Genomic DNA, 62377 nt, shown 5'->3' on the forward strand with positions numbered 1-62377 from the left:
GAAAAACTGGAACACAGAGAGGAAAATGGAGAAAAATACTCAGATTTGCACTTTTACTGGGGGAAAAAACAAACCCAACCCTGGTATGTATGTTTGAAAGTTCTTAGGCTTGACATAAGTATTGAAGTTGTTTAGTCAACTTTGATCATCAAAGATGTGCCCAAAGATGATACTGCCTGACACAGTCAATAGCAATTCCCCAAGCAGCAATGACAATATTACATATTTTTTGTTTTCTTAACACCAAGTGTACATGCAATTATCCATGGCATGTGCTTATATTTACTCTACAGTAATTCATACAAGTTTGATTTCCCTAATAGCCAAATTTCAACAAAGTCTTGTCAAAGGTGACTTGTGCCAGCTCTGTGTCCTACCCTTGGAGTGTGTTGGCTGTGTTTAATTGGCCTTCAGTACCTCCTTGCTCCTGTCAACAATAATTGGCTGGGTGGCAGCAGAGAAGAAATGTACTGGAGTGACCTGAAAGAGCTTCCCATTTTCAGGACAATGTTGTTTTCAGTGGAGTCATCAGCAGATTCCCTTGGGGTGCTTCAGTGTGGTTGAGCAGCTCATTCAAGGAGCACTCATCAATGCCCCAGGTACAGTTTGGTTCTTTCAGGTTGCAAGAAAATCAAATTTTTCCTACTTTGTGACTCAAATTTGTGATGCAGAGTGCAAAAAAAAACCAAGGGTGGTTTATTTTGAAAGCCCCCCAAGATTTTTGAAGAAAAGAAACTACCATTCTTGTTTTACAATCAAAATCAGAGACGTTTAATACACTCTATGTCCTCTGAAATAAAAACCAACCTTGGGATACTCTCTAATAAGCACTCTGGTGTAAGTAAAAGAAAATTAATCTGGCTTCAACTTTGCTGCCAGCCTGCGGGGCTGCCAAGTAGACGCTGCAGCTGAGTTGTAGCGATTTCATGCGGCAGCTCTGCCACCTACAGGCGCTGAGAGCAGCCCCGCGAGGGGTTTGCCTGCCAACTTTCTATGTACTTCTATTTTTGGGTCTGCTGAGGGAAGAGTCCTCAGCGGTCAGCCCCGACCTGCGATCCAAAAAAATATTTTGTTGCACTTATTATACGTTAAGATAATTATTTAACTAATCTGACCCACTAAGTGAGCTTGCTTCTTCCCTATCATTTGTATACTGTGGTTATGAAGAAGGGATACTGAAATAAATTTTATGAAGTGACTTTTGTAATGGGTGGCAAGTGTTAGAGCAAGGCCAGAAACAGCTACAGCCTCCACCAAAGCAGCTTTGGTGTGATATACAGACAGACCCCCCAAGACCATGTGTGCCCAAGATAAGCACTGCAATGAATGAGGATGCTGGAATCACTCTGGGGAATTTAGAAAACGAGCTTGAAAAGCCTCTTTTTATACAAAGTGAGGGAAATGGAAGTTTGTTAACAGAGATGACAGTACCCCCAGTAAGGCTGTGTAGCCTTACAGCTCTGTCTTGGGGAAGCAGCTCTTTTCAAAGCTGGGGCTAAGTGCCACACAGAGGATTCCTGTCCAGGTGCCCCACAACCAGGCTCTCACAAAGCTCTCCTGAGAATCGTGACCCCTAAGCTGCCTCTGTTCTCATCCTCAGGCCAGAGATGACCACAGGCCACTGCTTGGAGCTGCCATCTTATCTCCTTGAAGCTTAATTTTCTGAGAATTAAGTCAGAACACACACAAAATAATTAAAAGAAGTTCTCTCATTCCTCTTTCCTCACCCCAAGGGATATTTTAGAGTAAATACTATTTACCAGCTGCAGAACAATCTTTGTTTGATAGAGACACTTGCTTCCACCTTAAAGGCATTAAAGGGGCCTGTGAGAGAGATGGGGACAGAGTTTTTAGCAGGGCCTGTTGCAAGGGGTGATGGTTTTAAATGGAAAGAGGGCTGATTTGTATTAGATATGAGGATATAAGGCTGCTCTGGTTTTTGGATGGCTGAGAGATGTGCCACAGCCCCGAGGAGGAGAAGGGAGACAGCTCTGACACTGTGAAAAGTTTGTGCTACTGCTTTTCCAGCTGGGAGATAATACTGAGGGGTTTCATCAGAGCACCCATCTAATTCTGGGCTGAGTTTGATGCATGGTGGGTGTTTGTTGGATGGAGGTGCCTGGAGATGTGCAGGACTCCAGTCAGACTGTGGCTGGGTGTTTCTCCTCTTCCTGCCTCAGAGAAATAGCTCTCGCAGAGAAGTGCAAGATCAAATTCCAAACCCAGGCTGCTCCTTCCACTCTTTATTTAGAGGTGGGTTGTTGTCCCATCTATCAGCTCACTCAAGCTTGGTGAAGCTTTTGAGCTTCCCATTAGATAAGAACAATTCCCAAAAACATAGGAAGGGCACAGATAGACAAGGGCTTTTCACTCCTCAGCAAACACCACTTGCCACCACAAGCCTCTGCCAAGGAATTTCTTGCCTGTTACCACTGAGGTTTGCTTACACCTGGCAGGAACATTAATTGCTTTGGTTGAGATAAGCAGAACTTCTGTGTGTCCACATGGACATGTCTGTGGCATAACAACTGGAAAATAACTGTGGGTGTGCTTAGCTGTGTGGGAGTTGTTACCAGGGTGGCCACAAGCACTTTGTAATGCACAGATTACACATTCTGGCTTGGCTTCTAAATACCAGTATGCTGACATGAATGGTGCAGCCAGTCTCAGGAATTGGAGGAAAGCACAGCAAAAACATTCTTGGTTTCTGCATTGGGGCCTATGTTCTCTTTTATCCTCACATCCTCTGTGTCTCTTCCCAGACTCCCTTCTCTTTTCTTTTGCCAAAAACATCATGGGGAGCACCCCCCTTCTACAATACCTTTTTCCAGTCCACACAGCTCTCTCCTGCCCACTTTTACCCTTTTTTTCCTTTCATTCCTCCATTTACAAAAGACAGAAAGGAGCTACAGTTGGGACACCCTCCAAAGGGATTGTTTCCAGCTGTATAAGCCTTGCTTTTGTCACACTGCCTTCATCTCTGGAGCATGGACTGCTGGCAGCTGAGCTGCAGCCTTTGGGCACCTTCAGCAAGCTCAGTTACCCAAAGGAAGATTGTCCCATGACTCAAGGACCTTGGGATCTGTTCTGGGAGACAGACAATTCCTTTGAGACTCCAAGTAACACCTTTCACCTCCATGTGAGCTTCCTTTAACATTCAACATATCATTTATAAAGCATGATAAGGACAATCTTTGTTTCAAAGCAATGCAGTGAGATGGCCCAGAGGGGCATTTAGCCTCCCTATGGAAATGAGATGCAAATGAGCACCCAAACCTACATAAGTGCTGTCACCTGGGCAGTGTGAGGTTGCAAATGTGAGTTGGCCTGGCCAGTCCTGTGATAACTTTGCAGTTCCTTTTATGGGGTCACACGAAACCATAGGAGCTGTTAGCACACTGCTCTGGCCAGGATGAATTTCTGTGTTTTTCTGTGAATTTCTGTGATGCTGATTTCCCCAGGAATGCTTATTAGAGATAATATTCTTTTCTTCCCTATCCTGTGGCACTGAGAATGAATTTCTCCAACAGCAGTGTAGCATTATGGAACACTGAGCTTGGCTTTCAGGCATTGCTCATGCCTTGTTAGATGATGGAAAACCAGCACTTCAGTTCAACCTGCAGCTCTAGATACAGAGATATTTCTGTAATATAGGAAGGTTGGACATTATGTTATAGATACATATTATAATATTGGCTTTTTGCAAATATTAAAATGGATCCTATATGTGTAGTGTTAGAGTAACTTTGTTACAAAGTTTTTATTTCTGTTGTTAATTAAGCTCAGAAGTAGTAGTGAAATAGCTGATGTATGTTTGTGTTAAAATGCCTGCTTGGATGGGATAACATCCAATGAACATATGAAGAAGACACTTGCTACTGATATGGCAACTATCAGCACTCACCATCTGAAGACAATGTGGGCCAGGGCCAAAACTGAAGATGATGATCAAAAAGGACTAAAATCACAACCAAGTAATATGCATGCTCTATAAAGGTGGTGGACCCAAGGAGGAGATATGCTAAATAATTCTTGGAACATGTAAATTAGCTTGGGGAAAAGTTTATTATGCACAAGGGTCAATGAATATGCAATGGACTGATGGAAGGGAAAAGGCACTTAAGGGGTATCTCCAAAGAGAAGTGCCAAGATGCACCCACCATAATAACCACCTATGGTCCTTGTCTCCTATTGTCCTTTGTTAAACTTTTTGAATTTTCACAGGAGAGTGAGCATGTTGTTCACAATTAGGAGTGAGAGGAATAGTGGATTTATCTTTACAAACAAGCTGTGGGTCTGCTGGTAGATAAAACAAGCACTGGGAGATAAAAGAAACAATGGGAAGGATTCCACTGATTGATGAATGGAAAAAGATATTTGCTTTTACAAATAAACTTTAAGTTTGCTGATAAATGAAATTAGACATTGAAAGATGAAATAAACAATAGGAAAGAAAAAACCCTAAATTCCATAAGAATTAAAAATTAAAAGGGAGGGTTATATATTAGAAGGAAATCTTTGGTATCAGGCGTATTGAAAAGTCTGTACCTCTCAAGTACCTCAGCCAAGGGGGAAAGAGAGAAGGGAAATGCAGATGGGAAATCAGGATAAAAAGGAAGCTGCGTCCTCCAAAAGTTTGAGAGATCCCAGGGGAATGCCCCATGGCCTCTCCCTTTATTCAAACAAAGTAAAAGGACTCCTCTGTCTCCTTTTTAGACACACACCTCTGATGTTTGTGGATTAATTTTCCTAACAGGAGGAATTTCTTCGCAGAAATGATGATTAGACAGTGAGATAGGTTGCCCAGGGAGGTGGTGGAGTCACCATCCCTGGAAATGCTTGAGGGAAGTCTGGACAAGGCACTCAGGGCCATGGCCTGGTTGGCAGGATGGTGTTCAGGCACTGGTTGGGCTCGGTGATCTCCGAGGTCTTTTTCCAACTGCGAAAAATGCGTATTTTATGATTGGCTTTTTGCAAATATTAATATTATATCTGTTATGTTAGAAAGTGAGGCTGTATTAATTTTCTTAAGTAGTGTGTTAAATATAGTTTGAGGTTATAACATAATGTTAAAATACAAACTATGCTATGTAAGATCCTTTTTTCTAAGAGAGAAATGAGGTACTTACAGTGAGATAGCAGCCGCAGGACACCTGAATCTTTCAGAGAAAGAGAATTTATTGCTCCATTAGCAGAAGAAACGAGCTTCTTCCTGCCTCGCTCAGCCATGAGATGCTGTCAGGATTCAGAGGCAGAAGCTGACACTGACCAGACAGAATCCTGTATTTTAATGGAATGTATGCATCATGCATGAGGTGTACAAATATGCAACAGGCTGTTATTTTAAGGATTAATCCTCTGTTAACGTGGGTCCTTTTTTCGGGTTTATTTTGCCCAGAAAAAGTACCCCGGACCGTCTGTAACTCTGTGTTCTTATTGTTTCATATTGTCCTAATCCTAATTGTCCAAATTATTATTACTCTAATTATATTACTATTTTTATAACCATTTTATTCTTATTAAACTTTAAAAATTTTAAAAACAAGTGATAGGCGTTTTTCACACAACCTAAGGGAAAAGGTTGGAAAAGGTTCTTGTGATTCTGTGATTTACAGCCTCTCCCTCCATGCGCTTCACTGCCAGCAATTGAACGGCGAGACGCTCCAGGGTCATAAACCACACGCGCCCTCACTTCTTTCTCCGCTTTGATCTCGATGCTCTATTTTGATTTCTGTATTTTCTCGTTCCCGCACTTTAACTCCAATTTTCTCGCCGCCGCTGTCCCGGCTTACCCAAACCCTCACCGAGCCGCCTCAGCGCCGCTTCCCGCCAAAACCCGCGCGCCTCGCGCGCGCAGTCTGCCCCCGTTGCTATGCGCGGTGACGCATCTCTCTCTGCTTTTTCCCATTGGCTGCTCCGCCGGTGACGGCACAGCGCGGCGCGGGATTGGCTGGGAGCGGGCGCGCGCGGGGCACGTCGGGGCGGGCGGGGCAATGGCGGCCATCGGGGTGCACCTGGGCGCCACCTGTGCGTGCGCCGCCGTGTACAAGGTGAGGGCAGCGCCGCTCGGGGGGCCGGGCACGGTCCGTTCGGGGATTCCTTCGGCGGTGCGGCCCCCACGGGCTCACGGCTCTGCCTCTCTCCTTCTTTCCCTCTCCAGGATGGCCGCGCCGATGTGGTCGCCAACGACGCCGGGGACAGGGTCACTCCCGCGGTCGTGGCGTTCTCGGAGAGCGAGGAGGTGAGGCTGCCCCTCCGCGGGTGCCGGGGGAGGAGGCTCTGCCTGCTATTCGGATTTTCCTTTCTCGTTTTCATTTATTTTTCATTCAGGTTGTTGGCTTAGCTGCGAAGCAAAGTCGGATAAGAAACATTTCAAACACTGTCGTGAAAGTAAAGCAGATCCTTGGGCGAAGGTAAGAGAATGGGCGGTGAGAAATTACAGACTGGGTTGGAAGAGACCTTAAAGATCATGGGGTCCAACCATGCCTCAGCACCTCGTGAAAAACGCCTTGTGAATAACTTGTTTTTAAAATTTTAAAAGTTTAATGATAATAAAATGGCTATAAAAATATAATTAGAGTAATAATAATTTGGACAATTCGGATTAGGACAATATGAGACAATAGAAAGAAAGGGTTGTGGACATCTGGGTACCTTTTCTGGGCAGCACAAGCCCAAAAAAGGACCCACATTAACAGAGGATTAATCCTTAAAAGCAATAACCTGTTGCATATTTGTACACCTCATACATGATGCATAAATTCCATTCAAACAAAGGCTTCAGTCTGGTCAGTGTCAGCTTCTTCCTCTTAATCCTAACAGCATCTTCATGGCTGAGCAAGGCAGGAAGAAGTTCATTTCTTCTGATAAGAGAGCAATAAATTCTTTTTCTGTAAAAGATTTAGGTGTCCTGCAAGTCCTTTCTTTAAAAAAAGTATCTTACATAGCATAGTTTGTATTTTAACATTATGTTATAACCTAAAACTATATTTAACACACTACTTTAGAAAATTAATACAGCCTCACTTTCTAACATAGCACATATAGTATTCATTTTAATATTTGTGAAAAGCCAATCACAAAATACGCATTTTTCACAACCTCAACAAACCATGGCACCAAGTGCCACATCCAGGCTTTTCTTAAACACATCCAGGGATGGTGACTGCACCCATTTTATCCCATTTAAAGCTGGTTTAATGTCTCAGCACTAATACTGAAAGCATCTCTTAAAAAATCATTCTGTTATCATAGAGTCACTGAAGGGTTTTGTTTGGAAGGGATTTTAATGATCACCTCCCTTCTCACCCCCCTGCCATGGGCATGGACACCTTCCCCTAGATCAGGTTGGTACTGTGAGCTTCTCAGCCTGTATTTATTTTCTTCCTGTAGCAAAGAGATGCTTGTGAAAATAGAAAAGTAGAGAAGAAAAATTGTATTTTAGGTCTCAGCTTGTCTGTGAAAATCAAGTTGTGAAATATAGTAGCAAGTTGTATACATGCTTTTCATACATAGTTAAGTTTCTTAACTAGGATTTTTTGTCACCTGATTGCTCTTCTGTAAAAAAAATGGATTTGTTTGCATGAAACTTTGTGTTGCTTCTGTTGCAATAGTGAAACCATTCATGACTGCTTGTTGTGATTCCTGTTAGGGGAGCTGTGATCATTTGCACTGGCAATTACAGTGACAATAGAACTAAACCTCTTGGGTTGCAGTTAACATCAGGGACGTGACAAAAGTTTTTAGTGGTGACCCAGCTGTGTATTACAGCCCTCTCATTGACAGGAGCTGACAAGATGTTGCCCATTCTGGTGTATTTCTCAGCACTTCTCAGATGCAGAACTTCTTTTATAAATGTTCATGGATTTTAACCTAACTAGCAGGTTAAAACAATGTATTGGGTTTTTTGTAAGTAGTAGGTATTTTTTCAATCATAAGCTTTAGGAAAGGAGAATTAAAAATGCCACCAGTCAGAACTGATGGGTTTTCTTCTACTCTATAAATGTCTTTGTAGAGTAAAAGCAGGAATTTTTGGTTCAAATATAGCTTGGTGTGTTGGAGATGTTAAAAGGAATATCAGCAAGATGCATTTGTGCAATTAACCTTGAATGCATGATTTATTTTGTTATTTTGAATTTTTATGGACAGCTCTGGTGACCCTCAGGCAAAGAAATACATTGCAGAAAGCAAATGCTCTGTGAGTATGATGATTTATATCATTTTATTATTGTTTGGGCCATACCATGTCCGTGTTCTGTAGTGATCAGCTCCCATCATATGATGTCCCTTTGCTGCTGTGTGGAATGTTTCTGTTTTTATCCAGTTGATAACCATGTTCTGGGATCTCCCAGCATAATATAGTTAGTTCCAACAGAAAATTTTTTCTCTTGGCCGTCCTCCAAACAGATGAGTCCTAATATATTTAGGTTCTAGCATTGTGGTTTTTTTCAGAGCTGGTGGAAGATACTCAAGTTGCATCACCTTGTGATTAACATCTTTAACTGGTTGATTTAATCTCAGTATTTAATTTACATAATACTGTCCTTGTTGCTAGAAAATTTACAAACCAGGAGAAAAATTATCCTGGAAAATGCATTCATAACAAAAGAGTGAGTTTTCGACTGTTCATGTTGGTGTGATTTTATAAATGGCTGGGGTTTTCTTATGGAATATAACCAGGAGTGTACTTTTGTTCTAAACATTGCTTTTGTACTCAGGAAAACTTAATAGAAAGGAAAAGTCTTGACTCTTTAAATTCTTAAATGTCCCTGTTGTGTCTGTCATGTGCTACAGGTCTTTGACAAGCATGTTGAAAGTGTTTATTCCCTTGTAGTAGAACACTAATGCACAGAGTGTTTACACAGTCCAGTGCTTTTTACTTTAAACAGAGCCTAAATTAAACATTACTTTTTGTTATTAACCTAATTGCTGTCTAACAAAGGTGTGTTGGTTTTTCTTACAGGTAGTTGAGAAGAATGGGAAACTTCAGTATGAAATAGATAACAAACTTATTAACCCAGAAGATGTGGCAAAACTAATTTTCAGTAAAATGAAAGGTATATAATAATTAAATTCATTGACACATTTTAGCTTTTTAAACTGTCCTTTTATTTTTAAGATGTCATATATTTTTTTCATTTTTTGCTTTTAATCACCATGCTCTGCCTGTGTTTCTAAACAGAGACTGCCCAGTCTGCATTGGGTTCAGATGTGAATGATGTTGTTGTCACTGTACCATTTGATTTTGGAGAGAATCAGAAAAATGCCCTTGGGTAAGAGCATTGAGGTTTTTCTGTTATTTATGTGCCTAAAGCTGATGGGCTGGAAGATCAGCAGTGAGAATTCTGCTGCTGGACTTCAACTTATGACAATCAGTCAAGATATTGGGATGTTATTTAAACTAGGAAAATATGAAAGCAAGAGACTAAATCCTGAGTGGAAAACTTCTAATGGGAATTTGCTGATGTGACTAAAAGGAAATTCTGAGTCACTGAAGTGAGAGGAAATTTCGGTTTCATCAAGTATAGAACCTCATTTCAGATCAGGATCTTCAGTGATCCCTTTGAAAGGCAAATAGTTTCTCACCCTCCTCCATAATTTCCCCTCCCTGCCCTCTAAACTCCCCAGAGTGATGCTACATGGCCTCTTGAGCTCTGCTTTGTCAGAGTGCAGATTTGGAATACATACCAGTCTTCTGCTTGGAAATTCTGTTTGGGAATACTTTTGCTCTTACAGTTCCTCAGTAGGAAGACATAAGCATGCTTAAAGCTGAGCATAAATGGCAGCATCTGTTTTTGCTTTCTGATATGTAGAAGCCCTTATATTCAACTGTCATGAAAGAAATAAATAAAGCACACCTAAAATTTGGTCAGAAAACAGTGAGTTGGGGATTTGCAGTATCTCTAATGAAACATTCTATTGCTCTAGTGTAACTTCAAAGTGAAGGAAACAAGTTGTGGTGCGTTCCCAGGGTTACTGAAGTTTCAAGAAAATGTATAAGTTAAATGTTACAAGTGAGGCATGGTAAATTACTTTGTTACCTGTTGAAATAATGTATCAAGGAATTTTAATACCATTCCTGAAGATAAGTTACCAAGTTTGATTTAGGGTGAGGTGTAGTTGCAGGGTATTTTGCAGTTTTATGGGCTATGTAGTCTGATAGCCCAGTGTTTTCTTTGACAGTAACCACATAGCAGATCCAATTATTTGAAGAACACAGTAGCAACTTACCTTCTTGGTACTTTTTCAGTCATTCAGTTTTGTTAATACCATGCTATAAACCGGGTCTGATTAGGTGGCACAGGTAGTTCAGGTGAAATCTAAGTAGTGTGTGACTCTAGTGAGATCATTAAAATAAAATGAAATGCTGTTGTGGCTCATTGCAGGGAAGCAGCTGCAGCTGCTGGATTCAATGTTATGAGATTAATTCATGAACCATCTGCAGCTCTCCTTGCTTATGGAATTGGCCAAGATTCACCCACAGGGAAAAGGTAAAACCCTAATATTTTACTTATTTTTAAGGTGCTGTACTTAAATCCTGTGAAATCTTAAGTGAGGGAATGCCATGTTGCCTTAGCACTAGGCTTGTTTTGCTTTTTTTCTCTCAATCAAGACAATAAGCATTTAGAAGTTGTAACTTTGTAGTGTATTAAATCCCTTTGCTTTGGTCTTTGTATTTTGAGACTTGTCTTTAAAGATTTTTCCCCATTTCTCAACTTTCTCTTTAATAAGCTGGTTGGCTTAAGAAAAATGCATTCCTTTTTGAACATATTTTGGCATAGCTGGTTTTAATTGTGGGAGATGGCATTATTTCACATGGGCTGGAAGAACTAAAGCAGAGCTCCTGGGTTCAGTAGGTGCACCTGGTTGTCTTTTTGAGTACAGAGATAATTCACTTTCAAAATACTAAAGACTGCTGTCAGTTTGAACTTTTTTGTTCTTCTTTTGTGGTGTTTCTGTACCATTCTCATATACTTGTCTGATTAAAGCTTTCAATACATGGTGGTAATATTTTGACAATGTGTCAAAATTAATGCTACTTTAAACATTATTTTAATGTGGCAGCAACGTGTTGGTGTATAAACTGGGTGGAACATCACTTTCTATCACAGTCATAGAAGTAAACAGTGGAATATATCGTGTACTTGCTACAAACACAGATGACAGCATTGGTGGAGTTTGCTTCACAGAAGCTCTAGCACAACACTTAGCTTCTGAATTTCAGAGGTAAGATATGAATTCCAAGCATGTTGCTGTTAGGGCAGGATGTCTGTTATGTGGTGCTTGCTTAAAAAAAAAATGGGCAGAATCTCTGTTAGTGAAATGGCTCAAGTAAAGATGATGCTGAAGGAGCAGTCTGACTGCCCCAAACAGGAAGAAGTCAGGGGAATGCCTGGGAGGAGAAAGACTGGGAAATGCCTGAGTTTGGGTGGATGTTGCCTCAAGTTGGTGTTAAGCTGTAAGGGCTCAGCTGTGGGCTCTGTTGTGTTGAGATGCGTGCAAACTTTCAGTAGTGACATTGCAGTTAATACTAAAATGTTTATAGAAAAAAAGTGCTGTTCTTCCTTTCAGAAAGTTACCAGCAAATTCTTGCCTCTTTAAACTGATTTTTTTTTTTTTAATATAGGTCTTGTAAACATGATATTAGAGGAAATCCCAGAGCCATGATGAAGTTAATGAACAGTGCTGATATTGCAAAACACTCTTTATCAACCCTGGGAAGTGCAAACTGTTTTGTAGATTCATTGTATGATGGATTGGATTTTGATTGCAATGTGTCCAGGTAAGGCAGATCTTGAAGCTACTGAAATCTTTCTAGGTGGTATTATGGATATTCAGTAAGCTTTGATTTCTGATGGTGTTTATTTTAGAGAAGGAAGTAGGATTGAAGGCAAACCTGCTGTTTCATGTTGTGGTTCTGTTATGCTGCAATCTGTAGTGGTCAGGGCAGTCACAGTAACAGCAGTGTTACCCTGATAGTTAGAAAATAAAGTGCAAAAAAAGGCACAAGGAGACCCCATCTTCAGAGTCTGGTTGTTGATTGGAGGGGAGTGGGTACTGTAATGAATCAAGGTGGCTGTTTCCCTTACTGTTTTTGTTGTAGTTTCCTTAAAGAAAAGATGGCCTGTGGACTCTTGATCTAAATGAGATCCAGAATGGTAGGAGTCCTGGAAGTCCTGATGTTGCTTCTCAGTGAGAGCTGGACTAGAAAGACTTTTTCTGTCTTTTTGTTCCTACTGCTGTGTCCTACTCAGTCTCTTTTCCCTTGGGATCATCTCTTACTGAGATTTTTAGTTCACTTTGATTGCTCTTCTAGGCAGCAGCAGCTTTAGCAAAATGAAACAGACTTTTCCATTCCAGAACTCCAGCAGTTGGAGCTGCTCAAATAAGGCACAGCATGTTTCAGTGTGAGAAGCAATACTGTATAAATGGGGTCATCTCTATTTGGATCAGGATGCCAGTCCTGTGGATCAGTGTTGCAGACTCTGATTTGTGGTATTCATGCCGAGTAGAACTTTCTTTGCAGGCTTGAAAGAGACAAAAGCAAGCACAAGTTTGTTTTTTAATTTGCTTAATCTGCTCCCTGTGTGAAAATCAGGACACAGCTTGATGTTCCTCTAAAAATGGAGTCCTTGTATTCATTTTACAGATCATGAAGCAGTTCCAGAATTTTTTTTTTTTTGGCATGAGTCAAGACGGCAATACTGGTGTTGTCAAGACAACAATGCTGGTTTTTTTTCTCTGGAGTATACTGAAGAATGAATGTGCATCCATGTAGGTGTTATTGATGGAATTGATTGCACAGATACTTCCACAACAACGAAATTGCTTGAAGATTAATAATGGGAAGATACTATTTTTTTTAATCCCTTAGTAGCAGCTGGAGAACTAAAGTATATTCTAAAAATTATTGTTCTTCCATTTCAGGTACTTGTCTCTAATCGGTGACATGATCCTTTTTGAATGTTTTATTTTTCTCTTTTAGGGCCAGATTTGAACTTATCTGTTCTCCACTTTTTAGTAAATGTGTAGAAGCAATTAAAAAACTCTTGCAGCAAGTTGGATTTACAGCAGATGACATTAATAAGGTAATAATAGAAATTGTGTCTGTAGGATGCTTCCACAAGAACAATGCTTATGGGGCCTGTTTTCCTTGCCGACTGAGATTATTTCATTATATATTTAAGCAGTTTTGACTGGGATCCGACAAAGTCTATAGATTCAGGATCTTTAGAGCTGCTGTATTTGCTTTCATTTCAGGTGTCTGAAGTATAAGGTAGAGTCTCATTCAGTTGTTTTTACTGCTGCATATTGAGTAGTGGGGAGGATTTGTGTAACTGCCCAAATTCAAGCTGAGGAGTACCTTCCGTAAGTTCAGTCTGTGGCCTTTGTTCTGCCTTCATTGAACTTTGGACAGGGTTTGCTGACACTTGTGAAGAAAGGCAAAGTTCTGACTTAAAGTTGAACAGATCACTAAGTGTCCCCTTGGTGCTTGTGCTCCTCCTTGCTGGCTTAAAAACTACAGGAGGTGCCGAACCAGAGAGTGCTTTAATCCCAAAGATGTGAGCAAGGCAGCAGACATTAGTGGTTTAATTCCTGTCTCCCTTGCCTTGGTGTGAGAGAGGAAATTCATCTCACCCCCTTTGTACCTGTGCTTGGCAAATGGTGCTGCATTCATTGCTGTTAGAATTGGCTCTCAGGTCTGCAGCTGAAGCTGCCTGGTGCTTTCAAGACACTTGATGCTGTTTCAGACTTTTAATTAGTGTTTGTTGTGTCACATCTTAGTTTCTCTGATCAATAATGAAGTATCCCAGGCCACTGTTCAAAAAATGGCTTTTATTTTCTGATGGCAGGGGTTTTGAGGTGGCCTTTAAGGCTGTTTCAGGCTTTAGTGCTTTGGATGGAGGGCAGGGGAACACTTTAAATGTAAAAATAAAAAACTTCAGAGTTGTAAATTAGCTTTATGTTTTACATGAGGAAAAGTGGGAGTTAGCTTTGTTTCCAGATCTGGCTGGTTTCAACAAAGTCTCTGTAATAAGACTAGGATTTATGGATAAAACCTGACTTGCTCCTTCCTAAAGGTGCATGATGGAAGCATGAGTGGCAAGCAGCACAAGTCACAGCATGGGGAAATTTTAGATGCCAGGAAAGGAATGTGTTGTATGAGGGGAATCAGATGCTGAATTAAGGGCTTAGAGAGTCTGTGGAATACAGCATCTGTGCAGGAAAGGTCCTGAGCAGCCTGTTGTAACTGTGCCTGGTCTGGCTAGGAGGTTGGACTAGATCACCTCTGCAAGTCCCTTTGAACCTGATATTCTTTTTATGATGAATTTTTCAATTTTCAAGGTGTTATTTTATTTAGGTGATTCTTGCTGTAAGAGAAACTTTTCAAAGACATCATATTTCCTTTAATTTCAGAAGCAAAAGTATCAAGTCAACCAAAGATTACATCAAAGATTACAAAGATTACATTACAATTTTTATTTCAACAACTGCAGATGATAAAATATCCAAGAGCAGTTTTCATTTTTGCAGAGCAGGGTGTGACCTGTCTGTTTTATTTCACAGACTAAAGATTTGAAATTATTATGATGTGTGTTCCAGGTAGTTCTTTGTGGTGGGTCTGCTCGAATCCCAAAGCTACAGCAGCTGATCAAAGATATTTTCCCAACTGTGGAATTACTGAATTCAATTCCTCCAGATGAAGTTATTCCCATTGGTGCAGCCATAGAGGCAGGAATTCTGCTAGGGAAAGAGAATACCTTGTTAGAAGAAGATGCACTCATTGAGTGTTCTGCCAAAGATATTCTTCTTAAGGTAAGACTAAAATTAGAATATTAGAAAATTTTATGCTGCAGTGAATATATAGCACTGATTATGTGTGATTGATGTTAGAGAAACAGAATTGGTTTGTTAGTACTTCTACAGATTTGCTATAGATTACCACTGGTAAGTTATTGTGGTAACTTAGGTTAATTGACCAAAAAAAATGACAGGAAAAACTGATTTTAAGGGGAGATAGATTGTATCTTTCCTATGTTGCAATAGCTGGACTTCTCATTTGTAGGAATGTCAGGGTTTTTACTTGCTGGGATGATAAATGTGACAGAGGGCATGAAGCTTGGACTTATTTTCTTGTGGAGCATTGTTGTAACACTTCCAGCTCAGTGAAGCACTTATAGAAAAAAATGAACTATATTATTTTTTTTTCTTTTTTAAGGGAGTAGACGAGTCAGGGGCTGACAAATTCACAGTGCTGTTTCCATCAGGGACACCACTGCCAGCTCGAAGGCAGCACACCCTGCATGCTCCTGGAAACATTTCCTCTGTGTGCCTTGAGCTGTACGAGTCATTAGGGAAGAGTCCCATGAACGAAGAAGAGAAATTTGCACAGGTGAGTGTGTGCAAACTCCTGTGTATTTTCAGCAGCAGCCACCTGGAAAAAAAATGGAAACCAATTCCACCAAACCAGAGCTTGCTGTTAAAAGATTACAGTGACATGCATCTCTTTGGTATTGGTCTTTTAATTATTCTTCTGGACATGCAAAATATTGAACTACTTTGTAAAGTACTGAAGTTTCCCTTTTGAATTCCTAAAAGGATGACAGGGTTTGACACTTGGCACTACTGTAATAAGGTCACCTGGGATGAGAGATCTTTACCAGTTATTGCAGTCATACACAGACCCTTGAACATTTTAAAAATAAAACTAATGAAGGAAATGGTATAGCTAATGTGTTGATTACTTTTTGATCTTCCTAGATTGGATGGGATCTTGTTATTAATAATTGAATTTGATTTATCACAGCGGTAAGATGAAATTATTTTATCAAGTGAGGGTTTAAAGTTGTTGTTTAGGAATCAACCTACAGAGAGAACACAGCTTTTTTGAAACAGTTATGATGTGTTTTCCTTGGAAAGCATCAGGGAAGGGGCAGATGTGTCTGAAATTGATGGAATAATTAAGAAGATTGTTATTCCACCTTAATTCTGCCCAAATATCTTTAAAGGGGATAGGGAACTGATGTTACCTAACTAAAGGACACTGTGGGAGTGATAGGTACTTCAGCTATCTCAGGGATACATCCTGAACCAAAACAAAAACAATAGTGCAAATAGCTAAAATGCATGAATTTTCTCATCTTAGCTGTTGCGTCACTTCTCTTGAACTGCTGAACAAGAACTTGAAGAACCTACTATAATTAAACTTTTTTTTTTTAATAGATTGTACTCCAGGATTTAGATAAAAAGGAGGATGGCCTACATGATATACTAACTGTTCTCACAATGAAAAGGTACCCAAAGCACTTGTTCTGCTGTTTACCCTGCTATATCACACTTCTGACAGTCTTTGCTCCTGTTAAAGACTATTTCATTTTTTTTTTGAGAAATTTCAGCATTTCTTTGGTCACAGGGCTGTACAGTCCTAGCAGGGGTAAATTCTGTAGAAATGTGGGTTTTCTGCAGTACCTTTGGTGCTGTCATTGTTTGATTCTTAAAGAAACAAAGCCTAATGCAATTGTGTAAATTATTTTTAGCAGCTTCTGAACTGTTGATCAGTTTGACCATGCATGAGAGCAGTGAGATCTCAGACTTCCTCTGGAAGTGGGTTGGGTAGCTTTGCTGAATGTCCACACTCTTGGGAAAAACTGAAGGAGGTTTTGTCTTTTTTGTCACTGTAGAATTTACAGTGGCTCTGTCCTTTCAGAATCAGGGTTGTTCAACAGAGAAGCAGTGCCACAGGAAATTTCAACTTGCTATTTAAGTTTCATAATACTTCATTTTCTTATGTTAGCTATCAGATGTATTAATGCCTGTTAATAGACCTCACCTAAAATGCCTGGTTTGTCATACAGAGATTTATACTGAGCACTGATAAGGAAAACATTTTGGGGATTATAGATGCAACTCTGTCATGGAGAAAAACATCATTATTTGGAAGGAGGTTTAAGGAATATTTATGTGTAAAGGGCAGAGGAAGTTTAGTAGAGAATATCTATTTGTACCTAAATTTATTTTGTGACTTGAAGTAGGGCTCAGTATTGTTTCTTAAGTCTTGGATTTTGACAAGGTTTTCCTTGTTGGAGATCTTTGGAATTTAAAGACTACTTACGCTTCAAAAGTCAAGTTCTCTTGCTATGACAAGACATGTTTATCAATCCACTGCTCTTACTCAGCTCTCAAAAGGAATAGTTTGAGTATTATTGCCACATATTCTATTTAGAAACCTGTACAAAATAAATTAAATTGCAGTATTTAAATGTGTTTGATTAATTCCAGCATATGTAGAGAAGATAGATGCTTAAAGGGCAAGAAGTGCATGTAAAAGCAATGACTAAATTAAACTTAATTTCATGAACCCATTTCATCTGTGTTGATGTATGTCCCTGGATCTTTTCATGCTGATCTATCATCCTTTCATCTGTGTGAAGACTGTTGTTTATCCTCTCTCACACATGCAGTAACATAGTAAGTGTTGTGTTGAGATAATCCTAAACATAACTCTCTCTTTTATCTAGGGATGGGTCCTTGCATGTCACCTGCACAGATCAAGATACTGGAAAGTGTGAAATCATCACTGTTGAAGTGGCATCATAGGCCATTTTGGAAGGCAACGTTTTTCTGACTTGATTTTTGTCTCTTACTGGCTTTTCTGCCAAAACAGTGACTCTCTGTGATGTCTCTCATGATTCTTAGAGGACTGTAATAAACTAAAATGCCACCAAGTTATTTTGCCACCAGGTCTGTTTAGAGTGTGGTGCAAAACGTTTGTCAAGACCCGCGAACAGCAGATCGTTGAATTATCAGCACTTGGTTTACAAAATGCAAAGCACAAATGTCTGTGGTTCAGCCACAAGCATATTACATAGCTTGAAGATTTTTCTTGATTAATCAGGTCTTGTACCCATTCAGCCAGTGCATCTGGGGCTTCAGTTGTATAGCTTTGAACCAGTGAGATGGAGACTGGTGAAAATCCACCCTCTGGTAATTTTACTGGAATCCTGTGTGGTCTTGATATTGCCCAAAACCGTGAAGGTGGAGCCCATTTGCTTTGGCCTCTTGAGCAGGTGAATTTTTTCTTTCAAGAGTTTTTTTCTGTAAAATGGTTTTGTCATATTACCTGAGAAATGTAAGAGTTAAGTGCGCTTATTTATATGTTATTAAAAAATACATTTTTTTATGCAGATCCTGACAGTCTCCCTAATGTGTGGTACTGTTTTAAATCTGTATTGTCATACACTTGTGTGGGTATAAGCTGGCAGGCTTTTTCAATAACAAGATGGAGCCAGCAAGTGTGGTTATGGAATATGAGGGTGTCAGCCTAAGTGCAGTTAAGGCACAACAATTCAGTGCTTACAGCCATGTGTTATGTAAAACACTGGAAGTGTCACAGAAGAGCCTCAAGAATTAGAGAACACAGCAAGGGATACCAGTCTGGTTTGCAGCCGGTGGTATTCCTCACCTGCCTGAGAGGAGCCCTCCTGTCAGTTGTTGTCTGGGAGAAAGAGCCGACAGGATGAGAGGTTGCTGACTCAGCTGTGACAGGGGAGGTTTGGGTTGGACGGTGGGAGGAATTTCTCCACATTAAAGGTGATTAGACATTGGAATGGGCTGCCCAAAGAAGGTGGTGAATGTTTAATTAAATAGCCTGAGGTGTTCAGTGAAAGCCTGGGTGTGGAGTGAGGTGTAATGACGGTGTAACTGCCCCCCCGCGCCCCGTCCACAAGAAGGGCCTGGACCATTTCTCCGAGGTTCTTTTCAGTTCTGCAGCTGAGGGGCCCGGGAAAGAAGCTGCCTCGCGCTTCCCCCGCCTGGCCCAGGCACGGCAGAGCTTTGTAAGAACAAAAGCAAAATGGCTTTAAATCCGTCCCGCTCCCTTTCAGCCGCTCTCCCGGCTCCGCCCCTCCGGGGCCCCCTCACGGCAGAGGCGGGAAAGGGGAGGGCGGGCGGAGCCGCGCGCGCGCCCGGGCCGCCCTTTGCGCCCCGCCCCCTTCCGGCGGGGGGCGGAGCCGGCGCTGCCCTAGCGCGGCCCCCCCACCCCCCAACATGGAGGGCTGGCGAGGAGGTGAGGGGGCAGCGGGCTGGGGACGGGGCCGCTGCCGCCCGCGGCTCTGCTGCCGGCCGGGCGCTGGCGGGCCGGGACGACGGGGGGGAGGGACGGGTGGGGAAGCTCCCGCTCGCTTTCGGCGGTGGGAGCCGCTACTGGTCCCTGTCGCCTTGCTCTGTCAGGACCGTTCCTACCGCCACTGCCCACTGACCCCGGCGGGCGGGGAGGGCTGGGGGTCCTGCCCGCTTCCCTGAGGATCCTGCCCGCTGCCCGAGGGGACCTGTGGGAGGAGGGCGGGAGGTGCCTGGGGTAACCCTGGAACAGGGAGAGCCGCTGGATCCCGGGGCGGCCGCGGGAAAGGCACCGCCGCCCCCTCCCGAGCTCCGTGAGCTGCGCCGGGGGCCCGGGCGGGAGAGCCCCGCGGAGCCCCGGGGTGAGGCGGGCACGGCCCTGCGGCCGGCGGCTCCCGCTCTGGACTCCATCCAGCCCCTTGATCCCGGGGTTTCCCGGGCGCTGGTGCCCTGCGGGGTGTCTCGTCCCTCTAAATCCGCCTGGCTGACAGGGTACTCGCGATCCTTCCGGATCAGGGCTGTGGGTCTCTATCTCCTCGGCCAGTCACCATGGTTGCATCGCAAGTACTCAGTTGCGCTTGACTACAGAAATTTGGCGGTCTTGTTAAAGAATGGAGGTTTCCTGCTTGCCGTGCTTCAGTTATGCGATGCGGTAAATTGTAGAAAAATTGCTGGTGCTTAGTGCATCTTTCACCTGTGGAAGTCTCTGCCCTCTTTAGACATGTACGTACTGTACAGGATAAAGGTGCAGGGAGGGAATCGTTAACGTGTTTCACTTGACCCGTTAGAGAAGGGTTGAGTTGGAGATGCTGCAGTTGTACAAGAGACTCGTGGACTGCTGTCACAAATGGTAATGTGGGGACTCTGGGATGAGGCATAATGATTTCAATTTAGCTGAGACATTAAATAGGATTCTTTACCAATTTTCTTATTGTAGCCTGGTATGTGCCATGTCTAGCTTCACTTGAGACCCTCCAAGAATTATGTAGGAAGGAAAATCTCACATGTAAATCCATTGGAATCACCAACAGGAGTCTAAAGAGTTATGAGGTGGAATATTTGTGTGACTACAAGGTAGAAGAGGTAAGAGAAACACAGACCAATTTGATCACTCTTTCAGCTGAAATTTGGAAGCAAGCCAAAGGTAGTTTTGCTCGTAATATAAAGAATCAGACAGTAAGGACAAAGCTTTTGATGGCATCAAATTAAATATATTTTAAACTTTAAACTGCAAATAGAAAGTGGTGTAAACTGCTACTTTCAGTGTGTGGGAGGAAGATCTTTTCCTGAAATTACAGACATTTAGAATCTGAAATGTTTCACCTTTGTGTATCTGATGCTTTAGGGTGGTAGCTCCGTATGAATTATGATGCCTCTCCTTTATTTGCAGACAACAATGTGTATTTCTCTCTTGATTCTTTAGTCTGTTCGACAAAGAATTAGGGCCATGTGCTGCAAATGCATTCCTGTGAAATTCAGTCTCAAGATTTGTCCTTGTTACAGTTATTTGTCCTTTTTAAATAAGTGCAACATGTATGCTGTTTCATTGTAAATACAATATTACACTTATCAAATTAATTAGTGTTCTGGGAGAATGGTTGATATGACCAATAGTGGGGTTTAGACTTTTTTTTGCTGCATTTTGCATTTTTTTTTTGTTCTGTATGTGATACGACTGCATTCTGCTTTTGCATACGAGTCATACAGCGAGTTAGCATAACTTACCACTTGCCTTGACAAACTAGCTTCCTCCTCCTCCTCCAGGTATGCTGTTAGCAAAGTTCATCCCAGCTTTTGATTTCCTTGCCCCTAGAGACAATTTGTAAAGTATGCAAAGTTGTGCTATAAGTTAATTTGCAAACAACCTGATTTTTCTCTTTCTCCCCAGTTGTAATTTTTATGGGGACATCAAGGCCTTCTGCCCTACGTGCTGCTCCTTAAGTCCAGAGCTCTTGTGTTGTCTGTGTTGTTCTGTGATAGTGGATTTCAGCAAGATGAGCTCTGGCTAAATCTGTATCTGTTTCTGTATTTCAAGGGCAAAGCATACTATCTTGTGAAATGGAAAGGATGGCCAGAATCTTCAAATACTTGGGAACCTCGGAAACATCTGAATTGCCCTCTGCTTATTCAGAATTTTCTTAGAGACAAGAATGAATACTTGTCTCGGGGGAGAGGAGGCAAAGCAATGAAACTGAGAAACCACGTTAAAACTCTGAAACCTGCAATTGCAGATTATATTGTAAAGAAGGCTAAACAAAGAATAGCTCTGCAGAGGTGGAAAGAAGAACTCAACAGGAAAAAGAATCACAAAGCAATGATTCTGGTAGAAAACACTGTGGATCTTGAAGGCCCTCCTTTAGACTTCTACTACATCAATGAGTATAAACCTGCTCCAGGAATAAATGTGCTCAATGGAATAACAACTGGCTGTGAATGTGCTGACTGCCCTGCTGAGAAGTGCTGTCCAAAGGAGGCTGGATTTATTTTGGCTTACAATAAACGTAAGAAATTGAAAATCCAGCCTGGCTTGCCCATCTATGAGTGCAATTCATATTGTAGGTGTGGGCCTGACTGCCCCAATAGAATTGTGCAGAAAGGGACCCCATACTCCCTCTGCATCTTCAGAACCAACAACGGCCGTGGTTGGGGAGTAAAAACCCTCCAGAAAATTAAAACCAACAGTTTTGTGATGGAGTATGTTGGAGAGGTATGTATGTATTTATCTTGTAGAGGTGAATTACATACAATCAAGGAAATGTTAGATAAAATCTTAATGAGCTTTCTCTCAGTTTTCACACTTCTCGACTTCTTCACCCAGAGGGTGGTCAGACACTGGGACAGGCTCTCCAGGGACGTGATCATGGCAACAAGCCTGACAGAGTTCATGGAGTGTTTGGACCATAAGGCACATGGTGTGATTCCTGGGGATGTGTCACAGTGAGGGAAGTCTTGGGACTCTTAATGTAAGAATCAGCAAGCTCCAACTTTATTGATAAGCACCAGACTTTTATACACAACAAGTAATAAGCTCATGCATATTCTGTAAGCTATACACAACATGTAATAAGCTCATGCATATTCTGTAAGCTAAACAATCTATTGGTTATACTACAATATCAGCTCTTCCTCATTCTTGAGAAATTAGATTTCTACTTCTCAGGTCTCATCCTCATTACTGTTATCGTACTACTGCTCTGTTCAGGGACATAATGGCTTTGCAGGTGCAAGGAACTCAGATAAGCTAGGTTTGGTACTTTCCCAGTTTTGGGTCCGCTAATGAGAGAGGGTCAAAGTGACCTCTACTCTGTAACCATTCCTCTATAGGGATGTCCTGGGCAGGGCCAGGACTTGGTGAACCTTGTGGGATTCTTCCAACTCAGGATACTCTGCAATTCTACTATATAAGAGATCAGTCTGCTTTTGAGTAGAGAGAAAGGGACATTCAAGTTGACAGCAAATTATGTTGTCTAGAACATTTCTTCATTCCAGAGCAGTTGCAAAAGGTCAAAAGTAAAGAGAGTATTTATCTGATATGGCACTAAAGAATTCTTTTAGATACATGCCCTAATAGTATTCCTAAATAGAAGTCCTTAATTTCTTTCATGGCAATCATATTTTTCATTCTTCCCTGATCATCTTTTTTGTAGTTTTCTGCCATTCCCAAAGCACAGTTGTTTTGAAACTCCCTGCACAGACTTTCAGTCTCTTTTCTGTTTTGTCTGCACTTCTAAGATAGTATTTCCAAGCATATTTATTGCATTTGATTAACAGCAAGAGTAAGATTCATAGTACGGACATTATCTGCTTATTCAATCTCATACTATTTCAAAGAGAACTTTTATGTTATAAAATACAGACCTTGAGTTACTCTTGAGGTTTTGTACTGCCCTGTGTTTATGTGTTTCAGCCTCTGCTCTGTTCCAGGGCTCTTCGCACCAGCAGTTCCTGGCAGCCTCTCTGTTACAGTGTGTTTGGTTTCTACACAAATCTGCCTTGCTACTATGTTGACTCAAAGTATTTCCTTCTGTCCCTTTGTAAGATGTTTATGCTTTTAAGTAGATTTCCTCCATGCTTCCTGCTCCAATGCTTCTTCTCATGTTCATCCATTTCCTTGATATATACAAAAGGTCATACACTCCATTCACTGAAAGGTGATTATATAATTTTGTTGCTTAAAGAGTATGTATTTACTGTTTTACCTGAATCTACTTAATATCTACTGCTGACTTCTTAGATCTCATCTGTCAGATTTTAGAGGGATTTGTTGTCCAATTCCATCACATTTTGTATCTCTCTTGCTGCAAAATTATGATTTCTTTGCCAAATCTGCACAACAGAATGTGTTTAATGTGACATGCTGCAGATGAAGTTATTTAAGCTGTTTCATCTGTTGACAGTGACACACTTGCCTAATTGAATAGATTGAGCTTTGTGATGTGTCTGAGCTGCAGTGAATAGGATCTTTCATTGCAGTCAAAAATAGCAGGAAGAGATGCTTCTGGGAAGAGAGGAAATGAGTATCATGGCTGGGTTTTAAAGACTGATACCTGTTGATCATCTTTGCAAAGGAAAAAGGTTGAATCTTGGTTTTATGTGAAATAAATGAGGCTTTCTGGATCTAATGGAAAAAGTGTGTATATAGAAACTTCAGTAAAAACAGTTGATTGTGTTGTCATCATCAAAATTATTAGTAGAGGATGCTGATATGGTTTTTTTTTCCAGAGACAAGGTAGTACTGTGCATCAGCTGTAGACAAATTGCACCCAGAGAAGCCTCAATCAAAAATAATTAGTTCAGCTGTATGTACTCTTATGTATTCTTCATTCATTAGATGGAATGCTATTTCAACATCAAAAACTTATTGTGGTATTTTTTTTGCAAAGTATTTTTCTAACTTTTTTTTCCTAACTTAATTGTGATTTTTGTTTTGATTTAGTAATAATTAATAATATGATGCAGGTTTCTTTATTCCTTTTTTTTTTTTTTTTAGGTGATTACAAGTGAGGAAGCAGAGAGGAGAGGCCAGTTCTATGACAACCAGGGAAATACATACTTGTTTGATTTGGACTATGACTCGGATGAATTTACAGTAGATGCAGCTCGATATGGAAATGTGTCCCACTTTGTGAACCACAGTGTAAGAACTTGTTTTGTATACTAAGGATTTGGAGAATTATTCTAATTGTGCTAGAAATGTCTTCTAATGTAAACATTTCCTTACTATATTCACAGTTTTTCTGGAGTAGTTTGCTACATGCCAGCACAGTCCAGTTAATCAGGTGATGTAATAAATAGAACAGAATACTGGGCCTTACTTGGATTGAGACTGCCTACAAAAATCTGGGGGAGAGATGCTGCCTGAGGTGGACATCCTATAAGACTGGAGTTTTCACTGAATCAGCTGGTTCTAGACAACCAAAATAGGGTTGGTTTGGGTGTGTTTTTTCTGAGTACCTAAAATACTTTACATGTGACAGTTCCTTAATGAAATTTGCCAGGAGTCAGAGATGACAGGAATTGATGTGTTATTTTGTAGCTGGGCAGGATGGAATGTTACTCTGAATTTCATCGTGCAAACCTGGTAGAGGAAAAAAAGAGAAAATTCCTGCACTTTCCTAGGTATCTACAGTAGAGAAATACAATTTTTCCTCCTAATCTAAACTTGCCAGAGAACTCAAAAGTAAATTTTAACAAGCAGTTTTTGTAGTGTTTTGTTGAAGTTCGACTGAAGTACCTAAAGCAAGAAAGCTGAGCTGCATTTGTAAGGATTCTTGAACTAAAAATTATTATTTCTTACTAATCAAATGTTTGTGAGGTATGCAGTCAGTATTCTACAGATACAGAAAATTCATGCCTTCAGGTCTGTGAGATGATGATACTTGTATTTCATGCAGGCTTGCCAGGGAGAAGAATGAAGGAGAGTTTTAGATACAGACAGTTGCTCTTCACTTTTGCAAATGGGAGTGAAGTATTCTCGGTCTTCAGTGTAAATTTAGATTTAGTCTGTAACTTCACTTCTGATTCTTTAACATATTTCACTGTTAAAGAACAAAAAAACCATTCAGAATTTAACAGTCTCAGGGACTATTGACTTTTGACACTTAATCCAGACAAAATGAGAAAGTGGTTTCTAGTTCCAGCTTAGTGACCTTCACCCTCCTCCTGGCACCCCGACCATGGCAGGGAATTCAGAAGCCAAGCAGGTTTGCAGTTTACAGTAGAAATTCATGCATAGTATGAAGAAGTTATCTCTGGCCTGGGAACAGTGCTTAAACACCACTACAGAGCAGTGAGTTTGTGAGGCTTGAAACACTAGGTTATTTTTAGTTTTCTTCCAGCTTCAATTCTTTTTATGGGTTTTGTTGGCACATACTAGTCTCTGAATGTTAGCCTACATTGGCCTAGAGTAGGCTCTAATTATTTTGTCACCATTTTTGTTGTCACCTTTGAAGGTGCCATTTTTTTATAGGTTGTTGCATATTAGTGTAGTCTCCACATTGTGCAAAGGTTGCCTTCCTGGAAGGACTTAAATCTGAGCTACGAATTATTATTTCATTATTTCAGTTTGTTGATTTCAGAAGATAATTGCAGACTTCTGTCACTGAGACAAGAACCCATTCTTTCTTTGCTGTGACCTTGGTTTATTTAAACACTTCAGTGATATTAAATGTTAATTTTTCTATACAGAAATTGCATTAATTCTTGCTTACAGTGTGATCCGAATCTTCAAGTCTTCAATGTGTTTATTGATAACCTCGACTTGCGTCTTCCTCGAATAGCGCTGTTCTCTACCCGAACCATCAAGGCTGGAGAAGAGCTAACCTTTGACTATCAGATGAAAGGTCTGCACATTTTTACATTGGTTCTTGTGGAAGTTTTGGGGTGCTGGTGGGTTTTACTGCAGCCTGAATGATGGTAGCATTTCAGCTCAGGCACAGCTTTTTATAACATAGCTCTGGCTTTCAGAACAGTCATTGCTCATGACGTGTAGTGCAGAGAGGAGCACACCCAGAAGCTTTTGCCTGCATCTCTAGTGCATTGCCTCCCTCAGTGCTCCTAGCACATCAGGGATTGTGGCTGGACTGTCTGGTGAAGTAAATGATTTTGAAGCTTTGTCCCAGGAATGCTCAAAGGAATGGTCAGGCTGCTCTTAAATAAAACTTTCCTTTATTCAAATGAGCATTTCAGGTAAATTATTAGCTGTGTAGTCTGCTAGTGATAGTTACTAAGATAGATACTAAGGCAGTTGTAACAGCTCAGCAGCATGAGGCACCATAGGTTTGAGTTCTGGTGTCCAGTAAGCCTCAGCTGTGGATGTAGGTCCTATGGAACAGCTGTTTCAGATGGGATAGAGTTAATTTCTTCTTAGTAGCTGGTACAGTGCTATGTTTTAGACTCACTATGAGAATAGTATTGATAATTCACTGATGTTTTCTTAAATCAAGAACTTTTTTGTGTCTCATGCTTTACCAGTGAGGAGATACTCAAAAAAATGTAAAAAAAAAATCTGGTAGGAAGCATAGACAGATCAACTGGTCAAAGAGATATTCCACACCAGAGAATGTCATGCCCAGTGTAGAAACTGGGGAGATATCCAGAAGGGGCTGATCAGAGTTCAGGGATGGCCTCTGGGCACCAATGAGCCAAAGGTAAGCAATTGTATGTGCATTACTCATGCTTGGTTTCTTCTTTTGCTACTACTGCTACTATTAATAATAATAATCAGTATCAGCATCAGATCATAATTATTACAATATTGTACAATACTATACTTATTACAATATCATAATTATTACAATATTTTACTGTTTCAATTTTTAAACTGTTCTTATCTCAACCTACAAGTTTTACTTTTGGTTCTCCTTCTTGCTCCGCTGGGGTGGAAGTGAGCGAGTGTCTGCGTGGTGTTTCATTGCCATCTGGGCTTAAAACACCACACTGCCAAACTGATCTTGAATCTTAAAACTCCTCTTTCTTTCTGTTGTGACACTGACATTGAAGGCCAGCTGCACTCTCAGCTGATCCATGTGGATACCTGGGGGGTACAAAGATCTAGTCTGGGTTTTGGATTCTGATGTGTATGCCAGGTGTTGTACAAATAGCTGTAACAAGGGTGTCAGTAGAATCTAAGCTTCACACACAGCTCTTTAAACTGGGCTGTTAGAAACCCTTTAGAAGCTCTTTGAATACTGGGCATGATCTTGGTCTGTCTTTTAGAACGTCCTTACTTGTGTTCATCTGTGTTGCAGGTTCAATAGATCTGACTTCAGACTCTGCTGAAGGTCTTAGCCCATCCAAAAAGAGCATCAGAACTGTCTGTAAATGTGGAGCCATGTGTTGCAGAGGTTATCTCAACTGAGTTTGGGTATCCAAAGTCACAAATATTTTGTTCTTTTTTATTGTGTTTTAAGAAGAATCTTCTTTCACACATATATTCAAGTATTCTTACATCTAGTCTAAATAAGGATGGTGAAAACAAGGTATTGTGTTTGTAATTGAAGTGGCATTGGCCAAAGAAAGAGATTGTAGTGTTTCAAGCCAATACAGGACTGCTAATGGGGATTTAAAAATTCAGCTTACTAGAGCAGTTGTTTAGGAAGCCGTAAAATGTATGTAAAGAAAACTCGAAAATGTACCTTGATTTGAATATTCTTAGAATCACAGAATAAGCTGGATTGGAAGGGACCCTCAAGGGTCATCGTGTCCAGCTCTTAGTCCTGCACAGGACATCCCCAAGAGTCACCCCATGTGCCTGACAGCATTGTCCAAACACTTCTTGAACTCTGCCAGGCTTGGTGCTGTGACCACTGCCCTGGGGAGCCTGTTCCAGTGCCCAGCCACCCTCTGGGTGAGAGAACCTTTTCCTAATATCCAATCTAAACCTCCTGTAACTCAGCTTCAAGCTACGTGTTTTCTATACCTTGAGAAGTCAGGAGGCATTTGATTTGAATTCTAAATCTTCATTGACAGTTCTTTTGCTTTTTTGTTATATAAAGAAAAGCTTGAAGATCTTAGCAATAACATTTATGGCACCAGGGGGAGGGATTAAGGAGAGGCACTGTGTAAATAAAGGTTCACAGGAATGCAAATTGTAAAATGTCCATGGCACTCCATGCAAAGGGAGTAATTGCAGAAAGAAAATTAGGGAGGCCAAAGTTTAATTAAAACTTAACATGGCCACTTCTTTAAAGGATGGTAAAAACTGTTTTTGTAAATACATTAATAGCAAAAGGAGGGGCAAGGAAAACCTCCATTCTTTGTTGAACACAGTGAGGGAATATGGTCACCAAGGATGAGCACAAGGCTGAGGTACTTAACTTACACTTTCTTTGCCTCAGATTTCAGCATTTAGACAGTTGTTCTGTCCTCAGGACAACTGGCCTCCTGAACTGGAGTAGAAGAGTCCCCCTGTAATCCAGGAGGAAGCAGTTACAGGCTTGCTGAGTCACTTAGATGCTCATGAATCCATGGGATCCATCCTAGGGTGATGAGGGAGCGGGCAGATGAGCTCACCAAGCCACTCCATCACGTACCTGGAGAAAAGGAGGCTCAGGGCTGACCTCATCTCTCTCCCTAACCCCCTGACAGGAGGGTGTAGCCAGGTGAGGGTCAGTCCCCCAGGGATCCAGCAATAGGACAAGGAGACATAGTCTCGAGGTGTGCTGGGGGGGGTGGTTAGGTTGGACATGAGGAAAATTTTCTTCAAAGCAGGGGTGATTGGACACTGGAATGGGCTGCTCAGAGAGGAGCATTTAAACCTGAAGGTGTTTTAAAAAAGGGTGGGTATGGCACTCAGTACCATGGTCTGGTTGTTAAGATGGTGTTTGGTCATAGGTTGGACTCGATGATCTCAAAAGCCTTTTCCAGCCTAATTGATTCTGTGATTCTGTAATTGGTATTAACAGATCCCAAATGTAAAACTTGAACTTCTTAGCTGATGTTATGTAGAATGTTTCAGTTGTTATGCTCTGATTTTTAGTTAGGATTCTATAGGAGGACTGCAGTTCCACAGAGCATTTGTAAATATGGAATTGTCAGAAGTAACATTTGCTGTTTGTTTTCATTACAGAAATTTGGCAGTCGTGGCTGAAACAAGTTGCTGGCTACAATGTGGAAATAGATAGCAAAAGGTTAAGGAGAGCAGCCCATTGTCTAACAAAGCCAGTGCAGTGTGGAGATATGGTCTGTTATCTCTTTAGGTGCAAAAGAGCCCTGGGATTGATGTATATTCACAACTGGCTTTGGTTAAATTTTTACATACTGTGTCTTTTTTACCTAGTGACAGATTTCTAAGATACTAGGCCTGTATTTTCTGGTTGCAAAAATGTTAACTTCAGTGAAGTTAGACTAGGGGTGAGTATACCCAGTTGCTGTAGGCATTTGTAAGATGTTCTTGAACGTAAAGGCTGAGAATGTTCTTCAGCTGCTTGAGTCATCTTTTTTTTTTCCTGATCATCTTAAAGTTGTCTCAATCTATTCATAACATATGCTAAGTTTTGCTTGGCTTCAGAACCACTGAAGAGCAGTTAAGGTGGGTGATGAGTGGAGTTACAGCCAAGGTCCATGCTTTAGTTATGATCCACATGCTTTTTTCTCATGGATTCAGAGCTTGTAAAACTTGCATATTGCTTACCAGTCATGTAAATGTTGACAGGGTCAGGCAGAATAATGTTGCTCCATAAATGGATGCTCCATAGCTGGATGCTGGCTATGTATCATAGGTCAGCTAGTTACCTTTATAAGGTGCACAGCTGTTGGCTCAGGTGAATGAAGTCAAGTACCTAGCATGTAACTGTTTACTTAATTTGTTAGAAAATGCCTTAAATTCCATGTTAATTATTAGCACTTCAAAAAGAACATTTCAAGGTTGTTTCTTAAGAAGCACAGTTGCATTTGTACTGAAGATCTGGCTCTTTGGTAGCAAATGACATTTTATATGCTACTAGCCAAAAACAGTTTTACACTTTTGGTGAAGAGCATGGGCTGCTGGAAATGCTGTGTGAGCTTTGTAATCTACAATACAGAGATACACATTGAAATAGAGACTTTATATTGCTTAATGAATAGGAGGAAGTTTGCTTTGATTTAAAAGTATTTGATGTGATCAGGCTAACCTGTATCCACAATTGATAAATGCTGAATCTCGTCAGTTTTTATCATGCCATATCGCTAATGAATTTTTTTTTAATTTAAAGTTTTAAGTGGAATGTGGAGCTTTAATGTCAGCAAACTCAAGATGATCTTGCATTGTTTGGAGTCATTAGTGCTTTCTCTTGCATGTAGTTCAGATGAGCAGTGCATTCCATGTGGATGGAATGTGCAGGCTCCAGCTCCTGAACCCCCGCAGTCTGCAGCCTGCGCTGTCCCTGCAGGATGGAGCGGCTGCGGCAGGAGGTGGATTCCTTACTCCAGCCCTGCCTGTGCCGCGGGCACGGGGCAGGCCCCAGGCTCTGTCTCCCCCACGCTCAGATTGATTTAAATATTGCAAGGAGATGCGTTTTAGAAGGTAACAGTTGTGGCAGTTGTACTGGAGTGCGGTGTCTGCTTTTCCAGAGGCACAGAATGTTATCACCAGCACTGGAATAACGCTGCTGTTTGTTAAGGAGATGTGTGTTATCTTCTGCCATAAATAAAGAACTGTTAATTTATGTTCTGGGAGGTAGCAGTATTTTGTATTTATTTGAAGGAAACCCGTGGATCCAGTTTCCAACACAAGAGCCTTGAACAGTATTTTATATTTACATATTCACAGTGTATTTGGATTGCAGTCAGTGAATTAGCTTAATGGGACACTGTGTCACTTTTAAACCTCCTTTTACTGTTTTTATGAGTTTGGCAGAAAATTGCCAAACTGGAAATGGAGAAATAGCTGTGTTCAATTTCTTAGGGAAGCTAAACCAGCCCAGCTTCTGCCTTTGTTTTGCTTTGTGGTCCATTGGCATCGTCATGGTCACCAATTCAGTCGTGTGTATGCACTTCTTGGGGGCTGGTAACCTGTGGCCTGCCCTCCAGCTGTTCTTTTTCTGTTGGTTCTATTTTTTGTAGCAAAACTAAAGCTGCAAGATCACCTGTAAGAAAAGCTATTGTCTATTTATTTAATCTCCAAGTTAAGTCAATCTTTTGATTATTTTTTAATGTATGTTTTAGGAACTGTATTAGAATATGCAGTTTGTAAGCTCAGGAACATTTTCTTTTCATACTGTGTCATCTCTAGTATTGCTGTCTTCCTATAGTTTTTGATAAAATAAATTAAATTTAGTTTTTCTCTTGTTGTTGTCATTTTTAAAAAAAATTAGCCTGTCAAAATTAGTTGTAGCATTTGCTTTAAGACTGCAACCTCTTAACTCCTGGCTTGTGCCCAAATTTTCTAGGAGTGTAAGGACTCCAGCAGAGGTACCATGAGGAAGTGATGTGTTTTCAGTTTAGGGCTGGTGAGAACTGGTATAAATTTACACTTGCCTGAACAGACTGTATTCCTGTGTATTTGAGCATCCTGTTAAAGGCAGCCTTGAACTTACATGCACAGTTTTCAGATATGAAATGAGCCAACAGAAGAGGTTCTGTTTTGTCTGACTTTATTCACAGAGGTAGTTCCAACAGCAGTTCCACTCACTCAGACTTGCTAAAAAACCCCCAAAGATGGTAGATCACTTTTGGAGTTTAGGTTAACAAATCCCACAAACAGCAGGAACGGTAACAGTGGAAAAATACATGGATCTTTAATACCCTTAGGATCATACACAGATTATGGCAATGCTTTGTCCCTCCTGCCTCTGTTCCCTGTGGCAGAATGCTGGTTGGTTTAACATTCACACGTCACTAAACATGGCACAACAACGGAAGGCAAACTCAGAGGGGAGGGATGTTGTGCTAAATTATGTTTAATTCTTTGCGACTTAAAACCATGGGTGGAAAACCTCAGGGATTTTTAGATTACTTCTGTGGTTTAGATATTTTATAGGCACTCTAGGAAAAACCTGAATTCATTTCTAGGTTAGAATCTAAGAATTTTGGCAGAGAGTTATGGTGGCACATGTGCAGGGAGAAAATATTGTCTTGATTTAAAACAGTGAAGTCTGTAGAGTGTTGCAGAGGAGGTGAAATTTCGTAGTACAAGAGCCTGTGTGGGATACCAGGTTACCTTCTGTGGCTGAGTTACCTGCCAGAGCAGGATAGGGCTGGTAACCTGAGAACCACAGGATTTTAAATTTTTCTGAAGAAATTCAGAACAAACCAAAACACAGAGGAAGTGATGACAAGTTGTTTGCAGTTGGAGGTGAAGCATAGACAGCAGTCTGCAGTACCTAACTCAGGAGTTAAAGCTCAGAGTCAAGAAAGACTTTTTGAAATGAACAATTTGATTTAAAACAAATTAAAAACTCCTCTCAACCTCAGTAATTCTCTAATCTGTTCTGCAGTTATTTTTTAAAATAACTGCAGTGAGTACTGATTAAATTGTTATACTAATCATAAGCAATAGTAATAGGGATTAAAACCAAATTACAACTGCCTTGTTTGTATGGTCATCCTTAGATCTTCCTCCCCACAGTTAATAGTGTGCTATTTTATTAAAACCTGAGATCACATTAAAAAGGCAAACTCTTAGAGCTCATGATAAACACTAAATTTCATTTAGTATCCTACCCTTAGTTTTGTCTGGTCCATTTTTTGTCTGCTTACAGTCCTGGAGAATTGAACCTTGGGAGGTAGAAGACTTCTACTGTCCCTCCTGGGAATACTTCCTTTTCAGCATTTCATGGAAGGAACAATAAAGCTACACAGGCTGCAAATTCCTGGTTCTGACAGTAAGATACTTCTGAATAAAGCATGACTCAGCATAGCTGCAGACAGTAACCAGCAGGAAAGAGAAAAATAGTTCAGGTATTAATAGACATGCTGGATATTACCATAAGGTCATCAGTTATACCTGTTCTCAGGAGACTTTTTTCTCACTGATTATGTTTTCACCTGCTGCAAGCTTCTTGTATAAATAGTGCAGTTTATCTGGCTGAGGCGCTTCAGCACCAGGAGTCAAGGGAATTTCAAAGTCAGAGGAGCTCTGGGAGTCCCTCCTCAGCTCCAGATCAGGAGTCCTGGAGCTGTCACTTATTTCTGCCAGCACATCCTGAACATGGGCAGTGCCATTGTCTGCAGCTTTCTCACAGCCTTTGCTTTTCAAGCCACAGGCACCATCATGGACACAAAGTCTGTCCTGACCTGGTGGCTTCCCCCTGCTGCTGTCCAGCTGTTTGTCCCTGGGACTCTCCTGCAGCACAGGAACCACTGCTCTGCTCCCACCTGTGCTGAGGTCCAGGGCATTTCTCTCCTGGGAGGTGATGAGCACTGTGTCCATTTGGCTGTCCCAGCCCTGGCTCCCCTGCTCTGATATGTGTGTTGACTGAGAAGAATTTTGGGAGGAGATGTGTGTTGAGTCACTTACTCCATCTGAATCACTGAAGAGTGACTGGGACCCGCCAGCATCTGCTGAAGATGGGAGGTTGTCCTCGTTTTCAGAGCTTTCCTCTAGTTTATTACCTGTAAAAAATTCATCCCAGCAAGGGACATTGGCATTAGATTCCTGCTGGTCACTAGTTACTCCATTGAAATTGGCTGTGGAAGTGGCATCTGGCTCATGGGAAAGAAATTGAGCTGTATTTTTTTCAGGTTCTTCATCATCTTCATCATCATCATCATCATTTGATTCTTCACAGTCCACAAAGTCTACCTTGAGGGAGGTGTAAGTTGTGGTCCCTTTGTAACTTTCTGTGCTCTCATTAATGTTTCCTTCAGAGTTTTCAGCCTGTCCTGTGCTGGAGGGCCTGAACTCGCCTCTCTGCTGTTTTGGAATCTTAGGCCTCGTAGAAATTAATTCTGAATCAAAGAGATCATCTTCATCTGGCAAGAAACAAACAGAAAATCACTAAGAAAAATTCACATCTCTGCTAAAGTCTTATTGAGAGCAAATTTTTAATAAAAATTCATTTAATACAAATTGAGGGAAATATTTTTTAACCCAGCTGGAGATTTTGCAGGATGATATTGACAGTGTTTGCCTTGCCTTGTCTAGCACAGTGCCTCACAGAGACAGGTAGAACAAGCTTTCCTAAGGATGTTCTGGAACTGAGGGAATGAAATCCATCCAAAAACTTACAGGGCTGTTAAGCATTAAGTACATTTTAAGACTGCAAACAAGTGTGTTTTCATACAGTTAGTGCTCTCTCATCCTCCTAAGACCTAAGTTCACATAATTTCTGTTTCTCCTTTCCAGCTGTTGCTGTGAACACACAGACAGACTGTGGTGAACACCAAAGCTTTTGGCACCTCTGCTTAGTCTCAGACTTTCATTTAAGGTGCAGTAGCAGCAGAAGAACCTTTACCTGTATCAGATAATTCTCTCTTGTGGGCTCTCTTCAGTGTTCCTAAGGGCTTGTACTTGGGTTCCATGATTCTCCTATATGACCTGCATAATGGCTCTAATCTGAAGGGAATGAAAAAACCAGTTAATATTTAGAACTCAGCAGATGCTTTCAGGAGCAAAAGTAAATCCTTTAACTTGTTTTAAGTACACTGCTCCATGACTTTCATAGGCACTGCAGCAAAAATGTTAAAGCAAAGGCAGCAATACCTAGGGCAAAATCCTTGATTCATTGGTGAGCTTCAGCAGCTGAAAGGTAGAAATCTGTCCTTTCAATATATTTACCTTAAAAAATGTACATTTTTTGGAAACTATCTTGTAGTTCCTTCCTTACAGTAGACAAGCTGACTGGGTTCAAAATCTGACTACAGTTTTATTCAGTGATTATCAAGTGGAACTCTCCTTTCTTGCTGAGGAGGAAAGGAAAAAGGAGCAGGGATCTTTGTTCTGTCCAGACTGACACACCACAGCTCTCCTGCTCCCTGAGGGTGCTTTTTAAGCTGCAAGCATCTACAGCAGCACAGCAGAATTGGCCTCTCTGATGCTGTGCAGGGGAGAAGTTCAAGTCCCCAGAGAAACCACCTTTAAAAGAAACTTTTGAGAAGTAGCAATGACAAATAGAAATGGTCACAGAACAGAGTCAGATGAATCTGTATTCAGCTTCCTCCCAAACAGAGTTTACCAGCAGAAAAGCCTCTACACACAGACAGAAGTAGAATACAAACTCTGAGATTCAGCTTCAGAAAGCCGAAGTCCGTGGGACTGAATATAGAAAAAAAAAATCTGAAAAGGCAGTGGCCCTCCTGAGAGGCTGGGATTCAGGAGGGGAATTGTCCTTACAGGAACAGAGTTTGGATCATCTCCCTCCAGCAGCCCCTTGTCACTTACATTTCCATAACCTTGTCCTCTGTCCCACCCACTGGCAGTACATTGGGATACACGTTCACAGGACAGATATAGCTCAGGAAGTCCTTGATCTGAATTCCAGAAAAGAAGAAGCAATTTAACAAGTTACATCAACAGTTAAGAATGTCACTTAAAGGCAGCACTGATGCAAGCACATCCAAAAATACTTCTAGAAGTCTTTATGAAAAGACCAGTGCAGCCCACAACTCTGTCAAAGTGGGTATCTCTGGAACAAGGAAACAGGCCTGAAAGGATGCTGAGAACTCAGCCTCACCTAACACCTTGCTGCAATTATCAATTACTACACAAGACCATCACTGTCCCTGAAAGAAATGGCTGGGCAGACCTGGAATGTGATCCAGTGGTTCCTTGTCTTTACTGCTGCTGATCTTCTCAAATACCACTTTTCTTACTGGAGTTCAAGTCTCCAGTTATGCAGATCAGGTATTCCTTTCCTATTCCTAAAGTCTCTCCTGAAGTACCCTGTAAAATCCCATTATGACAAAACACACTGTTTTTTCCAAGCCTTACTCTGTCTTCTTCTAGATAATCTCCAGAAAATTTCTTCAGGAATTGTGTCCAGTTTCGGGCACCCCTGCTGAGGCTTTTGGGGGCACTCCTGCTGAGCACTGGAAACACTTGCAGGTTGCAGGTTACACAGCTATCTGTACAGACAGCAGGACTGCCCTGGGGTGACCCATAATGTTATTGCAATTTTGTATCTAACACTTATTTACTGTTATTTTTTTCCTGTTGCTGGTGCCCTTGTTAGGAAACTCTTGTTTTTTCACTTCCATCTACTCCTGTTCATTCCTTACTGTCAGAAAGGGATTAGTTGAACCTGTAAAGAGAGACAACTCATTCCTGAGTGTTCTCCTTTAAATTGTCTCAAACCAAGACAAGGAGACATCTGTTTTTGCATGTGGAGGTAGGAGTGTTAGAGAGTTACACTACCCGCCATAATCCACCAGCAAATTCCATACTGGGGCCTCCGTTAAAAATTCTGCATGGCAGAGCAAATTTAAACTTCATCAGGATCTTAAAAACAGTACTGCCTTCCCCCATTTTGTAGTGCAAGACTTTGTGACAGGTCATTGTTAGCAGTGATTCAGTTTCAGTTTCTTAGGAGAAAGTGTTTTTAGAGCTGTATCGAGTCATGTTAAATGAAAGTGTATGATTGTGGGGAAGATGTTGCCATGACCAATTTCCTTTTAGTCTTTTAACACAGGAAAAGGGGCAAGAGCAGCAGTCAGGATGAGAGAAAATTTGGTTTAAATATGTGGGCTGAGAAAAGAAGGCAAACCCACCCAAATCTAAGTCACAGCAGATAAACAACATATTCTAAACTAAAACTTCATGCTTTAAGCATTGCATAGTTACACAATAATCTAAAATAGAAAGGAAGTCAAAGCAATTGTAGAAGTGACCTATACATTGAGAACAGAACAGGAAATAGGCTTGTAATTCTGCCCTACTTTAACAAGTTCCTCTGCAGCTATATTAAAACAAATTTCTGTCTTCAGCATTCAGAACTTCCTATCTCCTTACATCTTATTACTGAGAGGATTTTTTTCTTATTATAATAAATCATATCATTCACTCCAGAATAATCAAAACTCTTTTACATTTTCTTCAACAATGTATACTCAGTACTAGAAGTATACAAACCTCGCTGTACGAAGAGTGGAAAGAGAAACAAGCTCTGTATGTTCTCTCCCCAGTTCTGAAAAAACAGAAGAGGCACAGAAATTAGGTAACTGCTGTTCCTCCTGGTCAACAGACCAGCATAACCTACTCTTGTTGAAGTACATTCTGAGATTCAATTATACACATATCAGGTAAGATACAAACCTGAAACAACAGGTTTCTGTGTGGCCCAAATGCTCACCTCACTATTACATTGGTTTTCTTTTTCCTTTCCCCGAACCACATTGTGGAGGGTTTGATGCTGATTACGTGCAGGGGAGTTCCATTGAGACAAGTCATCCCACAGGGCAGTCTGTTCCCTCGGAAGCAGTCATCATCCTGTCCAATGGATGTAAAATTTAATGTGACCTTTTTTACCCAGAAATTAAGCAGCATAGTATCTAGCCAAACCACATTCCTCTCTCACTTCTAATTCCCTTCAAAGACCCTGTCACACCTTGGTTCTGTAGTACAGCTGGAAAAGTACATCAATCAGAGACCAATGCCCAGTGTGCCATCTCAGGTTCTACCTGTGTTCCCCCAAGCTGGAGCCTCCAGCCTGAGAGACATCCTGGAAATGGATGGCCACATGCTAAAACCACACAGACACCATCTGAGCTGCTTTTGATAGACTGAAATGTGTAACACCTGATTGTTCTACTCTGCTGCTTCTCTCACTTCACTTAAAAACAGAATTTTCAGGCTTCAAATACAATTAAATTACTTCTAGCGTAAGCTAATGCATTTTTCCCTTTTTTTTTCCTTAAAAAAACAAAACAACTTCAACCCACGAACTAAGGTTTTCACTCTGCTTCACATTAAGTCACCATTTCACCAGTCTTCACTAACCCAAGAGGCCCCAGACATCAGCACCTACAACCACATTTTCAGAGCAAGGTCAGAGAAGGCTTTGCAGAACGAACGCACCCGAGGATGTCGACAGGCGTGAATCTGCGTGCGTTGGTCTGTGGTAACATGGCACAGGATTTCTGGCATGTTCCTGAACATATCAAGTTTGTTTGTGTGCACCTAGAGAAAGCCAGAGTTTACTGTTTATTAGTGGTTGCCAGACTGCAGCTGGAGCAGCTGTATAGATGTGATTCTGCTCTGCCCAAATGCTGGCAGGTATTTAAATTATTATTCCCAATGATGTCCAAGCAGAGATGTGTCAGCCAAAACTTGGACATCTAGAACAAGTAGAACATATTACCTATACTGAAGAAGGATGAATACTCATGAGAAAATCAGAATATATATACTATTAATGCTGTAAGCAAATTATTTTTATCATTCACAAAATAAAAGGGAGTGAGGTAAACACTGAGCTTAAAAACTGGGAATTCACTTCTTTTTGGAAAATCCAGATGTTCCAGACTGAAGTCAACTAGTTACCTCATTTTGAGCACAACTGCACTTTTCAAGGGAAGTTTATGAAACAGGCTTAACTGTAACATAGAGCAGCCCTCTGAACAGCCATTGCCAATTCAGTGTTGGCCACAATCATTACTGAGGATCTGTTCCAAAGCAGAAATTAGAGAAACATTACCTTGATTCCAAGTTCCTCACTGAGGTTTACGAATAAATACTCATATCCATAAGCAGCTTTGCAGTTCAGCCACACAACATGATTACGAGACAGTGAGGTCCAGCTTCGCACTAACTCCAAGATCCCATTTAAACATTCCTCCTGAAAAGTGTGGAAAGTGCTGTCAACCATCTTGGAAAATACTTTCAAAGTGCTGTGATTTAGTAATGCAAAATGGCATTGCCTTGTAAGACTTTCCTAACAAAGGGGTAGTTAATTAATTAACAGTTTTAAGGACCTTCCTTCTGACAATTTATTAGACTTACCCGGCTTGGTATGTGATAAAACTTGGGATCACAAAAAGTAGTGTCCAAATACACACTCTGGATGTCTTTTACCCTGGAGGATAGATATGTAATATCAGAGTAAACATTATACCACAGTGCTAAGACACACCACTTCCTCTGTCTTCAAAAGGAGGTAATTCTACCTCTTCGTTACAAAGAATACGTCAAAGGGGGCTTGTAACTGCAGTACTGCAATTATATTTAATCGAGAATAAAAAATGTGGAAAAAATAATGAATACCTAGACAAATTGTCCATGCCATATGATCTTCTGTTCTTTTTATATCCCACAAATAGCTCACCTGGTCCCTGAATGCAAAAGCTCCATTCTGGCTGCTTCTCCTTTTGCAAGCCTGAAATCCCCTGTATACAACACAGTGCCATTCTCACCTTCAAACAGAAACCTGCGGAAGCAACATTTGGGTCAAACTCCTCATTAAATTCCAGGTAGTGAAACATTTAAAGTATTGAAAGGACATACATGACTGAACCTGGACAGTGACCAGCTGGCAGAAGTGTCACCACTACATCTTCTTTCTGGAAGAGAGGGGTTAGCATTATTTTCAGACTGTAGTAAGTACTACCAGTACTTTTGTCAGCACAGTGAGAGCAATGCATTCTTCCCCACAGTCTCCTACAGCATTTGGCATTGCTATTAAAACCAGAGAGTCTCTTCACACTGCAACCACCATCCTGTCATGGCAGATGAGAGGACCAAGTGCTTATATGGTGCTTATAAAGCAAGTTGGACAGAAGACAGTTCTACTTCCTTGGTTCCTGGTAAGCAAGTACAGAATAGTTTGGGTTGGAAGGGACCTTTAAAGTTCATCCAGTTCAACTCCCCTGCAGTAGCAGGGACATCTTCAACTAGATCAGACTGCTCAGAGTCTCATCCTGACCTTGAATGTTTCCAGGGATGGGGCATCCACCACCTCTCTGGGCAACCTGTTCCAGTGTTTCACCATCCTCCTTGTAAAATCCTTCTTCCTTATATCTAGTCTGAATTGAGCCTTTTTTAGATTAGAACTACCACCTCTTTTTCTGTCACTACAGGAGAGGAGGGGCACATACATTTTAAAAATAGCTTGTGCACCTCAGATGCTGCAGCTGTGTTTCCTGTACTCACGTAAACAGCATTACTGCCCCTGACTGACATATGAATCTTTTTTTCCTGTAACTTACCTCACCAGATGTTTCATCTTCTAAACAAATCTGAGTTGGTGTTTCAACTTCCAATGCAACCTGTAACAAAATGATTAATTGCATTATAGGATTTACTAAACATTCTGTTTCATGTTTATGCCTAGTTATTTATTACGTAGACATCTGTAGCACTCACTGTGGCTAATGCTAAGCCTGTAAAATTAAACTAATTTTCCCATAGTAAGTCATAAATTTCCATTTCCAGTGGAATAAATTTTCCTTAAAGTTATCTAAAAATTAAATAGAGATACCTCAGGCAAGGTGCGCATGCCTAAAAGAGTTAGAGCATGTTGGACTTTTATCAGCAACAGCTCTTGTTCCTCTGGATGGATCACATGCCTTATTTTTGGATGACTGCAAAGCCCAAAATCCCAGTCCCACAGCAGTGGATCTTGCTAGAACAGCTCTGTGCTGCAGGACTTTCCACTGCCCCCTATTACCAGAAGCAGAGCCCACAAATCACCAGGAGCAGGTATTCCTGTATTTGTGCAGAGATAATTATTTTTATTTTTGTAAAAAAACATTTCATAATGCCTGCATCTGCAAAGGGAAGGAAATAACTTCAAGTCACCTGTACACTGATTTTTTTGCAGTCTGGCTCCAAACACTGGAAATCATGTAAATTTATTAAGTTTTTCAGTGATTTTATACTACAACTTCTTCATGTTATAGTCCATTTTCCAAAAAGGAATCAGAAATTCATATAACTTCAGATTATATACACTCCAAGCAATAAGAGACTTTCAATGAAGTCAAAGAGAAATAAAGGACAGAAGCAAAGAGAACAAGGTAAGAGCAAGGTAAGAAAATGAATACAAATTCAAATGTACAAATGATCAATGTAAGGATGAAGGCCATGTAAAGCTGAAGTTGAGAGAAAAGGAAAAATTTTGTGGGGGAAAGAATAATTAAACAACGAACAGCAAAAAACCAACGCCACATAGCAAGCAGCAAGAAAGGCACATTGTTGGAAGTACTCAAGCCCTGAAACACTGTATTGACACCAATATTCAGACACTTCTGAGGAGCAGAGAGCTGCTACTTTCTCAGAATCACTGCTTGGAAAGTGCTATTTTCAAAATAAACACAAACTCACAATATGATTCTCCCAAAACTTGTATTTCCAGTTAGTCAACAACAATTCCTTAGTTACTGGTGAGCAGTATAGTTTAACTTTCAAGCTGTGAGGAGAAAAAAAACACAGATAAGTGTTTTTTAAAGTAGACATGAGGAACAATCTAACGACACATCAGCACCTGGCACCCAGTACACCAAACCCTGCCCTCAGAAACCTCTCATGTGAGGAGACCCGCAGAGCTGGAAGCCTGCAGGCTCCTATCTGCTTGTTTCTCTACCCCTGCACACAGCCCTGGAACGGGCATTTGGGACAGTCAGCACACAGCAGAACACAGAATACTCCTTATGAAGCTTGAGCTGATGCACAGAGATCTGATGAGCAAAGAGATTCTCTGCTTGCATCAGAGGAAATGCAATATGTAATAAATCAAAGAGAGCCTAGGAACTGGTCCATAACCTCCCTGGGCTCATTGCCACATTTGGTCATCCTCATGGTGAAAAAGGTGTCCCTTGCCCTTTCTTTATGCACTTCCAAGAGAAGTCTGGCTCCATCCCCTCTACCCCTACCTGCAAGCAGTGATATATGATTGTCTCCTACTCCTAAGGCTGAAGACATCCAGCTCTCTCAGCCTCTCCTCACACATCACATGGCCCTGGCCCCAGACCAGCGTGCTGATGCTGACCAAAGCACCTATCAATTTACCAAATTTACCATCCAGGGGAGCCCAGGGCTGGACACAGTATCCCAGAAAAGTCTCACACATGCTGGCCAGAGGGGAATAACTGTCTCCCTCAAACTGTTGGCTACCTGCTTGCTTATACACCTCAGAGAGCACAGGTGGACCCTTCACTGCACAGGCACAGCACTGAAAACTTCCAGGGAATAACAGAGAGATCCTCATCAAGCTCATGAACATGGTGGAGTTCCACAAGGCCAAGTGTTCCTGAGTCTGGGCAACCCTGCTATCAAAACAGACTGAGGGATAAACGGGTTAATAGCAACACTGCAGAAGACTTCGGGGTACTGGAGGATGAGAGGCTGGCCATGAGCCAGCAGTGTGCACATGCGGTCCAGAAAGGCAATCTTATCCTGGGCTGCATCACCAGCACTGGGCAGCAGGACAGGACAGGACAGGGGGTTCTGCTCCACTCCTGAGAGCCCCAGCTGCAGTGCTGCAGCCAGCTCTGGGTCCCAGCACAGCAAGGACAGGCACCTTGTTCGAGCAGGACCAGAGGAGGCCACCAAGGTGCTCAGAGGGCTGGAGCACCTCTCCTCTGAAGGCAAGGCTGAAATAGCTGGGACTTTTCAGCCTAGAGAAAAGAAAATTCTGGGAGGACATTACTGCTACCGTTTGATATTTAAAGGGGGCTTTTAAGAATTATAGAGAGGGACTTTCTACAAGAACACGGTGTGGACAAGACGGGGCTGACTTCAAATTGAAAGGGCACAGGCCTAGATGAGATACAAGGAAGAAATTTTTTAGAATGAGTGAGGGTGGTGAGGCACTGGAACAAATTGTCCAGAGAAGCTGCGGATACCCCATCCCTGAAAGAGTCCGAGGCCAGGTAGGAGCAACCCGGTCTAGTGGGAGGTATCCCTGTCCCGTTCCCATGCTGGGATTTATGACCCACGGCAGCTCCCCGAGCTGAGTCCAGCCGCCCCTGAGGCCGCCCCGCCTCCAGCCCGTACCTGCCCTCCAGCCTCCTCTTCAGGGCGGTCGCCCGCAGCCCCATCATGTGATCTGGGGAGAGAGGCACGGGTCAGCCGGGGGACACGCGGGGCGGGGACAACGCGCGGGGGGAGGGAGGGGCGGCGGGGCGGACGGAGGGAGTGCGGCAGTGTGGCGGGCGGCCCTGCCCTGCCCTGCCGGCGGGCCCTCACCCTTGTGGCAGTGCGACAGGAAGAAGGCCCGCGCGCGCAGGTTGTCGCGGTCGAAGCGGTCGATGGACAGCGCCGGGTACTCGCGCGTGCGGCCCCCGAAACGGCTCATGGCGGGCGGCGCGCGCTTCCGCCCGCCCGGCCCCCAGCCAATCCCGAGGCGATCCCGCCCCGCGCCGGCCTATCAGGGGTGGGCACGGCCTTTTTAAAGAGGCCATGGCGGGCGGTTGCCTGGCGACCGTTGGCACCGTGAGGAGACAGCCGTGAGGGGCTGGGGGGGAGGCCGTGAGGACGCCACCATCGCGCCTCGACCGGCCCCCCGCCCCGCCTGACAAGAGTCCCCGTTTTGCGTCTCTTGAACAGAGGTTGGCCGCCTCTGGGCTGGGTGGGCGGGTTGTGGCCAGGGCGGTGGGAGCAGGGTGAAGTGACGGTCGCAGAGCAGTTCCGGGTGCAGGCCGGGACGTCTACCCGTGCACCTCGGGATGTACAGGGAGCTGTCGAGTGGAGTAGGCAGAAGCCACTGGAAAGAGAGGAACTTAGATTAGATATTGGGAAGAATTATTTTACAGTGCGGGCTGTGGGGCTCTGGGACAGGTTTCCTAGGGAGGTTTTGCTGCCCCAGCTCTGGAACAGTTCAAGGCCTGGTTGGATGGGGCTTTGACCAGCCTGATCTAATGGAAGGTGTCCCTGCTCATGGCAGGGGGTTGGAACGAGATGATCTTTAAGGGCCTTCCCAACCCCTTAACATCCTCTGAAATCTCTTACTGACTCTTCTGAGACCCCAAGCAGGTCCTGTATTTGCTGACTTGGGTTAAATGATGTAGGCAGTACAGCCATCTCCTCCTGCTATTCCCCAGGGCATGATCCCCCTGCCTGGGCACATGGTGCTCCTTGTCCGGGCTGAGGATGCAGCCGGACCCCCTGTCCTGTTGGATACCCTGGCCTGGAGCCAAGGTGCCCTTACTCTTCAGCTTCAAGTTTGCTGGTGAATATGGGTGTGCACCCTAGGTATACCAAAATGGGTGAAGGTACAGACACCGCTCCTCCCCAGCACCAGGCACACAGGCTGTGACCCACAGTCCTGCTCCACCTGCTGACATGGAGCCCTCACTCATGACAGCCCATCCCCAGTAGCTAATTTTTCAGGATACATCCTGTTCCTGCTCCAGTGGATGGAAATTTAGTACCCCCACCTACTCCAGATATCATAGGTGCTCATACCCCCAGCCTGACTCCCAGAGCTGGCATCATACTAAGATCTCACTGGGAGCTCCCACTTTGTCCTTGCAGCACACGCACACGGGGAATGCAAAGTTTGGGCAGAGAGACAAGATTTAAGAAGATGCAATAGGGTAGGAGAGTTGTGATGATCAGGTGACAGGCTTAGCTGGACAGGTAATACTGACTGGTCCTGTTTCACAGGACAGACTTATTTTATACTCCTTTCTGTCTATTCCCATCTTTGTTTCTCACTGCTCCTGCACGTTCCTCAAAGATCTCTACAGTTCCGTGGATTCTCACACCTCTCCAAGTCTGGGTCCCCCTGGTTAAATCCTACCAGTGCAAAGTCCAGGTTGGTCTCCCTGGATGTCATTCCTGTAGGTTCTTGATAGCCCATCTATTAGTGCTGGAGCTGAGGTTTGTTTATCAGTGTTTGTTTTGTCAGGTCGCTGTGTCTGCATATTTTGTTTGTTTCCCCCTTTTTCCCAAATTTCCCAACTCACAAGGTCCCTGATCAGATAACCTTGCTGGAATAAACATTCTCACACTCTTCACATGCCACCAGTGTGGTTCTCATCATCACTTTCCTCATTTGCTGCTCAGGTTTGAGTCCCCATATATTGTCTTATGTCTTCCTCCCTTTCCTGTAACCCCATGTTGCAGTGAAAGTGGTCCTTGGGCAGATGCCCAAAGGGAGCTGACACTCTCCTCCCACAAACCCTCACAGCTTGTGTAACTGTTCAGAAACACCATCAGCGAGCCCAGGCTAGTTAGGATTCCACAGTAACTGTGTTATGATTAACATTAAAAAATGTGCTCCCAAGGCCAAAGCACTCACTGTTTACCCTAAATTAGGAGCTGACAAACATTTTCATCTCAGCAAAGTCCACTTCACTGTTCAAAAATTCCCTTTAAATGAAAAGTGTTAATATTAAACTGAATATTTTCTTACCATTCTCTTGTCTTCTTTATTTGCCTTTGTCTGCCTGTTGTCTTTCGTCTCTTCCCTGAATTCCTGGCTGGAGTACAGCTGTCCCCTGCTCTGGTACAATGAAAACAGCTCTGTGCCTGGAACTTGGACACACAATAGATACAGTACAATTTTTAAATAGCAGCCCCAAAATGGGATGCTTTCATTATATGAAGTCACTAAGCTGGAACTTTCAATATATGATCTTTATTTTTTGGGCAGGAACTCCTGAGGACAGGCATTGTGAATTAATGGTGACTCAAGAAGAGCCAGACCTACCCACATGTGTTGAAGAAAAACCTTCATTATGCGAATCCAGCATGTCCAGTAAAGAAATATTTAACACTAATGACATGTAAGTTATCACAAGACACTTCATTTTATTATAGTTTAGCATTTATTAGGATCTAATGTAATTACTAATCATGTTGACTGTCTAAAGTCAATATTGACTGACAACGGTTCTCATCAAACACTGATAAAAAATACAGAGCTTGAAAAATCCTGTGATGGCTACAAAAGAGCCCTTTGCAGCACAGAAGAAACAAACTTACCCTACTTACTACCCTGAATTTAGAATAAGGATCTGTGCTTATCCTGTTAATTTGTATTTGCTACCTCATAACCAGGTGGGAAAATTACTTTTTTAGTTTAGTGAATGGCTGCTTTCAATTGCAAAATGCTGCAGTACCTGGTAAAAGAATGCTTGGAATACTGAACTGCAAGAAATGGTTTAGTGGTGCCAGAAAAATGCCCTTTGACAAATTTTTATTGATCTCTATTAAATGCATTCGATAAGAGATGAAAGGCTTTCTTTGTCTCCTGCTGGCTCTCATACAAACAGGTGACAAGTATGCAGACTTCTTTCTGTTAGTTCCACATTCTGATAACAATAATTCTTGATATAATTTTCCCAAATATTTTTATCATGTGGTGCAAGACTTTTTTCCCAATTTCTGCTTTTCTAAAAGACTAGTGACATTTTGCATTTGATACAATTTCAGCATTCAACTTTTCAAGCTCTCTGTTGATAGAGGAACTTGCCAAGTAAAGAAATTGGGCAAGGTTTGGAGGCAGCATGGTGCCCACAGGGAAGGAAACTCTTCATCCTCTCACTGCAAAATCCAGAAGCTTTCATTCCTTGGATATACTTTCCTAGTTATGAAGCTGAGGCTTGGTGACATTTCAAAACTGGGACTCATCTCTGTTCATACCTGGTAGGCATGATAGCAATGGGTGTGTTTGGCTGGCAGAAGCAACAGAAGTTCTATTTGAGCAGCAAAATAAGATATACTTAGGAAAGCAAATGCAATGAAATTCAGAAATCAAATTATTTTTTTTAATATATTTCAAATCCATCCCTGGTGAGTATCCACTGTCTGCAATTTTTAATTGCTTTTTTGTTGCTGTTTTTACTTTGTTTGGGTTTTTTTCTCATTTATCTATTTAATTAATTTTCTTTTCAGTTTGAGGTTCAGCTTGTCCCAGTTCTGCTCTTTTCAGGTTTAGCAGCTGATTAACCTGTTTGCTGTGTCTTAGCAGACTGAGCAAATGGGTTTTGTGTGAGGAGGAAGTCAGTGGCAGTCTGTTTGCTTGGGCAAAGGTAGAAAAGGGAATTCTGGCCGGTTGGGTGCCTTGTCTCCTTATCCAGTTTATCTCTGAAGACCTTATCTCTGTCACTGGCACTGTGGCCATGTCACTGACTGTGCATTTCTCCTCTCCCATCCTGAGTGTTTGCGGCTCTTCAGTAAGAGCCCAGATCTTCATTCTGTGGTTCCCAGTTTGGTGCCCTTCAGGAGCAAGAAAGAAAAATCTGGAAATCTGCCTGCCTGCCTCGAGGGGACAGCAGCTGCAAAGATGTGAAATTCAAAATTGCTGCATTTAGTATTTTTTAATTCATCAATAAGCACAATTAAATTTTAGGAAGGTTGAGTCAACATGTATATGGAAGTACAGATGAATTGGGTTGGCATCAAGTAGTTCATTTAATTTGATTCCAACTGCTTATAACTTTTTCCTTTTTTAACCTCAGACTTTGAACTCTGTAATTCCTTTTTTTTTAAATTTTGTTCTATCCATTACTCCATGTCCCCAACAAAATCACTTGTTACTGTCTTCTCTATTTAATTTTTTTAAGTCTAATTTCAGGAAGAAGCCTAAAGTTTCTGAAGTCATGACTAAAGTTGACATACAACCAAAATCTATGCATCGTGCCAAAATATGGTCAGATGATGTAGAGAACTTATACAGATTTCAGCAAGCTGGATACAGAGATGAGGTGGAATATAAACAAGTAAAACAAGTTGATAAGGTAAGATTTTGTAAGAGTTAGTACTTTAAACTTCTGTCACATGTAAAATGATTAAATACAAATGGAGGTGCTGCTTATTTCCTTTCATTTAGGCTAGGTTCTGATACAGTGTATTTCCTCACAGATCTGACTTGAATTCTTGAGCTGTTGTTAACTGTGTAGAATAACCCATTTCACAGAAATGAAGCAGAAATACTACCCACCCTGTGTTTTGTTCCCCATCTCTGGTGCATTTAGAAGCATCACAGATCTCTTTGAAGGGATGTAGCTGATCTCCAAAGGAATCATTCAGTGTTCAGGAAAGAAATATTTCAAAGTGAGCTCTCTGAAGCTTCCCCATTAGTCTGTCAATAGACTTGATAGGAAACTTGTTGACTGTCCAAGGAGTCAGTCCTGTGTCATGCTACTGCTTCAGTTTGCAGTTGGATTGTGTGGTAGCCCAGTCAGGCTTTGTGCACACTCAGAGCTTGGCCTCTATCAAAATGATGTCCGCAATGGAAATATTTGAGCTGTACTGTTAGAGCAGTTGTGACACAGGCTCTTGTCAACACCAGGGACTTGTGCCTCTGCTCACTGCAGCTGTTAGTGATGCTCCCCAGCACATCAAATGAGCTATTGAGTGGTGGCCAAATATCCAGTGGCTACTCAACGTTCAGAATAGCAACCAACAGGTTAATACAGCAAACAATATATCATTTTTATTACAGCTCTGTAATTTATCTTCCAAAGCAACAAATATAGTATGAACACACTTGTAAAATACGCTGACCTCCTGTGCACATAAGAAAGGACAGAAAGTTCCAAGAAACTCACTCGCCATCCAGTTAAAACACAGCAAAACACATTGATGTGCATAATAAGATACACTTTATTATTTTATCGTGGGCTCTGATACCACTGCAAAGGCTGTAGTATAATTTTCAGTAAGTGCAGAAGGAAATCATGTAATTATTGTGGTAGGATCTGTGTGTTCAAGATTTATGGCAGGGCACAACCCCTGGCAGTTAAACCCTGATGAAAGTTAAAGAATACCACTGACTAATTGTAATGTGAGTGAGCATTCAGTTCCAGCATGCCAGGGCCTGGCAGTGATTCTCTTTCAACTTACATATTCCAGAATTTCTTGTTTAGTCCACGTTAGTCTATAATGCAGTTGTTACTAAAGATGCAATTATAATGTAGGTGAAATGAATATTAAGGCTGTTGTGTTTAGGCAGACAATGCAAATAACACAGCTGTATGCCTGAAGGCATAAGGTAAGTGTTGAAACCACTTCTGGGGCTCTCCAGTTAGAGAATGCTCTAGTCTGACATCCTGTGGTCAGCTCTGCCTGGAACTAAAATAGGATGCTTATTACCTGATTTTTACAGGTTACTTTAATCAGGAGCAGTCATAGGTGCTCAAGCTGAAAGAGCTACTAAAGCCATAAAGCTGTTGAATGTGCAAATGCCAAAGCCTTTAATTTAAAGCTTTACACTATGAAACAGTGAAGAGCACCAGGGTGATGCTGAGTTTATGTGGGACTGATCCTACTGTCTTTGAGACTGATACAGTCTGAAGCTTACTTTATTTTCATTAAATTACTAATGAAAAGTACATTTTTCATGGTCAGAAGGATCTGAAAGAAACCTTTAAATATATGTCAGTCTTACAGAAACAGACACTTGTAGCCTCTCAGATTACTGAATAACTGAATAGCATCAATGTTGTATTCCTAAACAAGGAGTTTTAAAAAGCTTTGACTTGTGCAATTTTAAATTAGCCCATTAAATATCCTTAGATTCCTATTTCTAGGCTTTTCAGATCACATAACTTTATACTAAACCTGAAAACTGGTTTTTGTCATCTTGTTCTCAATCTGTTTTTAAAAGTTCAGCAAGTTAATAGAAAAGTAGTATTTAGATGCAAATGAGGGTTTGCTATGAAAGTATACCCTATATTCCTTGCAATGTCATGCACAAGCATCATTTAATGTGAGCATGTTAAGGTGATTTTATATCCTTTTTGTTCTACTTGTAGGTAGAGTGCTGGCCAGAAACTGGATTTGTTAAGAAACTCCAGAGAAGGGACAATACATTCTATTATTACAACAGGCAAAGAGAATGCGAAGACAAAGATGTCCGTAAAGTGAAAATTTATGTGTATTAGAGTTGATACTGTTCTGTTGGGTTTGTTTTTATAAGTAAGTAAATGAAGTAAGTAATAAGTAAGTAAGTTTTTATAAATAAGTAAATGAACTGTGTAATCTAGCTTACCTTAAATATCCATGTTGTGTTTAGATAGAAAGGGGAGTGCTGGAAAAGTAGAGAAGCCTGAATTATAGACATAGAAACTTCACTTTTTCCTTCCTATAACTAAAAGTCTTATTATTCTTCATTTTCCTGGTTACAAATGCTTTGACATAAAGCAAAAAAGCTGGTAAATGGGCATCATACATTTCAGCTAACTGTATAACATTCATTGTAAGTACGAGCATCAATCTTTATTCCAAACAATATAATCTAGTTGATGCTGGTTAATGTCAGCCACAGTCTCTTGGGGTAGCCAAGGGTTATGAGACTCCAAAGGGCCAAAGTGAGGCCAGAGTACTAACTGACATTTCCTTGGAGCAGAGCAAGAAAAACAAGCAAAGAATTTAATTTAAGTGTAGGATGCTAAATGGTCAAGTAACAATGGGCAGTGCTGAGCTGCAGATATAAAGACTGGTTATTGTAATAGAAAGAGTCACAACAGAAATGTCTTTTGTCTATCCCAAAGTATTTTTGTCAGGTGCCTGTATTAATTATTCAAAGAGGAAGTATTAATTGACTTAGCAGCATATGCCTTCTTGAGGGGGGTGGATTGTGGATTCATACGTGTTGGGAGCATGGAGTGTAAAACTCCAGGAAGAACATTAAATCCACAGTTGGTAATATTTAGGGGAAAGTGATGTACACAGATAATATGTGGGATTTCTGGGCAGAATTAATCTCATCTAACTTCAAATGTCACATTATCAACATCCACACCTGATCCAGTAATTTGGACAGCCTTTGTTTTGAATAGAGAGAAGCTCTTGTTGGCACAATTAATTTATTTAAAGTGCAGCTATGTAACCTTTTCTTTGAATGTGCTGCTGTGACATCAGCTCTGCAGCAGCTGCCTATACCTGGGCTACTAAAACACTCAATGAAGATGAGGGACTGTACTTACCTTCACTCATGAGGGGATTTAATTAAAATACTTTAAGATGTCAAAATTCTTGATAATTTACCAGTAGAACAGACTTTTGTTATGTAAACCAGTAGGTGTGTTTGTAGTGGTTACAAAAAATTTGTTATTTATATTTCCTATCTCTAGACTGTTGAGTTTTTACTTAAGTATCTAAACTTAGTTTTAGGCATGAGTTAGCAGTGTACATTTCACCACCCATCTTATGGATATTCTTCATTTATTTGAGCCTAAGATGGAAGCAGACTCCAGATGAGAAATAGAGGACTTACAGCTCCTATTCAAAATAAGCAGTATGAATGCAATATTTAAAAGACCTCATCGACAATGATTGTTGATTATCTCCTCATCTCATTTAGACCACTTGGAAAGTTGTTGCTTAAATTTGTATGAGCTCTGTTAGAGAAATGACTGAAAGATACTCTGGAGCAACTATGAAACCTATATTCTCAGAAAGTTTTAATGGCATATAGAGAGTTACTGCAATGTAGAGAAATAAAGCTTTGCTGCAATGAATGTCACTTCAGCCTTTCATTGTTGTTTCTTTTATGCTTGGAGTTCTCTGGATGTACTTTTTAAAGATAGGACTTTTTGCATACTTTGCAGTGAAATAGTGGAAACAGAGCAATTACCAGACAACCCATCTATTTTGTCACTTTTGTTTAGTGGATCTCACTTTAAGCTTTATAGATTCCTAAAAACAAAATATTCCAGTGGACATGAAAACAGCCTTTAAAAAATTTCACAAGCAAAAGATGTGGTGTGTAGTCAGCTCAAATTTATTGTCAGAAATTATTGCTATCAGCACACACAGAAGAAATGAGAACATTTGGTACAGCCATTTTCTCAGTCTATAAAAAAGACACAGTTGGGCATTCAAGAATAGGAATTTAAACTGCAGGTAACTTTTTAGCATTTAATGTGAATTTTTTTCCTCAAGAAAGTTTTTTAGAAGTTGAAACAGATAGATTATTCTGGCATTCCCTCATTTTACCTGACTACTCCTCAATATTTTTGCAATATTGCTGGATGCTTCTGTCTATATTTTAAAACCACGAGTGTGCATTTCATGCAGCCCATGGATATTTCACTTTAAATTAATAGCATGGGAATTCATGTTCCACTTTTATGAGTTGACAGATCCCTCCCACTTTGAGAGAGGGAATTACCTAGATATTAGATTTTTCAGCATTGTCAGTGTAAAAAAGATTGAATGTCACTGTGATATTTAAAAGATTCATGGGATGAAAGAGGTAAACAAACCTTGTAATTAGCAAGACCAGTTTACAGAGATGGCCTTTGTCAAGACTGGTGAATTTGGGAGTTCTCTCAATTCATTAGGGAAACAACAGGTTTTGTACTGGCAGTGTTGGTTTCACTTATAATTGTCCTTTGACATCCAGTTTGTGCTAAACTTAAGATAATGAGACCACTCCTCCAGCCTGCCAAAGCTGCTCCTGACCAGGCTTTGGCACTCAGATGTGCTGGCTGAGTGTGAAGCTGATACTTGAGTACCAACAAGGTTCCACTGCTGCCTGTGTGCTGGACGTATCTTTGCCTTGGAAGAGCTGTCAAAAGAACTCTGTGTTTTCTCTTATCTGATACATCTGATAAGAGAAATATCTGAAATACTTCTTTACTGAAATATCCCTACCTCAGTTTTAAGCGAGTGGAGAGCTGTGAGCTCGCTTGTCTCTTAAGCTTAGTTATGAAGGAATATCAGAAATAAGCCATCTGGGGAAGCTGTGCTTCATTTAAGGGTGACACAACAGTACTTATCAACATAAATAATTTCTGAACATCATTATACAAACTCTTCTACTGAATTTTAAAGAGATAAAGCACATATTTCAAGTTTTATTGCCTAGAGATGAAAAGATGTGCTATTTTTCTGATTTGAGTCTTAGTAAAAAGTAATTACATAAAAAATACTTTCCCAGGTACTTATCTTTTGGTATTTCTCTTATCAGGGAATCCTGTACTGCTCTCAATGGCCATTTGCAGCAGGTCAAGGAATGGCTGGTGGCAAGGCTGTTAGCTTGCAGCTGCCTAAGCCTGATCTAATTCTAATTCCCTTCATAACTTTGTACAAGAAGAATAAATCCTTTCTGTGCCTCTAGAAGCTCACAAGAGTAGGGAAAACAAAGTTCCAAGACCTGCTTTTCAGGCTTTGTGTTTGACTACTACACGTGAAATGATAAGAGTGCAACCCGGGTGTTCCAGGCTGTGCTCTGTTTTTCAGGCTTTACTGGAATCCATTTTGGAACAGTGTTTTCTGACAGTGATACCATGGTTGTTTGATTGCTTTGCAGTCACAGCAGCTCAAAGCTCCACACAGAAGGATGGCGTAATAGTTTTGATTTTTCACTTAGACACCTGAATGGACAGTTGTTTTTCCATCTCTGAAGACAGTTGAACCTCAACCTTTTGGTTTTTAAACATGGTTTCCTTGTTTCAAAGTGTTGAAAATGGTTGGCCTCAAAATCATTAAAAACAACTTTCTAACTCAGCAGCTGTTGGTGCTGCTTTTCCTCACATTGTCAGTACAAATGAGGGCTGCCTGAAAGCAGCTGGGATGGAGTTCCCCTACGCTCCTTGCAGGTTCTCTCCTGGTACTTCAGTTCCACTGAATTTATCTTATTCATTGGATCTGCTTTCTCAGTAGCCTGCCTGTGCTGAACACCTCTTAGCAACTGTAGTTACTTAAAAACCCCACAATTTCTTTCTTGTTGAAATTGAGACTACGTTTAATTCAAGTCTGAAGCACAGCACCCTCACAAACAGCATTTGGGTTGGTGACTGGGGAATGTCTACTGACAGCAGAGTTCCAGGGTGGCACCCAAAAAATTACTGCAATGTAACTTTGAACAAACATAATCATTTTTATGGATGCTTTGTTCTGCCAGTGTATTTACATCTCTCAGTGTTGAGATAGAGAATCTTTGCTGCTTGTTGCTTTTGTGGCTCTCTTTTCCCCTTAATACTCTCCCATATTCTCTGCCTTCACAGGCACTCCACACTCAAGAATCCCTTGAAAAGCCTGTCCAGTGTCCTCTATCCTGGCTCCCTCAACCAGCCCTGGCTCAGACCCTGAGTCTTTTCCAGGGCCTGGCACACAGCAAAGGTAATCAAGGATGGGATTTAATAAGAAGGCAAGCCAGACTGCATGGATCAGGGCCAGGGCCCAGCCAGGTGATTGTCCTGCCCAAACACTTGCTGTCATGTCTGATCCCTACAACCTCCTTCCTTGTCATCTTCTCATATTTGTTGCACCCTGATCCTTCCCTTCCTGTGTCTTTGGTCATTTCTGCAAACATCCAGTAGTAAGTTTTGTTCAGTCCCTCAAGCTCCCTCAAATATACCTCTAATTTCACACTAACCATGTTTTCCCCATCTTATCAGTTACAATATTGAGGCAGATCCTCTCCAAAGCCAGACTAGCTCCTTTAATGACCCATCAGCCAGTGCCTGGCAAGCTCTGGCTTCCCTTACTGTCTTTCTAATCACCTGCTCATTAATGGTTGTGTGTTTAAATCACTGTTTTCCTCGTTATTTGTTATTTCCGTGATACGGAACGACCAAACAATTTACTGATGCAGATGCTCTGCATTTCCACACGTCCTGTGGCAGGCTCCCCGAGGCGGGGCTTGGCTGCGCTCTGAGGGATGCTGGAGAGGCACCCACGCCCCGGAGCCCCGCGGTGCTGCCCTGCAGCATGTGCCCTGGCAGGCGGCAGCTCCAGGGACGGGAGATACAGGGAGGGGAGTGCCCAGAAGGAGGAGGGGGAAGGGGAAGGGAGGGGAGAAGGGAACGGGTTCAGGGAAGGACGAGCGGGTTAAAGAGTCAAGCACACAGATGCATCAGCATTTTGCCAGCAATCTCGTGCTCATGGACACCTCCTCCCCTGCTGGCAGCTCTTGCTGGTTGTGGAAGTAGGATGTGGTCCCAGCTCCTCGCTGCAGATGTTCCTCCTGCCTTGGCAGGAGCACCCAAATACCTCATCCAAGTGGGAGCTGTCCTGCTCGGGTGGATAAACTGCTGCCAGCTGCTGGGAGGATGGAGCAAAGAGCAGGGGAATGGATATATGGCAAGCTCTTCATGTTTGCCCGGGGTGTCTAGAGGGTTCCTGCTGTGCCATCCTGGGGAGCATCCCGGTGCCAAGTACACGATGTTCCAGCCAGGGCTGGGATGTGAGCGAGGAGGAGCCAGCAGGTGGGCTGAGGGTGCGAGGAGGTAAGTGCTAGGATGCTGTGCCTGGAGAGATGGGCTGGAGCCAGGCACAGCAACACAGGGATGGGGTGGGCAGTGTTTCTGGAGAAAAGAGCCTGGTGTCCCTGCAGATCAGCTTCTGTCTGTGCCTCTGGTTTCCTGAAGCTGCAGACAGTGGAACTCTTGTTCTGTGGTGGTTACAACCTGCCAACTTCTGTCCTAACCTCCCTGAGATACATGTCCATCTTATTCAGAGAGAACTTGAGTCACAGTCCAGAAGGACCCTTCTTCCCTCCACTGGACCCTTCAAAAATGAGGAGGTCTGTGGACCAGAGCTGAAAGATCACTGTTTGGAGGAGATGCTAATTAAAAACATGAAATATCTCTTTGATAGCCTATCACTCACAACTTTGGCCTCAGCAAATGAGAAAGATTACTACACCTGCAACTACAAAGAAAGAGATTACTTAAATATCAGTGGATTCATATTTTGTCAGACCAGAGCAATATTTCAACAGAAAAGACGGATAGATCTGAAGGAGGAGTTCAGAAGAGGTCTTTAGAAGAGACATTCATTGCCATAGAATGTATATTGCAAACAGATTATTGAGAATGCAAGGCAACAGAAACAGAAATATAAAAACTTAAGTATGTTTAGACATAAGAAGACATTAAAATATCACTGGGAATCTTAACTTAGGAATAGCTTCTCTGTTATTTACAGTCTTACCATTTATATCCATCAGATGTGAAAAACATCACACCAAATGCTCATAATTACTGCTTTACTATATCAGAGCAAGGTAGTAGGATCCATCTATACCAGATGAAATAATTTACAATCTGTAGCTGAGGAGGATATGAAACATCACCTGCTAAATACAAACACTTTAAATTCAGAATCCTGGGGTCATGTACACATCCATTCTTAAGACCAGTAGCTCAGTACTCTCATTTCACTAATTTTAGATCTTAACAAACTTTGGAAAACTGGAGAGGTGCCAGAGGACTGATGGAGGGTCAACATGAACCAGTACTTAAAAGGAAATGATACTAGACTGGATAAACAGACTCTAATCAGGGATAAATTAATGAAGTGGTTACACTGGGACTCTGTCAATAGAGGTTAATAAGTATTTTCCACTGTGCTTCACAGATCAGACACATCTTGTCTGATACAAACAAGGTGGATTCAGAGAGGTAAGACAGATACAGAGCAGGCAGAGGTTTTTGTTTCTGGAATGTTATTTTACTGCCTGAGGACTAACACAGTTTCCAAACACTGTCATCAGTCTCACCCAGAATTACCTGACTATAAGCAGTGACTTGTGCTGTGTGAGACCCCAAAAACAGAGTTCACACCTCTCACTTGGCACGGAGCCCTCTGCCCTCAGACTCTGTGAAATCCATAAACTTTAGCAAGATAACAGCTCCCTAGTGCCAACAGGATTTGCATGACTTGCTTTTCAATTCAGAGGCTGTAGCCACTGCAGGTTTTGAATTGCACATGCCCATGGAGAAGAAAAAACCTGTGCTTGGGGCAGTGCCAGCTGGAAACATTTCAGCACAAGAGGCAGCAGTCTGGATTTCAGGCAGATGTTTTAGTCAGCCTCTGGCTAGCCATTGTTTAATGGAGCATGTGCCTCAGGAACATTGAGTTTTGGGAAGAAAATCTCCTTCTCCTGGATGTGCTTGGCTGGCAGGTAGCCTTGAGGTGACTTGGGAAGATGGACGAGGCACACAGACCTTGCTGCTGGTGTGGTGAGCTCTCAGAGTGTGCTTACTGTGGGCAAAGAAGGTTTTTCATCTCATCTCTCTGCAGAAAATCACAAACCCCTGCATTTTAAGGCTGTGGTAGTGCCAAAGGGGAGCATATGCACATACTAAGGAAGGACAAATAGGTGCATAATTTTCTTTTCTGTTCATCCCACTGTGGAAAACTTAAATGACAAGATGGAAATCCTGCAAAATCAGGAGGTGGTACTGCTGCTCTGTGTCCTTTTGCTATTCAAAGGAGCTTTTCTCTTACCAATGCAGATTTCCCTGTGATGTTTCTGCCACCCTTGGTGGGGTGAGGGGTGATGTCTGCCTTGCAGATGCAGCAGATGAAGGGCTGTTTTCCTGATCAGCTGGTGTGTAACAACTGGTCTCACACTGAGCTCTATCCTCTGCTCTTCAAAGGGGTGTTTTGAAGCAGCCCCAGAGCTGCTGCCCCACTTAATGTCTGCCACCAGCTCAGAGGAGCAGTTGGTAAACAGCTTATACATCTATCAGAAGCCCAGGAGGGAAATTTGCATTGTATATGCATAGACATGCATATGTTAATGAAATGTTTATCTTTTTGAAGATATTTTGTCTCAAAAATAAAAAATATTAAGGAAAATTTTCTCTAAATCTATCGAATGTTGACTCTGCCGAGATTTTGGAGCATGAAGGAGTAGATGGGAAAACTTCTGCAATTCATTAAGTAAGATAATATAAAAGAGGGAAAATCCACAATTCTCATAAAACTCAAATGCTGAAAAATCCACAGGAGAACGAAGATTATAATGAATAATTCAGACAATACATCCTTGAATGAGAATGTTTCAGCTTCCTCATTTGCTCAGTCTCTCATTGATCTCCGAGAGCTAAACATAAATGTGGAAAAAGTGAAATAAATAGTTTTTCAGAACTGTTTGAAGCCCTCTGCCTGCATTCTGGAGCTTGGAGGGATGCCACGGGCTGAGGTCTGCACAGGATCTGTGTGCTTGTGCCTCCCTCTGCTGACTGCTTCCCCAGACCTTTCTCCTTGGCTGCAAACATAAAAGGCCATGGTTGCTTTCCCCCTCCAGTTGGGCTGATGTTCCTCCCCATGTCCCAGGCAATGACAGTGAAATCCAGGGAGCTGTTGGGTATGGGCTGCTCACATCAGCCCCACAGTGACAGTGGGTGTCACCCCAGCAGCCCTGTGTTCCCTTTGTGGCATCTGCCCCATGGGTCCCAGTGCCACTGAGACCTTTGGCTACATCACTAGATTACACCTGGGGTATACTGGAAATACTTCACTGAATTTTGATTTTGTCCTTTTTGTGTTTTTCTCTTTGCTTGTTTGGTTTTGTTTTGGTTTTTGGGAGGTATTGTTTGTTTGTTTGTATTTGGGGGTTTTGTTTGGTTTTTTTTTGTTTTGTTTGGTTTTGTTTCTTTTTCTTTTAAAGTTTGAGTATGTCTGTAACACCTCTTGGTACCAGTTTTAAAATCTTTTGGTCCTTGTAGGCAGCTACTAGGTTAAACTGACTGTGGAAACTGCAAAACTTAGAGGTTTTGGATTCTCTTCTGCTTTCACACACTCTACAGAAACTTCCTCTCTTCTCAGCAGAACATGTGCCCCCAGCAAAGGCAAGAAATGTTCAATCCCAGCATGGCAGGATTAACAGAAAATCATGTCCCTTGCTCTGGGGGGAGCAGGGCTGTCCTCGAGCTGGTTGTCCCTTGATGATCTGCCAGAGTCAGGTGACTCTTCCTGTAGAGGGAGTCAAACCCAGCTCTTCTGGGATGATGGAGAGGGATCCCAGTGTTGTAAATGTCCATTTATTCCTCTTCCAGGGTATTTCCTCAGGTTGGGGCTGATAGAGATGAGATTAAAATCTATTCTAACAAGCCAAGTTTGTTAGTCGGGTTTCCTTTGGACTGTGAAAACACAGTGAAAACAGCTCCTGGAATGCCCCAGAAGTTTTGTGTTGTGGAAGCTTTGTTAGAAAGCTCTGAGGAAACTGCTATCCTTTCAAAATAAAGTGTGCCAAGTAGAACAGCCCTGTGGCCATCGTGCTGGGAGCTGAGGGCTGATTTAAAGTGCAAAGCCAATGACCAGGCTGTAATCAGAAATGGCTGGGTCAGGAAGCTGAAATCGCTACGGGGAAGGAGACAGGAGAGCAGGGTCTGCTCCTGCTGGAGCTGAGACTAAGCTAAATGGCAGCAGAAAGCCCCTGCTACCAAAGAGTTATGGAATAAATTGATGCATTAGAAGCCTCATTAATCACTAGAAAGGACATAGAGAGCATCAGGGAGCCAGGTCAGTGAGGGGCTGAAGGCAGCACTGCCTGCCCAGATGAGTTCCTGACCTCCACCCTGGGACTCCAACAGCCAGCTGGTGAGTTACAGAGGCTGCAGCATCAGTGACAGTGATATATAATTAGCCTTGGGATATACTGAAATGTTCATATATATGCTGAATTAAACCTTCACCCAGAGTGCAGAGAAAAAACATGATGACTTTTAATATAAATAAAATATTAGACAGGAGAAAGCATATAGTCTTTTATAGTCTATGGTGCTGATGTTCTGAAGAGACTCCAAAGCTCTCTGCAATTTATGGGCCAAATTATTTCTAGGAAGTAATGCCAGGAATATTTTTGAGGAAGGAGATCTAAAGCTCAGCATGTAAAGCTTGGAACTGCTATAACAGATGAAGCCAACTGTAATAAATGTAAAACACACTAAATAAGACCAAGGGAGTTGTGTCCAACCTGAGCAGTACAAATCCTTCCAATGTTAAATCATCCAAGATTTACTTTGATATTACTTCCTCTATTAAATAGCAAGTTGTTTTTTATTTCAGACCTGAGAAACATAGGTACTTTTCACTGAAGATTGATATACTTACTTTGAACTGTAGAAAGAAGTGAATCTGTTTGGTCTGTTACATTAGTGGCTCAATAAGACTCTCATCAAATTAGAACTGCTGTCTACAAAGTGATCACATCACCCAGGAACCACTTTGATGCACAAGTGAGTGGTCCAAGTGGGAGAGATGTAGGTTGGTTAAGTGTAGAAGATGGGTAGCACTTAAAAAACAAGATATTATAGCAAAGCATGGGCTGAGAAACAAGTAACTCCCCTGTTGCAGTATTCCCTGATTATTGATTCATTGATTGTTATGCACAGGTAACAATTTGTGTTTTTCAGCAAGTTTTGCCTGTGTTTTTCATTTGTTCTCAGTTATTCAGTGGATGTTGGAAGAGGGTTATGTCTCTTTGTCCCACTAAGCCATAACTCCAAGTTTAAATGATGCAGGGCACTCACACAGTCACCCCCTCCAGCACTGCCATGCCCCACCCAGACCCTACAACTCCCTCAGTTTTTAATATGGGCACAGTCAGAGCCTGCTCAGGAAAATAATTAATACACAAGTACTGAAAAATGAACATAGAACCAACTGTTCTGTAGGTCAAGAGCACTTGTGTGTCAGGAAGCCACATCCTTCACACCATGGGATTGTTTTTTACCAAGTGGCTCAAGAGGACATGAAGAGTCTCTCCACTGGGTCCTGGAGACCCTTCTTCCCCGAGGCTTACCCTGGGAATGACTGCTCGAGGGCTACAGGAGCCCTCTGTGCCTTCCCACCCAGTACTTCAGCTCAGGACACAGTCAAGCTCATTGAAGCTGTGATAATTTTCCAGCCTCACTTGAATTCAATACTTTTGACCTTTGAAGCTGTGTGGAAACCCAGGGCACCAGGAATATTTCTCTGTCTGCTCTGGGGTGCCCTGACCCCTAGGGGAACACTGACTTTGACCCTCATTCAAAGTTTCCAGAACAGACTAGAATCCACTGGGGTGTGAAGTAGATTACAGAGACTAGTGTAGCTGTATCACTTAGGTGGGAAATTTAGGTTTGGGGATTTTTAGTATGTTGTGGATGGAAGCAAGATGGAGGGCACAGGGTGTCATCCTGAGCTGCTACTTCATGCTCTTTCTTCCTTCTTCATGGGTTTGGGTGGCATTTTGTAATTGGGCAGAAAAGTCCCCATTGTGGGCTCTTAGGGATCAGTTATTGGGTTAAAAGGGAAAATAATCTGGGTGTCAGTTCTTAACTGGATAGTTTAGTCTTAAAAGACCTTGTAACAAGAGATTGTTAGCCATTTTTGTGGTGCTTTTCCAGTGTGCTGAGCCTGGTGTGTCTCTTTCCTGACACAAGACCACTCCAGAAGGGTCTCCCCCAACAGGGGAGCCCCCTGGGAGGGCCCAGCCAGAGTCTCAGAAGCCGGGGAATCGGCAACAGGTGCGCTGGCAAAGCTGTGGTGGTTTCCCAGCCTCACTTGAATTCAATTCCTTTCCCCTTTAAGGCTGTGGTGGTTTCCCAGCCTCACTTGAATTCAATTCCTTTCCCCTTCGAGGCTGTGATGGTTTCCCAGCCTCACTTGAATTCAATTCTTTCCCCTTTGAGGCTGTGATGGTTTCCCAGCCTCACTTGAATTCAATTCTTTCCCCTTCGAGGCGGCTGCGTTTTGGTCTCCATGCGAGCTGTTGAGCTCAGAGCAGGTGGAGTGCCCCAGTGCTCCAGCCCTGTGTGCACAGCAGGGCCCCAGGGCAAGCACTCCTGACCTAAAATGACACAAGTGTTTCGCAAGAGAAGCTGATTTCACCGGGCTCTTGCTCAACAGCTGGGAGCTCCCACCAGCCGAGGTCAGTGGCCTGCAGGAGGACCTTGGTGACGGGAACTGGAGCCACCAACAGAACAACTGCTCTGACAGCTCGGATCTGCAGCTGGTGTTCTTCTTTCTGATCTTCTCACCTACAGACCTGGCCTGTAAATCTTTTCTATCCAGCAAGAAGGAAATGGCCATGCTATTTCTCCTAAATTCCAGTGATATTTACAGGAGTTTGTCTGTCAGGGCAAAAAGCCCCCTGGAGTTCCTGGAGAGAGCAGGGTCGGGGGAAACCAGAGCTCATTTAAACAAAAAACTTACAATCTGTCCTGGAAGCCACAACATTTAATGCATCTTAATTGGTTTCTGTTCATCCTAAAATGCCCTTGGAGAAAGGTTGTATCCATGGTGGTCTGTGGGATATCCAAGAGGAAAGCTATTTTCTGAGACCAAATAGAAAAAATGAAATTAATTAAAAAAAAAAAAACCAAACAACCAAACCAATATAAGTTAATTTAAATAAAAATGTAAATAAAATATAATTAGAAAATTAAAATAAATAAAAATAAATTTTAAAATAGCAATGAAATTAATGCCCCCAGGCTTTCTCACATGCAAACCCATCATCAGCTCCAAAGCAGCAGCTGGGATAACTTTGGCAAAGGAATGTATACAGCAAAAGTGTTTTACTGCTATCAATCCTAGCTCCAGGAATAATTGCTCTCTTTTATCTAGTTTAGGTGGGTAACTCATGTAGGGGACCAGAAGAGCACATGTGAGTTCATTTTTCAGCTCTAGCAGGATCAGATGTTTATTAATAAATAAATAAATAAATAAGCCCCTAAAAACAAAGGAAATAGAATCAAGTAAAATAAAATAAATTACAAAATAAGA

The 62377-nt window shown here is 41.8% G+C and overlaps 4 protein-coding genes across 5 annotated transcripts; 3 read left to right on the forward strand and 1 right to left on the reverse strand.

Moving 5' to 3' along the window:
- Nucleotides 1-5985: 5985 nt before the first annotated feature.
- Nucleotides 5986-18184, forward strand: HSPA14 (heat shock protein family A (Hsp70) member 14). The gene is made up of 14 exons (XM_084206140.1): nt 5986-6050; nt 6161-6241; nt 6331-6413; nt 8149-8197; nt 8963-9056; nt 9182-9272; nt 10386-10490; nt 11065-11226; nt 11627-11782; nt 12986-13088; nt 14605-14817; nt 15221-15394; nt 16225-16295; nt 17520-18184. Exons 1-14 carry the CDS (start codon nt 5994-5996, stop codon nt 17596-17598), a joined length of 1518 nt encoding a protein of 505 aa, XP_084062266.1. The 5' UTR covers nt 5986-5993; the 3' UTR covers nt 17599-18184.
- An 854-nt stretch (nt 18185-19038) lies between these two features.
- Nucleotides 19039-31298, forward strand: SUV39H2 (SUV39H2 histone lysine methyltransferase). The gene is made up of 6 exons (XM_084206711.1): nt 19039-19066; nt 20057-20202; nt 21155-21826; nt 24110-24256; nt 25832-25961; nt 27369-31298. Exons 1-6 carry the CDS (start codon nt 19048-19050, stop codon nt 27476-27478), a joined length of 1224 nt encoding a protein of 407 aa, XP_084062837.1. The 5' UTR covers nt 19039-19047; the 3' UTR covers nt 27479-31298.
- Nucleotides 31299-31766: 468 nt separating this feature from the next.
- Nucleotides 31767-43279, reverse strand: DCLRE1C (DNA cross-link repair 1C). Its single transcript, XM_084205695.1, has 14 exons — nt 43160-43279; nt 42968-43019; nt 41297-41381; nt 40180-40239; nt 39479-39534; nt 39300-39401; nt 38978-39050; nt 38673-38813; nt 38054-38155; nt 37329-37465; nt 37109-37163; nt 35423-35511; nt 34497-34597; nt 31767-34014 (listed from the first exon to the last, which is right to left on the reverse strand). The coding sequence occupies exons 1-14, from the start codon at nt 43266-43268 to the stop codon at nt 33053-33055; spliced, it is 2124 nt and encodes a 707-aa protein (XP_084061821.1). The 5' UTR covers nt 43269-43279; the 3' UTR covers nt 31767-33052.
- A 103-nt stretch (nt 43280-43382) lies between these two features.
- On the forward strand, nt 43383-51343 carry MEIG1 (meiosis/spermiogenesis associated 1). 2 transcript variants are annotated; one of them, XM_084206163.1, is made up of 5 exons: nt 43383-43521; nt 44652-44729; nt 45570-45702; nt 47496-47658; nt 49678-51343. In XM_084206163.1, the coding sequence occupies exons 3-5, from the start codon at nt 45599-45601 to the stop codon at nt 49804-49806; spliced, it is 396 nt and encodes a 131-aa protein (XP_084062289.1). In that variant the 5' UTR covers nt 43383-43521; nt 44652-44729; nt 45570-45598; the 3' UTR covers nt 49807-51343. The 2 variants fall into 2 exon arrangements, with proteins under 2 accessions (XP_084062289.1, XP_084062290.1); XM_084206164.1 differs by lacking the exon at nt 44652-44729.
- Nucleotides 51344-62377: the final 11034 nt, after the last annotated feature.

Source organism: Fringilla coelebs (assembly GCF_963513975.1).
Source record: "Fringilla coelebs genome assembly, chromosome: 5".
Lineage (NCBI taxonomy): Eukaryota > Metazoa > Chordata > Aves > Passeriformes > Fringillidae > Fringilla > Fringilla coelebs.

Bases quoted from the DNA above. Each gene is read 5' to 3' on its own strand.
- MEIG1 (XM_084206163.1), top strand. From the start codon at position 45,599: ATGGTGACTCAAGAAGAGCCAGACCTACCCACATGTGTTGAAGAAAAA. The intron at 45,703-47,495 runs GTAAGTTATCAC...GTCTAATTTCAG, and splicing joins ATATTTAACACTAATGACAT to GAAGAAGCCTAAAGTTTCTG. The intron at 47,659-49,677 runs GTAAGATTTTGT...TTCTACTTGTAG, and splicing joins AAGTAAAACAAGTTGATAAG to GTAGAGTGCTGGCCAGAAAC.
- HSPA14 (XM_084206140.1), top strand. From the start codon at position 5,994: ATGGCGGCCATCGGGGTGCACCTGGGCGCCACCTGTGCGTGCGCCGCC. The intron at 6,051-6,160 runs GTGAGGGCAGCG...TTCCCTCTCCAG, and splicing joins CGTGCGCCGCCGTGTACAAG to GATGGCCGCGCCGATGTGGT. The intron at 9,273-10,385 runs GTAAGAGCATTG...GGCTCATTGCAG, and splicing joins AATCAGAAAAATGCCCTTGG to GGAAGCAGCTGCAGCTGCTG.
- SUV39H2 (XM_084206711.1), top strand. The intron at 21,827-24,109 runs GTATGTATGTAT...TTTTTTTTTTAG, and splicing joins TGATGGAGTATGTTGGAGAG to GTGATTACAAGTGAGGAAGC. The intron at 24,257-25,831 runs GTAAGAACTTGT...TCTTGCTTACAG, and splicing joins CCCACTTTGTGAACCACAGT to TGTGATCCGAATCTTCAAGT.
- DCLRE1C (XM_084205695.1), bottom strand. From the start codon at position 43,268: ATGAGCCGTTTCGGGGGCCGCACGCGCGAGTACCCGGCGCTGTCCATC. The intron at 43,020-43,159 runs GTGAGGGCCCGC...CTCTCTCCCCAG, and splicing joins CCTGTCGCACTGCCACAAGG to ATCACATGATGGGGCTGCGG. The intron at 35,512-37,108 runs GTTTGTATACTT...TCTGGAATTCAG, and splicing joins TCCACTCTTCGTACAGCGAG to ATCAAGGACTTCCTGAGCTA.